This window comes from Lissotriton vulgaris, chromosome 4_1, assembly GCF_964263255.1.
Source record: "Lissotriton vulgaris chromosome 4_1, aLisVul1.2, whole genome shotgun sequence".
Lineage (NCBI taxonomy): Eukaryota > Metazoa > Chordata > Amphibia > Caudata > Salamandridae > Lissotriton > Lissotriton vulgaris.
The window spans coordinates 1,569,553,280-1,569,625,368 of NC_141691.1; positions in this window are offsets into that span (position 1 = coordinate 1,569,553,280).

The following is a 72,089-nucleotide window of genomic DNA, read 5'->3' on the forward strand; positions in this document are numbered from 1 at the left end:
ATTCTATTGATTACTAAAATAAAAACTATTTTTCTTAACTTCAAAAGCCTGATCAACAATCTTCTCTACACTTTTCTTTTTCTTGTAAAAAGCAGCTCTCTGTTTACCTTTCTTTTCATTTTTTAGCAAATTTAAAACTACCCTATTGCGAAACATTCGTCTACGAATGTCCCTAAATTGATTTAACCTTCTATTGCTATCCATACTCTTATCTCCTGCTCCAATAGAGACATTTTTTGAGGGCCTCTCCTTCCTTTTTAGATTTGCTCTCTTCTTCTGGATCTTCACATTATCGTTAACATTACTTTTTGATCTACATAAATTGCGAAGAAAAGACTTAATTGTCTTACCAGGAGATTTTCTGGTGTTTTTTGAAGTACTTGTTGTAGAGGATTCTTTTAATTCCTTTGATGATTTTGTTCTTTTACGTATGATATTTTTTCTACTCCTTTGCCTTGACGGCATTTTTTCTTGCTTTTAAAATGTTGATTTCAATCTGTGGTTCTGAAAAAAATAACACATTAAAGACCACTATTAGCAAACAACAAAATAATGACAAAAGAGAACAATATAAACACTAATTTGCAACATATTAAAGTTTATACCACAGCAACTCAGGGCCTTATTTATGAAGGCCTTGCACCACCAGTGCGTCCCATGTTAAAAGAGACACACCGGTGCCACAAGGCAATCATAAATAAGGGCCAAATGTAAATACCATTGATTTGCCCCCAAAAACGTTTTTGGAATAACATTTAAGAAACACTGCGCAGAACCTATGTACAACCACTCAATATCACTTCTGAAACCTCACTGTTTCCCAAAATACAAATCCTCTATCTTGCAAATGATAATAGCAAGCATTCTCAAAAAGCAAAAAACAAACCAACAGCAAACAAACTCAGGGCCTTATTTATCAAGGCCTTGCGCCACCAGAGCGTCACTTATTTCCCATGTTTAAAGGAGGTCACCCATAGGCTCCAAATGGTACAGAATTCGGCGGCCAAACTCATATTAAAGTGGCCCAGAAGATCATCAGCGACAGAAGCCCTTAAGACTCTACATTGGCTACCTATCATTAAAAGAATTCTATTTAAAATATTGCTCATCACTTTCAGAGCATTTCATAAACGTGGACCACTGTATCTGCGGAAAAAATTCATCAGATATCATCCAACCCGAATTCTCCGCTCGACTAACGCCAATCTTCTGGCAGTCCAATCATTCAGGCTTAAGACCCGAGGAGGTAAGTCCCTCGCGGTATTAGGTGCAAAAGCATGGAACACCCTCCCACCTCAAATAAGAGCTCTGGATAGAGAAACTGAATTCAGGAAACAACTAAAAACCTGGATCTTTACCCTACCTGACACTACTGCCAGATCCCTAGTGTAAGAATTCTATCTGATCAGCCATACAAGTGGGCGCCAAGATGCTCCTTGGAGTGATAGCTGCGCGGTATAAATAACTCCTTACATTACATTACTTTACAAAGTGATGCACCGGCAGCAGAAGGCAATCATAAATAAGGGCCAAATGAAAATACCATTGATTTGCCCCCAAAATCGTTTTTTGAATAACATTTTAGAAACACAGCGAAGATTCTATTTACAAGCACTCAATTTCACTACTGAACCCTCACTATTTCACAAAATACAAATCCTCTATCTTGCAAATGTTGATATCAAGCATAATCAAAAAGCAAGACACAAACCAACAACAAAAAAACTGAGGGCCTTATTTATGAAGGCCTTGCGCCACCAGAGTGTCACTTTTTTCCCATGTTTAAAGTGATGTACCAGCAGCACAAGGCAATCAAAAATAAGAGCCAAATGAAAATACAATTGATTTCTCCCAAAATCGTTTTTTGAATAACATTTTAGAAACACAACATAGGACCTATGTAAATGTAAATGTATTTGAGCTTATATAGCGCACAGCTACCCACAAAGGGTTTCCCGGCACTTGTTTAGGGAACCCGTCCTGGTATTCCCCTGTGAGATAATCCCGGCAGGGTATTCACAAGGTGAAAGCCAGGCATCCCGCTGCGAGGGGCCGTTGTGGAGATTAAGCAAGCTATTGCCTAGAGTCGCAGAGTGTGAACCCGTGAGTCGAGAAGGCACCAGACCAAGAATTATCGAGTCTGTGGAATTTTTGAGCCCAAGACCCGCCGAGGCAGGGAATTGAACCCTGGTCCAGGGCCGATCTCAGCTTCCGGGTCTGCCGCCTCTAACCCCTGAGCCACACTTCTCCATAAATTATGTACAAGCATTCAATTTCACTACTGAAACCTCACTAGTTAACAAAATACAAATCCCCTATCTTGCAAATGTTCATAGCAAGCATTTCCAAAAAACATGCCACAAACCAATAAAAAAGAATCTCAATCTGCTTCCAAATCTGAGGTAATGCAAGTGACATTATTCTAAATGGTTCAAATATATTTATTTAATGAGGCAAACACTATTAATTACTTCTCAAAAATATAAAAGCCATTCTTTTACCCCCAAATCGTTTTTTTAAATCACTTTTTATAAACACAACACAAGTCCTATGTACAAGGAATCAATTTCACTACTGAAACTTCACTATCTGCTTCCAAATATTCTCTATAGAGCAAACAAGTCACTATCTAAAATAAATAAATCATTACTTACCTTTACAAATGCTTTGGGAGATTGAAAACAGTGTCAGACACACACACCAATTTTTCATTAGCAGAGCAAAAGGTGTGCACTCAATACACTGAAACCAAGACTGGCATAGAAAATCTCTAACTTTACACACATATGCCTTATTTCAACCAATCAAAGTCTTCCCTCACTATTTTTAAACCAACACCCTTCCCCCTCTCAGACCTTTCTATCTGTTACCATAGCAGCTCCCTCCTACCTGAACTCTCAGGTTCAAAAGTTTATTCTACAATGTTGCAAATTAAGTCAGAAAGGATGTTTGACCTCTCAATACACCAGCTTATCCAGGACATTATTGCTTTTAGTGACTTTTTCTTAACCATTCAAATTACTTCTTTCACCCAACACAACCATGCACCCTAACTTTCAGTTTTCAACTATCTGAATCCACCAATCATTGCTTGTGATTCAACAGCAGGGAAACTCCACAATTTTTTTTGTAAACTCCTACTGTTCCAACTGCCATTTCATTCCCACACTTCATCTGACTGCACCAGAACCTTCTCTCATCATGTTTTCTGTATGGATTATTGGACATAGCTACATCCACTGGGCTCAAAGGTATGCAGCAAGCAGAAATTATCACAACCTTCATTTATCAAATGTGGAAATCAAGTGGATTGGCCAGAGAGGATTGAGATGTCATCAATTGATACCATTGGTGAAAACCTTTTTGCATCTGCCAAACCCTGACCTCTTAATAGTGCACTGTGGTGGAAATGATTTGGGCACTATGACTGGGGTTGGTCTGGAAATGCTTTTAGAGGACACCTTTGATCAATTGATGACACTTTTTCCACAAACTGCCTTGGTATATTCCAATATATGCCAAAGACAGAAATGGAACTGGTCCAACCAATTTTGTCCACAATTTGAGAAAGCACGGAAACATGTGAATACATCTGTTTCTGCTTACATGAAAGACTTTGGAATGGGTTCAATATACAACAACAACTTGCGTTACAACATGTAAGACATCTACAGAGGAGATGTTGTGCATTTCTCAGATGAGGGGAATAGAATATTCCTCCTGAATTTAAGACTGTGCATTGGAACCGACTTGTAGGTACCTAAATCAGCCACAGAACCCAAAAGCTCTTTTCAGAGCTACCCTACTTCTGATCATTCAAAACGTTTATCTTTTTCTAACTTTTTTCACTATTTTTCACCAAAGTACGCTCCCCGGTACGCTTACCGGTGCGCGTACCGGGCGCTCACCCCGCAACATTTTGTAAATTTGTTTTTCTATTTTTGGCCTATATGAGTGTCCTAAGCCCCCCTCAGAAAACCTAGAGGGGCAGGAAGTGTCTCCCGCGCCCCCTTCTACCCATTCCCAACGTTGTTTGTCCTCCATCTTGTGTCTCCATTCTACCGAAGCACAAAATGGAGGACTCCCGTAACACTGCCGGTGCGCGTACCGGGGCGCGCACCGGTATGCACTCCCTAAAAAAAGGTGGGAAAGTAATTTACAGAAAAACCACTGGAGACACTTTCATCAAATATAGAATAGGCCCTACTACATAGCACTCCCTACCATTTACCCAAATTTGATGGAATTCCATTGAGACATTTATGCTCTAGGCCTGACTAAATATCCTGAGGTAAATTACATGACAAAACACATATGAAGTGTTAGAATTGACAACCAATTAAAATGTTACTTTCATTTTCTACTATTATTTCATGACATTTGATTGGTTATGTACCTGAATATATATAAAGAAACAGAGAGAAACACAGCCATTTTGACTACTACTTCCTGAAGTACATTTCAAGAGCATTTTCACTGACAACTTAAACTTCTTTTTGAAAGATAAGATGTTATTTTAAAAACTGAAGTATGTTGTGCACTTTAAGTTAATTTGGAAAACATTTTCTGATAGTTATATGCTATCCCTCTGTAATAGTTATAGAATGAGATAGACTTCTCTGTTATAGTTATGGATGGAGTTAGGCTTGTCTTACATAATTATGAATTTACTTAGGCTTTATCACATGCACTTTTTTTATATTTCTACTTCCAGTCTGATACTATACACTGCCCAAAGATAAAATCACTGTTAAAAAAAACCAAAGTACTTGTCTGAACTTAAACCCAACAGTGCCCTATCTCTACTGATATATTTTTTTAAAATGCAAATTACAGCACAAAAATGGAAGGAGAGAAAAAAATTTCCATCGAAATTGTTCTGGAGAGCAACAATGAAAAAGTTATCGAACCCAATGATAACTGAGAATTCATGGATGAATCACGGGACTATGAACTACTTCATTGTGTACAATCAGTAGATTTCCTGATTCAAAATGAGGACATTTCAGACAATTAAATATTAGAAATTCTGTTAAATTTGGAAAAGGCATCTGAAAAATAAATTTATATTTAATAATTAAAAAATTGTTTGAGACATTATTCATTTTTATATGTATTTCTTAAACTAGTACCAAATTGATTATAATGTAAAGTCAGACTTAAAATATACTGTGCAACTTTTTTGTGTTACATAGTAAGTTTGCTCATAGTTACTTCCTTTCTCCCACTATATTATCTCCAATGTGTATTTAACATCTCTTTATCATCTCCTGCCTCCATATTGTTTCTGCTTTCCTGACAGACTATGGTATGAATTCCATATACCACAATAACTTCTGTAACAACATGCAAGATATCTACAAAGGAAACAGTGTATATTAAATATTAGACTCTGCATTGGTACCTACATGTTGCTACTTGAATAAAAAAAATTAAAAAAAACAACAAAAAGAACAATTAATAAACATACAATATTTGAAAAGTCTATCATTCTTTTTTTCCCCATAGTACGCTCCCCGGTCCGCTTCCCGGTGCGCGTACGGGCGCTCCCCCTAAAAAAAATCGAAAAGAAAAATACTTTTTTTTGGGCCCGGCGGGGCCCTTTTAAAGCCCCCACATCAAACCTAGGGGATCAGGGAGGTCTTCTCTGCAACCTTACGGTCATTTCCCCCTTTGTTTTGGCCACCTCCCCTGTCTCGATCCTACCGAGACACAAAATGGCGGCCGCTCCGGACTGTTTAAAATGTTTACAGACACCCGAGAGCCAATCAGCTTTCCGTGCACAAGTCGCGTGGCGCGCCCGGTGCACTCCCCGGTGCGCGTACCGGGGCGCGCTTATAGATATATATTTTTTTTTTAACCTAAATTACTCAAAATCCACTGGAGCACATATCTTGAGACATAGCAAAGGCACATCGGGCTACCAGTCCCTACAATTTTGCCAAGTTTGGTGTAAATCCATTCAGCCGTTCAGGCTAAAAGTGAGGTCGACCGCCCTATGGAAATTAACATGGGGAAAACGCGTTTTGGGACCCCCCTTTTATCTCCGCCCCCGCTTGACGCATCCCCCCCAAACTTTCAGGGAAGGACCGGAGCTCAACGAGGCCATTTTGAGGAAATTTTCAGGCGGATTCTTCAACCGGCGCCAAAGTTATTCCAAATCGAATTTTGAGATTTATCATTGAAAAAAATCCTAACTATAACTATCTACTGGCGACCGCCAGTTGGTAATATATATATATATATATATATATATATATATATATATATATATATATATATATATATATATATATATATATATATATATATATATATATAATATATATATATATATATATATATATATATATATATATATATATATATATATATATATATATATATATATATATTACCTACTGGCGGTCGCCAGTAGGTATATATAGTTAGGATTTTTTCTCTATGGGATTTTTGAAAATTCTATGTCTAATAACTTTGGCGTTTGGGGACGGAATTGGCTGAAATTTTCAGGAAAATGGAACATTTTGTTTCTGAGCAGCCCCTGACAATTTGGGGGGGGTTTCATCAAGGGGGGGTCGAGAAAAAAGGGGGGTCCCAAAACACGTTTTTCCCATGTTAATTTCCATAGGGCGGTTGGCCTCACTTTTAGCTCGAACGGCTGAATGGATTTGCACGAAACTTGGCAAAATTGTAGGGACTGTTAGCCCGATGTGCCTTTGCTAGGTCTCAATATATGTGCTCCAGTGGATTTTGAGTAATTTAGGTTCAAAAAAAGATATATATCTGGGCGGAGCCTAACCACACATCTGATCTGATTGGCTGTCAGCACTTCATCCAAGAAGTGTTGGCAGCCATCTTGGGACCAATATACATGATAGCACCTCATTAAAAAGCATTGTAGTTAATAGAGGGTTTTAGGACTTTAGTTACATTATAAATCATTTGTTGATGGTACCATACTCGTTTTAGGAATTGTGGTGGGTTCTAAGGTGATTTTACCATGTGAAAAAACCTTCTGCTGTGATATCATGAATATTGTTTGAAAGAAAACTAATATCTCATGATTTACCCACAGCAGTTTGGAAGGGGATCTATAAGCTAAACTGAAAGCATATTTTCTGTAAATTCACATTATCTTTCTCAGTCATGTGAAAATGAAGTCTGACATTCTCAGTAAAACATGTACATCCAACAAGGACAGAGACTGTCAGTTGATTCCTTTGTGTTCTACTGCAGCCTCCTAGAGTGTTCTAAAGAACAACTAGAGCGCTAACAGTCCTACTTATTACAAAGGTATGGCACACCTGAACCCATCTTGATTGGAATAAAGTGGTAACTCTTAAAACATTTAATTTAAAAAGAAACAACATGAGGGGGTATATTTTGCCATAGAAAGTATGATTAGTGCTGCAGAATGAAAAATTAGGGCACATTTTGAGTGACTTCTCAAATCCTTTTCTATTTCATTAAAACATTCTGACATGCAGTCTCCCAAAATGGCCACCAGAGACAAAAGAGCCCAAATGTAGCCCAAATATCACCCAGATGTAGCCCAAGTATAGCCCAATGACAGAATGTCCCAGAGTGTTCTAAAGAACAACTAGAGCGCTAACAGTCCTACTTATTACAAAGGTATGGCACACATGAAGCCATCTTGATTGGAATAAAGTGGTAACTCTTAAAACATTTAATTTAAAAAGAAACAGCATGAGGGGGTATATTTTGCCATAGAAAGTATGATTAGTGCTGCAGAATGAAAAATTAGGGCACATTTTGAGTGACTTCTCAAATCCTTTTCTATTTCATTAAAACATTCTGACATGCAGTCTCCCAAAATGGCCACCAGAGACAAAAGAGCCCAAATGTAGCCCAAATATCACCCAGATGTAGCCCAAGTATAGCCCAATGACAGAATGTCCCAGAGTGTTCTAAAGAACAACTAGAGCGCTAACAGTCCTACTTATTACAAAGGTATAGCACACCTGGAGCCATCGTGATGGGAATAAAGTGGTAACTCTTAAAACATTTAATTTAAAAAGGAACAAAATGAGGGGGTATATTATGCAATAGAAGGTATTATTAGTGCTGCAGAAAGAAACATTTGGGCACATTTTGAGTGACTTTTCAAATCCTCTTCTATTTCATTAAAAAATTCTGACATGCAGTCTCCCAAAATGGCCACCAGAGACAAAAGAGCCCAAATGTAGCCCAAATATCACCCAGATGTAGCCCAAGTATAGCCCAATGACAGACTGTCCCAGAGTGTTCTAAAGAACAACTAGAGCGCTAACAGTCCTACTTATAACAAAGGTATGGCACACCTGAAGCCATCTTGATTGGAATAAAGTGGTAACTCTTAAAACATTTAATTTAAAAAGGAACAAAATGAGGGGGTATATTTTGCCATATGAATTTTGATTAGTGCTGCAGAAAGAAAAATTTGGGCACATTTTGAGTGACTTCTCAAACCCTCTTCAATTTCATTAAAAAATTCTGACATACAGTCTCCCAAGATGGCCACCAGAGACAAAAGAGCCTAAATGTAGCCCAAATATAACCCAGATGTACCCCAAGTATAGCCCAATGACAGAATGTCCCAGAGTGTTCTAAAGAACAACTAGAGCGCTAACAGTCTTACTTATGACAAAAGTATGGCACACCAGAAGCCATCTTGATTGGAATGAAGTGGTAAGTCTGAAAACACTCAATTTAAAAAGGAACAACATGAGGGGGTAATTTTGCCATAGAAAGTATGATTAGTGCTTCAGAAAGAAAAACTAGGGATCATTTTGAGTGACTTCTCAAATCCTCTTCTATTTCATTAAAAAAATTCTGACATGCAGACTGAAACATGCACTTTGAATACCAGCAGCAGACGTCCCTGGTGAGCAGTAGCTTTACTACAGTGATCTAATGTGCAACTAGAGTGCTAACATTCAGAATTTATGGCAAATGTGTGACACATCTGAATGCCTTCTTGATGGAACCAAAGTAAACAAGCATTGAAAATGCAATAGATCTCGCCCTCGTTTAAGGTAAAGCCATTCTGTTTGTAATGAGGTGGCTTTTTAGCTTTGCTTTTATTAGTGTTTTTTCAACTTTCATGTAAATAACATGCATCTGTATGCATATAAGTATATGTATGCATGCATTTATGTTTGTATTTATATAGATATACAGATGATATATGTTTATATATGTATGTATATATATATATTCACTGAAAAAACCATAGGCTATAGACCATATATAGTTAGGAATTAGCATTTACAAAACCTTGAAAATTCACTGAAAAAACCATAGGTTATAGACCATATATAGTTAGGAATTCGCATTTACAAAACCTTATTTTACTCACACAAAACCATTGAAATTCCATATATAGTTAGTTGCACTAACTATATATCGCGCACCCGCAATCCACTGCTGATGATGTCACATATTACATCATTCATGACATGGTCAGTGACATCACTGATGACATCACTGATGACATCTCAAATGACATCACTGATGACATCACTGATGACAACATCCAGTGACTGTATGTTTCTGTAAAATTAAAATATGTCTTACATATTGAAGAATGAGTGGATGTATAAGTGTCTGGATGAAGGATTTAGTAGGTGCATGACTGACTGTATGAGTGAGTGATTAAATGTGTCTCACTGAGTGCATGGGTTAGTGACTAAACTGTCTTAATTTGTGCATCATTATGTCTGTTGTTCTGTAAACTGTTGCATGTGTTGATAAGTAGCTATATGAGTAACTATATGGGTTATTGATTGGTTGCCCAAGTATTTGTATGGGAGACTGAGTGTGTGTGTTTGTGGCTGGGTGGTGTATGACTCTGTGCATAGATGTGTGAGCAGTTGATTCACTAGATGTATGGTTTCAAAAGTGCATGTGGAAACAGCTGTATGGGCGGTTGACTGTGTGCATGAGTGTATTGGTGAGTGAATGGATATCTCAGTGCTACATGTCAAAGTAAGTACATATGTAAAACATAGTACATGTGAGAGTTGACATATATAAATAACTGTGCATAAGAGCCAGTGAATGTGTGAGTGGCTGTATGGATCATTGTGAACTTGTATCAGGGATTGTATAAGAGAGTAAATATGTGTTAGTATATGTTTGAATAAGTAAAGTTTGTATAACTGTATAGTTGAGGAAATGGAGGTGTGATTGATTCTTTGCATGACTGACTAGGTGTGTGAGTAACTCCATGGATGAGTGACAGTCTGTGAGTGTCTGTTTACACTGATTGTATCTAAGGTTATATTAGAGTCTGAAGAGGTTCATCGTATTATCACATGAATGATATCATCAGTGATGTGATCAGTAATGTCAAATGAGATGTCATCAGTGATGTCATCAGTGATGTCATTTGAGATGTCATCAGTGATGTCATTTGAGATGTCATCAGTGATGTCATCAGTGATGTCACTGACCATGTCATGAATGATGTAATATGTGACATCATCAGCAGTGGATTGCGGGTGCGCGATATATAGTTAGTGCAACTAACTATATATGGAATTTCAATGGTTTTGTGTGAGTAAAATAAGGTTTTGTAAATGCGAATTCCTAACTATATATGGTCTATAACCTATGGTTTTTTCAGTGAATATATATATATATATATATATATATATATATATATATATATATATATATATATATATATATATATATATATTTATCAGTCAAAGTCTGCCAAAACAGTGAGGACGCCAATCAGCTAGGAGTTGAATGCCTTTAATGAGATGCTGTAGCTCGGCGGGGTGACATACTCGCTTCGAAATTCAATGTGCAGCCCAACGCTTTTCGAGTAACCCTGGGTGAAGAACTACGCTCCGTTCGCGGAGTTTGCGGAGTTTCGGCAACTCCGCGTTCCGCGGAGTCCGCGTAGCTGTCGATTACTCCGCGATCCGGTGCGTAGCGTAGTTCTCGCGCGCTGAATAACATTATCGCGTGCGCGGCAATGGCTTACCTTGGTTCTGCGTTTGCTTTCTCCCGGTGGCGTGTGCCACCATGTTTGTAAACCCTCCCGCACCATTCCGTGCGACTGTGCGAACGCGATAACATCATTTGGATGTGCGATAGCGTCATAAGGACGCGCGTGGGTAGGTTCGCGCGATATTTAGCGCGATCACGCACTTTTGTAGTGCGAACGAGAAGATGAGTTCCCGAACATGTCTTGCACACCCCGAACACGTTACTTGTGACCCGGAACAGGAAATAAGGGAACGCAAGCGGGCGGGACAAACCTCTTGGGTAACTTAGCGCGCTAGCCATCCCGAGCATGCAGGCAACGCCCCGAACACGCGCACCGCGCTCCCGAAGACAAAAAACGGCGCGCGAACGGGTCTAGCAAGCAACTACGCATGGCTGCAGAGCTACGCGTAGTTCGCGGAGTGCAAGTGCGTCTTCGCGTAGCTCCGCGGAGTCCGACTCTGCCAACTACGCCCAGGGTTAGTTTCGAGCACTACGGTGCTCTTGTTCACAGGCAAAGTAAAGGCAAATGACCGGCAATTCTGCAGGAACGCTGATAAGCATTTCAAGTAGTCCCGCCCGTATGGGCATGTGCCCGCCAAGCATGCTGGTACTTAGAGTTCCTGCAAGTTACTGTCCAAGTGGGTGCCTTGTCATTGCTCAATTAATATCAATAATCTTCCCCCAGTGGGTTGAAGGGAGCTGACAACCATCCGCAGAGCCTTCCTCACGGTCAAATCACACGGCACTCCCAGCTCCAAACGGGTTCGTGCGTACGAGCCCCGGATCTGCATACCAACAGTTGAGCGTCCTCGCGACCAGCCCGGCCGCTCAAAATCAGTCAAAGTCTGCCAAAACAGTGAGGACGCCACACAGCTAGGAGTTGAATGCCTTTAATGAGATGCTGTAGCTCGGCGAGGTGACATACTCGCTTCGAAATTCAATGTGCAGCCCAACGCGTTTCGAGCACTACGGTGCTCTCGTTCACAGGCAAAGTAAAGGCAAATGAGCGGCAATTCTGCAGGAACGCTGATAAGCATTTCAAGTAATCCCGCCCGTATGGGCGTGTGCACGCCAAGCATGCTGGTACTTAGAGTTCCTGCAAGTTACTGTCCAAGTGGGTGCCTTGTCATTGCTCAATTAATATCCATAATCTTCCCCCAGTGGGTTGAATGGAGCTGACAACCATCCGCAGAGCCTTCCTCACGGTCAAATCACATGGCACTCCCAGCTCCAAACGGGTTCGTGCGTACGAGCCCAGGATCTGCATACCAACAGCGGAGCGTCCTCGCGACCAGGCCGGCCGCTCAAAATCAGTCAAAGTCTGCCAAAACAGTGAGGACGCCACACAGCTAGGAGTTGAATGCCTTTAATGAGATGCTGTAGCTCGGCGGGGTGACATACTCGCTTCGAAATTCAATGTGCAGCCCAACGCGCAGGAGAAGTGAGGCACAAGAGAGCACAAAACAAGAGTGGAAAACGTGAAAAGGGGGCAGGGTTGAGACCACCTGCCCCTCCAGCCCTTCTCAGGGTGTCCCAGAAGGACCTCCAAGTGCAAATTGTTTTTCAAAATGGCGGGATACGCGCACGGTACATGTACCGTAAGCGTACGGTGCGCGTACCCCACAATTTTGTTTATTTTTTTTTATTTTGCCCTTGAGGGTCCTTTTGGGACCCCCTGAGAAGGGCTAGAGGATTGGGGGGTCTCTACCCTGCCCCCTTTTCGTGTTTTCCACTCTTGTTTTGGACTTTCTTGTGCCTCAGTTCTCCTGAAAAACAAGATGGTGGCCAACACTTCCTGGTTTGGACAGTTTGGAATGTTGACAGTCGACTGCCAGCCAATCAGAAACTCGCTCGCGCACATAAGGGTACGCGCACGTACGCATATGGTATGCGTACCGTACGCGTACGGTGCACGTACGGTGAGCGCATATAGATATATAATTTGCTCAAATTCAATTTTCTCAACAACTACTGGAGGGATTTTCACCAAATATAGAAAAGGCACTACTGCATACCTGTCACTACCATTTTGCCAAGTTTTGTGTAATTCTGTTCAGCCGTTCGGGCTGTAGCCCTGTCTAAAGGTCCCATAGAAAATGCCATTTGAAAAATTTCAAATTCAATTTTCTCAAGAACTACTGGAGGGAGTTTCACCAAACATAGCAAAAGCACATCTGCATACCAGGCTCTACCATTTTGCTAAGTTTGGTGTAATTCCATTCAGCCATTCAAGCTGTAGCCGTGACTAAAGGTCCCTATGGAAATTAACATGGGGATAACACATTTCGAGACCCACCTATCGGCCCCTGCTTGACAAATCCCCCCGAAACTTACAGGGAAAGAGCGGAGCAGAGCTGGCCAAAATTCTGGAAAATTACAGACAGATTCCTCAATCAGCGCCAAAGTTATTTCCAATAGAATGTTGAGCGCATATAGATATATCATTTGCTCAATTCAATTTTCTCAACAACTGCTAGAGGGATTTTCACCAAGTATAGAAAAAGCACTACTGCATACCTGTCCCTACCATTTTGCCAAGTTTGGTGTAATTCCGTTCAGCCGTTCGGGCTGTAGCCGTGTCTAAAGGTCCAATAGAAAATGCCATTTGAAAAATTTCAAATTCAATTTTCTCAAGAACTACTGGAGAGATTTACACCAAACATACAAAAGGCACTGCTGCATACCAGTCCCTACCATTTTGTCAAATCTGGTGTAATTCCATTCAGCCGTTCGAGCTGTAGCCTTGTCAGAATGTCCCTATGGAAATTAACATGGGGAAAACACGTTTTAGGACCCCCCTTTTTTTCTCGGCCCCCCCTTGATGAATCCCCCTGAAACTTTCAGGAAAGGAGCGGAGCGCAGCAAGGCAAATTTAAGGAAAATTACAGGCAAATCCCTCAAACGGCGCCAAAGTTATTCCCAATAGAATGTTCAGAATTTCCTATGGTAACTAGGTCCTAACTATATATATCTACTGGCGACCGCCAGTAGGTAATATATATATATATACATGTGATCAAGGCCGTTTTTGGACGGCCGAAACGCGTCATGCCGATGGCGAGGAAAAAATAAAGCCACTTTTGATATAACGACTTGGTGTTGTGGAGATCTGTACCTGAGGGACGTGTGGGGAGCCACATCGCAGGACCTTGTTTATATATATTTGTATATATATATATATATATATATATATATATATATATATATATATATATATATATATATATATATATATATATATATATATATATATATATATATATATATATATATATATATATATATATATTACCTTCTGGCGGTCGCCAGTAGGTAGTTATAGTTAGGACCTAGTTTGCATAGGAAATCCACAACATTCTATTTGGAATGACTTTTGTGCCGGTAGACGAATCTTCGTGAATTTCTCCAAGAAAATGGCCTGCTCCGCTCCTTCCCTGAAAGTTTGGGGTTGATTCGTCAAGTGGGGGCAGAGAAAAAAGGGGTTCCCAAAACGTGTTGTCCCCATGCAATTTTCAATAGGGACCTTTAGCCAGGGCTACAGCCCGAACGGCTGAATGGAATTACACCAAATTTGGCAGAGAGGTAGAGTTCGGTTCGCAGATTGTGCTTTTTGTTAAATTGTGTAAATCCATTCAGTAGTTTCTGCGAAAATTAAAAGTAAAATCTTAGCGATATCTAGAGACGAAGTACAGCACGCGTACCGAAATCCGTACAATTACGAGCACGAGCTGCATGCTGATTGGCTGTCAACTGTCTGTCAACACTCCAATTCAAACAATACCTCGGAGCTCAGAGGGAACCGGGAAGGGGTCAAAAAAAGAAAAAAATCCTAAAACTGTTAAACTGCAATTCTGAGTTTATGGTTTATTGCTTGGTATGCCCATGTGGAAAGAAATACGTGGGCAGTACCATCAAGCCGACCAAGTTGAGGGTTCTCGAGCATATGAGGGCCATCAACCTGAAAGATCAGGCATACCCAGTGGCTCGCCACTATGAAAAAGAACACCAAAGCAACAACAACTTGCTATCCTTTTTCATACTGGATCAGCTGGTGAGGACAGAAAGAGGAGGAGACTGGGTTAGAAAGTTGAGAATGTTGGAGTCTCGCTACATTATTTTGTTGCAGACCAAGAACCCGACAGGCCTGAACAATGAAGAGGAGATGTGGGCACATCTATAGGAATGGGTCCAACAATGCCACTAACTGTACAGAACCCCCCGAGCTGAAAACTCTTCGAAGAATTCCAAGAATTATGACACTGCACGCTGCCCCCACCACCCTATGAGAGGGTATCTCTCCAAAACATATGGAGATAATAAAAAGCCCATTCAGGGCACAATAAGAATTAGGATACCCTGAGGCACATTCCTTAAATTGTTCTCTGACGCATTCTGTATTAAGAATGCGTGAGTATGCCCATCCAGGGCTGGAACAATGAGATCATATCCCAAACTAGGTAAGGGAACATAAGGAAATATACAGCAGATACGAATTGAGAGCAACATGGATAAAATGTTCTAAACTAAGATCAAAATAATGGAGATAAATCAAAATGCGCTGTATAAAATAACGCAATTCTAGTTAATGAGGATATATCCTTAGCAGCACATTAGATTGCAGATGGTGATTTAACCATTTAAAGATGGCTGCCAAATGTAAATGAATTTAGTGTGCCTCTTTTATGTTTACTATTTTAACATGTGATGTTTTTTGAATGTTAACTTTATTTAAACTCTAAAAAATGGCTCCGTTGGCGAGCACTGACGAAGGCGGCAACACCGAAATGCGTTTGCTTGTTAGCTATGTGTGTGCGCAGGAAATAAACTTGAAAGCGGAGATCGAGAAACCGGGCTGGAGTGTCCTTATTTGCGTAGCAGTTCCACGGATGGGAACTGTGTGTTGACAATATATTACGCGCTCCACCGCGCGTTGAGGAGGCACCCGGAGTAAAGTGGAGCGGCAGGAGGTGGTTTGGAGTTATGGATATATATATATATATATATATATATATATATATATATATATATATATATATATATATATATATATATATATATATATATATATATATATATATATATATATATATATATATATATATATATATATATATATATATTACCTACTGGCGGTCGCCAGTAGGTAGTTATAGTTAGGATTTTTTTCAATGTTAAATCTCAAAATTCTATTTGGAATAACTTTGGCGCCGGTTGACGAATCTGCCTGAAAATTTCCTGAAAATGGCCTCGCGGGGTTCCGGTCCTTCCCTGAAAGTTTGGGGGGGATACGTTAAGCGGGGGCCAAGATAAAAGGGGGGTCCCAAAACGCGTTTTCCCCATGTTAATTTCCATAGGGCGGTCGATTTCACTTTTAGCCCGAACGGCTGAATGGATTTCCACGAAACTTGGCAAAATTGTAGGGACTGGTAGCCCGATGTGCCTTTGCTATGTCTCAAGATATGTGCTCCAGTGGATTTTGAGTAATTTAGGTTCAAAAAAATATATATATCTATAGGCGCTCTCCCGTGCGCGCACCGGAGTGCGCTCCAGGCGCGACACGCGACTTGCGCGCAGGAAGCTGATTGGCTCTCAGTTGTCTGTAAACATTCTAAACAGTGCGGAGCGGCCGCCATCTTGTGTCTCGGTAAAATCGAGACACAAGGGGTTTGAAAAAAAAAGGGGCAAATGACCATAAGGGGGAAGAGTAGACCCCCTCTGACCCCCTAGGTTTGATGTAGGGACTAAAATAGGGTCCTGCAGGGCATTAAAAAATTTTTTTCGTTTTGCGCGGGGGAAGCGCATGGTACGCGCACCGGCGAAGCACGGGGAAAATCCAGGACCATATTTATGAAGGCCTTGCGCTGTTAGTTTTGCGCTTCCTGTGCGTCAATTTTTGTGACGCACCAGCGGTGTAAAAAAATGCGCATTGTTATGCAATATTTAAAAAGTGACGCATCTATCTAGATGCGTCACTTTTTAAATATAGTGCAACGAGGTACATTTTATTACACTGCTGGTGTTATGCGTCACTTTTCTGTGCGCACTCCTTATGACATTCCAGATGTGTCATATTTAATGTATGACGAATCATGTTGCAAGGAGTTACAGATACGTCAGTATTTCTGACATATCTGTAAACATAAAAGTGATGCGAGGCAGGTGCAAGATTTTGACGCAACAGCATCCTAAAAGTGACGCAGAGAAATCTTATAGATTTCAGTACGTCGTTATTACCAAGCTTTTTGCGGGGGAATACCCCCTTTGCATACATTATACCTGATGCAGATACAATATGGCGCAGAGTTTTAAAAAGTGACCCATGTACCTAGATGCGTCACTTTTTAAAAATAGCGTCAGGTATAATGCATGCAGAGGGGGTGTTCTCCCGCAAAAAGCTTTGTAATAGCGACGCAGTGAAATCTTTGAGATTTCACTGCGTCAGTTTTAGGATGCTGTTGCGTCAAAATCTTGTGCCTGCTTTACAGCAGGTGTTAGACTGAGGCAAGACCTTTCACATGCTGCTTTCCCCATTTGAAAGGACACATTACTGGAGTTGCGTCACTTTTGTGACGCACTCCAGCAATGCGTTACTTGGAATGTCATAAGGAGTGCGCACAGAAAAGTGACGCATTGCACCAGTAGTGTAAAAAAATGTGCCTCGTTGCGTTATATTTAAAAAGTGAGGTATCTAGGTAGATGGGTCACTTTTTAAAATCAAGCGCCACATTATATCTGCGTGAGGTATAATGCATGCAGAGGGGGTGTTCTCCCACTAAAAGCTTTGTAATAGCGACGCAGTGAAATGTTTGAGATTTCACTGCGTCACTTTTAGGATGCTGTTGCATCCTTTAAATATAGTGCAACGAGGCACATTTTATTACACTGCTGGTGTGATGCGTCACTTTTCTGTCCACAGTCCTTATGACATTCCAGATGTGTCATATTTAATGTATGACGAATCATGTTGCAAGGAGTTACAGATACGTCAGTATTTCTGACATATCTGTAAACATAAAAGTGATGCGAGGCCGGCGCAAGATTTTGACGCAATAGCATCCTAAAAGTGACGCAGAGAAATCTCATAGATTTCAGTACGTTGTTATTACCAAGCTTTTTGCGAGGGATTGCCCCCTCTGCATACATTATACCTGATGCAGATACAATATGGCGTAGAGTTTTAAAAAGTGACCCATGTACCTAGATGCGTCACTTTTTAAAAAATAGTGTCAGGTATAATGCATGCAGAGGGGGTGTTCCTTGCAAAAAGCTTGGTAATAATGACGCAGTGCGTCACTTTTAGGATGCAGTTGCGCCAAAATCTTGCGCCTGCTTCACAGCAAACCTTTCACATGGTGCTTTTTCCATGTGAAAGGACACATTACTGGAGTTGCGTCACTTTTGTGACGCACTCCTGCAATGCGTTACTTTTGTGTTTACAGATATGTCAGAAATACTGACATATCTGTAACTCCTTGCGAATTGATTAGTCATATATTAAATATGACATATCTGGAATGTCATAAGGAGTGCGTCCAGAAAAGTGACGCATCGCTATTTTCACGTAGCGATGAGTCACTTTTCAGAAATGAGGCCTCCAGTTTATTCACTGTGTCATAACTTTCTTTTCTAACACTCACCTTCTTTCATTCCTCCTACTTCACTTCCTTTCACCTCTCATACCTTTCTGTTCTTTCTTACTCATTCTCCTTTCAATTATCAATGCACTATATTTCACTTACTCTTCATTTTTTAAGATTATAGCTCTTTGATGAGAATTGGAGGTAGTTCTGAAAAGAACTTTTGGTTTTCTTCTTTTAACTGAACAGGAACAAAAACAGGGAATAGAAACTGCTCAACAGGAGCAAAAAGAAAAGAAAAAAATTAGGGGTGGGAAGGGCAGTGATGGTTCTCCAATGCCCGAACCATGAGCAGGACACTTTGCTCCCCATAGGTGAGGAGTTGATTGCAGTATCTGCATCTGACGACCCCATGGTTGAATGCAGGTTGAATGTTTGCTACCTGCCCCTGAGATTGTTCTCTTCCAGAAGAAGTTGCTCCTCCTGTTGATGTAGAGGCCCCATCTCTGGGAACCTCTTGTGCCAGAGCCCTGACACTTTCCCGGGCAAAATTCTGGGGGTGCCTCCTCTCCACATGGCGAATCATGGTGAAGTTGCCAAAAGAGTATTTTTTTGGGGGGTTACCCCGTGACAGGACCTGTTTGCAGATCCTGCACTCTACTTTTGGTGCATTCACCTTCTTCTGGCCTGCTGGAAACTTAAAAAATTTCCAGATGAAATGTTCCTTCACCTTTGGGGTAGGAGGCTCTTCATCAATGAAATCATTGGAGTCATCTTCACTGCTGGATGGTCTGGCAGCCATGATGAATCTAGGAATATGGAGCAGCAAAAAAGGCAGGTCTTTCAGTCACAAAAGTGAAAGAAGAAGTGAAGGAAATGGGTGGGGATTTCATTCATTGTAAAAAAAAACTGTTAGCAACCAATGAAAAGTGTTATTTTAGGGTCACATGACCCGACGCGTTTACGCTGCGCGCTCCGGAGCACTTCCGGGTGCGTTTACGCAGCGCGATCGTAGGCGCTTCCGGGGCGCAAACGTGGCGCGATCGTAGGCGCTTTTCCGTGCGTTTAGGCGCCGCGCACGTATGCGCTTCCGAGGGCACTTACGTTGTGCGCCGAAGTGACGTCATCAATCTTTTATAGAAATGCATAATCATTTTCCATATTAAAAAAAACAAATTTTATTTGTATGGTACGAAATGTTTTGCATTATTATTAACTTTTCATTCATATTTTTTTTTCACGAACGACAGTTGCGCTCTGGGTGCGCTTTCAGATGAGCTCTCGGAAAAGCTTACCGGAGAGCTTAGCTGAAAGCTTCCCGGAGCGCGCACCCAGAGCGCAAAAGAAAAAAATTATTAAAAAAAAATGAATACTTAAAAAAAAAACAGCAAATTGTAAAAAAAAAAAAGGTTAGAAACTCGATATACAAAGGAATTAGCATTTAAAAAACCTATGAAATTCACTGAAAAAACCATAGGTTTCACACCAGTTATAGTTAGGAATTAGCATTTAAAAAACCTATGAAATTCACTGAAAAAACCATAGGTTTCACACCAGTTATAGTTAGGAATTAGCATTTAAAAAACCTATTAAATTCACTGAAAAAACCATAGGTTTCACACCAGTTATGGTTAGCTGGAAATTTTACTGATATAAAACCATTGAAATTCCCACGTTATAGTTAGTCGGACTCACTATAACTTGCGCGTGCAATGCACTGCTGATGACATCACATATTACATCACTCATGACATGGTCTGGGTGTTGGTAGGCAGCATGATGTCTATGAAAGTACATTTTACAAGCTTTGGTACAATTTTCTCTTTTTTCAGACAGAAACATTTTAGACAAAAGAATAAGGGATATACTTACGTTTGAAGTACCCTGTGACCTTGTTGAAACCGGAGCGGCGGGTATGACTAACTTGGCTGTCTCCTGGTAATACTCCCCACACATTATCATACTTAGATTCCCCATGCTTTTTGCCACCCCTGGGTCTATATGTTTTTAATTGTGTTTTCCAACCTGTTCTCTCCTGGCAGTGCGTTACAGAACTAGTGTCCAAAAAGTGAAGTGGCAGCATTTGAGTGCAGCCCTGATGAATCTGCTTAACGCAATATAGCAGTGAAACATGTCGGCACTGGCAGTAGGTAATGGTATGCATGACTAGCTACCAGCCTTTTTAATTTAAACAGCACACTATCACCTCCCTATGAATAAAGTTGGTTAAGGGACTGGTGTGCTGTGTTTTTAGGCACTCAGTTATATTTGTGTGTGTTTGTCACCAGGAGATCTTTCTGCACTTCACTATTTGTCACATTTTATGTTGTTTGTTTTGGACACTTCTTTTCTTTCTTCTTATTTCTTTTGAGAAGCAAGTGACTACCGATGATGAGACAGGGACCTGTCTGGAAATTGCATACGAGTTACCCCGTTGGAGGTGTTTCCGTGAGGGGTCATTTGCTTCTCGCACATTTTTTCCTCTACTAAGAGTGTAGTTCAACAATTGGTGTGGACTTGTGCGACCAAGTTCGTTTTTGGTTCACTATTTGTGATGCTCTGTGGTGTTGTCCGGGAGAACAGGTTTTTTAACGTGGGCGGAGTACAGTGCATCACCTCCTTATAATGTGTATAAGAGAGTAGTTGGGAGCAGGACATTTGGACCCCCCCTTTTTCTGAGTCACTGATGTATCTTTACGCCATTGGATTGGGTCTTTAGCTGTCAACACTCTAAACCAGGAAGTGTTGGCAGCCATCTTGTTCGTCGCTAGAACTGAGTCACAAGAAAACAGTAAAACCAAGTTGAGAAATAAGGAAAGGGGGCAGGGTAGAAATATCCTCACCCTCTAGGCTTGTTCAGGGGGTCGTACATGGATCTTTATGCTCAATTTTATTATTTTTTTAAATAAAAAATTCCGGGGTACGTGTATGGTACTCGTACGCGGTGGAAAAGGAAAAAAAACTAGAAGACTGTTTTATTCTTAATTAGACCCTGGGGGGGGCTAAATCCTGGGGGCATTTTTTTTCCATAATGAGGGGCTTGTAAGGCACTCTGAGACCCAGGGAAAGGCTCCCCCTGTGGTTTTATTTTGAAGTATGGACGCAGGGAGCCGTCTGGGATCGTGGGGGCATTGCGGAAAAAAAAAACCTGTTCTTTTTGAGAACTAACTTTACTGGTTAAAAAAGAGCTATATTTCTATGATAGTATGTAAAACGTTCCATTTTATTTTGTGGACCAGTTGTACTCTCTACGCATACGCAGCCTCGTTTCCAAGCCCATGTTTCTTTTTTTATCTTCAAGTTCGCCAAGCAAAGCTGTTCAGGTATTAAATTTGCCGCTTTCTTTCCCCGGGCCGTGTGTGTCATCCACTGCTATACTTTGTAATATATTAATAATCGTATTCTATCTATATTTATTTGAAACAGAGGCGCCAAACGTTGATTAAATACTCCGTCCACTGCCATTTTAGTAGTTTTCTTCCGTTATTTTTATTATACCTGCTAATTTCATTTTACCCTCCACATTTCTTCTCTGTGATTGATGAGATTTCCTGCCACAGACACCAGGGGGCTTGTCCTTGGACTCTGATGTTATCAGACTTGGTCACATGCATACCTAAAATATAATTTGAAGCACGTAAGCCACAGCCATTACAACACGTATCCCTCACCACAAAGCCATTAGGATGTATATGGCTTTATTATGCCTGGTAAATGTATACTAGTTGTAAAAGTATGCGTGGTAAAGCCATATGCGTGCTAATGAATTTGTGGTGATGGTCACGCGTGGTTATGACCGCATAGTAATGGCTGTTTCCCCCAGGACACTGCAGAAACCGGGTGTGGCGGACTCCAGGGCATCAGGCGGTGCTCCACGCAGCCTCCCTCATACAATATAGAAATCTCCGGGGGAGGTCACTTTTGTGGTTTGAGGGGTGTCATTGAGGCCCACAAAGTTAATTTTGTACGGGGGTAGGTTTGCACGTGAAATTGTTGCAAGAGGTTTGTAAATGTGGTATACATTTTTTTGTTTTACTTTGATTTCCTTTCTATGTTGTAGTCCATCCAGAGAAAATATAACTTATTGTACAGACGATACTTTTCAACCCTACTGTCAAACATCTTACTATAGTACTTCAAATTATAAATATTATTTTTGTTGTGGACCACCCCCCCCAAAAAAAAAACAAGTATATAGTTTTTTTATTAACTTTTAATAAAACAACAATAACTGTAAACGTAACTTAAAGATAATGTAATAAACAACTAGAAAAATAACTTTAGTAAAACAGTATTATAAACAAATTGAGATGTGGACTCCAAAAGACGTTGGGTAGGTAATCTGCAAAACAAAAAAGAAAAAAAGAGTTTAAAGTTATGTAGATGTGACTAAATAAGGTAAAGCATTACAAGTGAAGGTAACAGTACGATTTTACGTGTGCAGTGTGCCTAGTACATTTCACTTCTGTTATAGTCCCGCGTTCAAGTGGTGTCTATATGGAAGTGCTTACTGCGTTACTGACACAAAAGTGGCTCAACGGGATTGTAAATACGCCGACAGATTTCTAATGCATTGCAAAGGAGGCATTGTATATCTAGGCCGCTGTGCTTACCTTGTATAAACACTGCGGCCACCGGAGTTCACAACTTGAATTCAACTGTCCTTCTACACGTCAAAGTAGACAACAGTGTCTATAACTTTAAAAGAGAAAGAGAAATGTTGTGACAGAGAGTGAGAGAGAGAAAGAGAGAGAAAAGAACATTAAAACTGTCTTGCAGAGTCTGGAGTTTAGATTTTTTGTTGAAAAGTCAGACGCAGATTTACCAGCTCGTTGCGCCACTTTTCCCATGTTAAAAGTGACACAAAAGTGGCGCAATAAGCTTGTAGATCCGTTTCTGAGACTGTTGTAACCTATCTAAGTGATGGTACACTACGATTTACCGTGTGCAGTGTGTCTAGTACATTTCACTTCTGTTATAGTCCCACGTTCAAGTGGTGTCTATATGGAAGTGCCTATTGCGTTACTGACACAAAAGTGGCACAACAGGATTGTAAATACGCCGACTTATTTCTAATGTATTGAAATGGAGGCATTGCATATCTAGGCCACTGTTCTTACCTTGTATAAACAGTGCGGCCTCCGGAGTTCACAACTTCAAATCAAGTCTGCTTCTACAGGTCAAAGTAGACAGCAGTGTCTATAACTTTAAAAGAGAAAGAGAAATGATGTCACGGAGAGTGAGAGAGAAAAAGAGATAGAAAAGAACATTAAAAGTGTCTCGCAGAGTCTGGAGTTGAGAATTTTTCTTGAAAAGTGAGACGCAGATTTATCAGTTCCTTGCGCCAGTTTTCTCATGTTAAACGTGACACAAAAGTGGCGCAATAAGCTTGTAGATCTGTTTCTCAGACTGTTGTAATCTATCTGTTGTCACTGCTCGGACGTAATTATTAATTTCTACACAGTCAAGCTGCTCCACACTACCCACTCTCTCCTTTCACAAATAATTTGTTGTTGTTTCGGAAACAAAATTCTTTGTCACCTAGTGCCATTGGCGTGATTGAAAGATGGTGCTCTACGTGTCGAAGAAACCTTCACTGTAATCAAGAAAGTTAACCACTTCAATTCAGATAAGGTTGTATACAGCAGAGTGGAGATAGCAGCGTCCAAAACTTTAAAAAAGAAAGAGAAACGATGTTAGAGAGTAAGAAAGTGAAAGAGAAAAAAGGAAATTAAAACGTGAGAGAGACACACACGACAGGGGGGGGTACCTGAAGCCAGAGGCGCAACCACAGTCATAAAAATATTGGTAGGGGGAGCTGCAGGGGCTGTAAGCGGGGTGGGGTGAGCATGGTTGTATGACGATCCATCGCGAACACTGCCATCGCGCGACTTCACATTGCGGCAATTTCATCGCAATGGTATTCACACCAGCCGTTTTTTCACCGCACGTTGTTGCGCCAATGCGGGCCTGTAATTGGATCGCGTGTCACATCGGCGTCCATACATCGCACGACATGACAACGCGTTGTTTGAGGCCACACTTTTAAAAATCATCACAGCCAATGGGTTGGTGGGGGGTGGGTGGTATATATGGTCCTGCTCACCGTGTCTGCAGCATTTGTGCTTGTGTCGTGACCCTGTGCCTGTGTTGTGACTTTGAATTTGGTAAGTGTCCACTGTCGCCCTTGTATTTCGTGGCGTTCTGCCCTCTGTTTTCCTCGTTTTTTGTGCTGTTGTGCCCTCTGTTGCCCTCGTATTTTGTGTCCTTCTGCCATCTGTTCCCCTTTGTTTTTGCGTGTCCTTCTGCCACCTGTTTCCCTTGTTTTTCGTGCTCTTGTGCCCTCTGTTGCCCTTGTAATTCGTTGCCTTCTCCCTCGTTGTAGCGTGCCCTTCTGCCCTCTGTTTTCCTAGTTTTCAGTGCTCTTGTGCACTCTGTTGCAAGTTCTGCAAGAGGAAACTCATCACACAGGACGAATGTGATGGCCTAGTGTACAGGAACCAGAGCACCAAAATTACGCTTCTCAAAATGAAAGGGACATTTAAACAACTTCACACGCACCATACTGTGTACTATGCCATCTTTAAGCTCAACCGAGAATGCACAAGGGCCTGTTGCTATCCACAGTAAACAACATGGAAGATCGCAGCATTAGACTGCAGCCACAGGCACGAAACTATAATGAAACTCCTGATGTATGTGGATGATACTCCGGTCCGGTAGAATGGAACCCGTGCATTTCATGGAGTAGGGTTAAATAGGCAGTAAATAGCTCAGGGCCCCATTTATACAGCCTCTGATAAGCCAATACGTAGCACTTCCTACCAATCACACAAAGATGCTTGGGTATATAGCAATGCCGAAGCTCACCCGTACGACCCCGTAGGTGCCCTACATCAGAGTCAAACAAGATATGTGAGGGGTCAGCTCTGTTTTCCTCGATTTTTGTGCTGTTGTGCCCTCTGTTGCCCTCGTATTTCGTGTCCTTCTGCACTCTGTTTTCCTCGTTTTTTGTGCTGTTGTGCCCTCTGTTGCCCTCGTATTTCGTGTCCTTCTGCGCTCTGTTTTCCCTCGTTTTTTGTGCTGTTGTGCCCTCTGTTGCCCTCGTATTTCGTGTCCTTCTGCACTCTGTTTTCCTCGTTTTTTGTGCTGTTGTGCCCTCTGTTGCCCTCGTATTTCGTGTCCTTCTGCACTCTGTTTTCCCTCGTTTTTTGTGCTGTTGTGCCCTCTGTTGCCCTCATATTTCGTGTCCTTCTTCACTCTGTTTTCATCGTTTTTTGTGCTGTTGTGCCCTCTGTTGCCCTCGTATTTCGTGTCCTTCTGCACTCTGTTTTCCCTCGTTTTTTGTGCTGTTGTGCCCTCTGTTGCCCTCGTATTTCGTGTCCCAAAATTAGGCTTCTTAAAATGAAAGGGACATTTAAACCACTTCCCAATATTTCGGACCTTTAGTTGCCTCTTCAAGTCCCCATCATCTCATCCAGAGTCATCATATTTAACTTCACGCGCACAATACTGTGTACTATGCCATCTTTAAGCTCAACCAAGAACGCACAAGTGCCTGTTGCTATCCACAGTAAACAACATGGTCAAACCCCCCCCCCAAAAAACGCTCACAAAAAAGCTCTCAAGCTAATAAAAATAAATGGGAAACAGACAAGAAAAGCAGATTACAAAACGGGCTAACAAACTAACAAAAATAAAGGGAAAGGGTATGACAAACCCAAAAGAAAAAACGCTCACATATCATGTATATAGACGGAAACAAATACAGAACGGGCTAACATATTGCTTGACGGATAGCTCTACCGACTATGGTGTTGTCAGCCAGGGTTCGAGCCTCCTATCAACAACTTCAATGTGCAGCGCAAAATAACATTTTTATTAATGTATTAGGTTATGATGGATGGGTTCATGAATGGATGGCGGATGGATAAATGCATGGATGGGTGGACGAATGGATGGTGGGTGGATGAATGGGTGACTGTATGGATGGATGCATGGATGGGTGGACTGCTGCAAGAGGGAACTCATCACACAGGATGAATGTGATGGCCTAGTGTAAAGGAACCAGAGCCCCAAAATTAGGCTTCTCAAAATGAAAGGGACATGTAGGTGCCCTACATCAGAGTCAAACAAGATATGTGAGGGGTCAGCTCTGTTTTCCTCGTTTTTTGTGCTGTTGTGCCCTCTGTTGCAATGTTATGTAGCGTGAACTTTGCCCTGAACGTGTCAGAGCGCTTTACATAATAACCAGTTGCAAAACATAAGGACTTAGGATTACATGCGTTACTTAAAAGATACAATTAGAATAAAATTGCAAATGTATAGTTATTTCAATATACATAGTAAAGGGATATGAATGTGAATGGTAGAGTGGAAAGGTCTACTGCATATACTAGTGATTTCAGTGATATTTATATACATAAAAGCCGACTTACATTTAGAGGGGTCTGAGGGGAATGCAGTGGGTGGATGCATGAGGCATGGATGAATGGGTGGATGGGTGTGTTGTTGGGTCGATGGGTTGGTGAAAGTCATTCCCAGTTTAAAACAACGACACAGGTTCAGTAATGGTATTTCGGCCAAAGTATGGCGAAGCTACTGTCACATGCGTATTTTATCCACCTAAGTATTAATGGCACCGCCAACCTAATTTTGTTACTTGCTGTTACAGAGTTTGGAATTTAACGGAGGTGCTAGGCAAGCAAAGATTTTGCGTTTCTCTGCTAAGTGCAGCAGCGTAGCAGAAAAGGTAATACATTTCCGGCGTTACTTTAAGAGTGAGGCAATGTGTTTTTTTTGCCAATTACATATGTTGTTACAAAACTAATATTTGTACACTTTTGATCCCACCCATACGTGTGTTTTGTTTTTGGTGAAATAAATTACTTTTTTTTCTATTTCATTAGCAGTACTGTATGCATTTAGTGACCGGCATTGTGCAAAAAGCTTTTTGTTTTAGATTACTTTTTAAATAGCATGTTTATGTTTTGTTCAAATGTCTTTCTTATCATCTGTACAATGCATTTGTTTTGGGGGTCCTACTGAAATGTTCTTGGGTGGCTTGATGGCTGGATGGGTTGGTGGATGGGTTGGTGGATTGCATAAATTGGCCTAACCCTGACAACACAAAATTGTTTGGCGAAGCAACTGCCAAATGTGTTTTTGATACACCTAAGTAATAATGCCACCGCAAACCTAACTTTGTTACTTGCTGTTGCAGAGTTGTAAAGTTAACGGAGGTGCAAGGCAAGCAAAGATTTGGAGTTTCTCCGCTAAGTGCAGCAGAGTAGCACAAAAGGTAAACAATGTCTGTTGTTACTTAAAGGGTCAATCAATGTGATTTGTTGACAAATTAGATATGCTGTGCAATAATAAAAATGTGTCAATTTTTTTCCCCACGCAAAAAAATTGTTTGATTACTAATCAAATGAAAGGCTTTTTGTTTTTTTTATTAGCAGTACTGTATGAATTTAGTGACCGCCATTATCGAAAATATTTTTATTTTTTTAATTTTAAAAATGGATTTTTATGTTTTCTCCATAAATCAAATGTCTTTCGGATCAACGCTACAGGTACATTATTGTTAATTTGTCCTAACTATGACGACACCAAATAGTTTGAAGAAGCAACTGTCAAATGCGTATTTGATACACCCAAGTAATAATGCCACCGCAAACCTAATTTTGGTACTTGCTGTTGCAGAGTTGTAAAGTTAACGGAGGTGCAAGGCAAGCAAAGATTTGGAGTTTCTCCTCTAAGTGCAGGAGAGTAGCACAAAAGGTAAACAATGTCTGTTGGTACTTGAAGGGTCAATCAATGTGATTTGTTGGCAAATTAGATATGCTGTGCTATAATAAAAATGTGTCCATTTCTTTCTCCACGCAAACAATGTGTTTGGTTATTAATCAATGAAAAGGCTTTTGGTTTTATTGTATTTAGTGACCGGCATTATTAAAATTCCTGTAGAACTCAGTGTTACCGTTTCCAATGAACCATTTCTTATGCATGACAATCAAAATTGTCAAAAGCGCATTATAATATTTAGCATCCCCGCAATCTCAACCGCTTGGAAAACAGTGATGTGTGGATGATGGATGGGACCTTTAAAAGCACGCCCACCCCTTTCACCCAAATTGACACCATTCACGGGTACGTTAACGACATTGTAGTCCCTTTAGTCTACAGTTTACTACCAGACAAACAATCTTCAACGTATACTGAGTGCTTGTCAGTCTTAAAAGCCAAAATCCCAAACAAAAGTCAGAGAAAAGTAATCATGGGCTTTGAATTACCCATGATAAATTCTATAAAGAAATTGTACATCGATACCAAAATACAAGGATGTTTTTTCCACTTTTCTCAGGCTATTTGGCGTAAAATACAAAAAACATCCCTTATTGAGGATTATGTGTCTGATAGTAAACTCCAGTTTGAACTTAAAAAACTTTCTGGACTTTGCTTTGTTCCTCCTAATAGTGTAGACGAATACTACACATCGATTACACAGTCTGAATATTTTTTCGTAAATGAAGAAAAATTGGCACCACTATTAAATTATTTTGAAGACACATGGATTGGGCATCTAAGCAGGTCGGGTTGCCGGAGGAAACCACGTTTTCTTATGAACTATTGGAACTGCTACTCGACCTGCTTAGAGGGAGGAGTAAAAACAAACAATGCCATAGAGGGTTGGCACAACTCTTTAAACAAAAGTATTGGAAAACCGCACCCTAATTTCTACAGTTTTCTTGAGATTTTGCAAAGGAGCAAAGTTACCAGGAAATGCGCATCTCACAGTGTTTAGTCGGTAATCTACATCCTCGTTTTTCTCAGCGTTCAAAGGAAATGTCTGCCCGAATTGTGGAAGTATTACAACTTTTCCCCTTGTCTGTGCTGTGCGACTACATATCTTCCATCGCACACATACTTACTTCCTTTGGGTGAAAAAATTGTCCCTTGCAGTTGTGTACCATAATCCGATCTGTACATTGGACACCCTATCTTCTTTACATTTTTTTGTGGGATATGTACCACCCTTAATTTGTCAATGAGTTGTGTTCTTGTTTGTGTGTGTTATTTCTATATGCTAGTAAATACCTATTAATCTTCGAAGTATTATGTATTAATGCAATGCTAAGCAAATAATAAGTGTTTGTTTTCAATGCAATGTAGAGAAAATAAAAAGCTCCAGACTTGTTTGAGTATTTTGTATTAATGCAATGTGAAGGAAATAAAAATGTTCAAACGTGTTCTTTTGTATGTGTCTTCATTTCCGCATGGGTCAAGGGTAATTTCACAATGCATGTTGTATGTTCATGCGCTCTCACTCACACCCCATATGCCTGCTCCCCTCCCCGTCCCCATTTTGGAGCCTGAGCATCCATCCACCCGCCATGCATTCACCCACCCATCCATGCATCCATCCATACACCCATCCATACACCCATGCATCCATCCATCCACCCATCCATCCATCCATCCATCCATCTGCCATGCATTCACCCACCCATCCATGCATCCATCCATACACCCATCCATACAACCATGCATCCATCTATCCATCCATCCATCTGCCATGCATTCACCCACCCATCCATGCATCCATCCATACAGCCATCTATACACTCATGCATCCATCCATCCATCCATCCGCCATGCATTCACCCACCCATCCATGCATCCATCCATACACCCATCCATAAACTCATGCATCCATCCATCCGCCATGCATTCACCCACCCATCCATGCATCCATCCATACACCCATCCATGCATCCATCCATACACCCATCCATACACCCATGCATCCATCCATCATCCATCCATCCGCCATGCATTCACCCACCCATCAATGCATCCATCCATACACCCATCCATACACCCATGCATCCATCCATCCATCCATCCATCCGCCATGCATTCACCCACCCATCCATGCATCCATCCATACACCCATTCATACACTCATTCATCCATCCATCCATCCATCAATCCATCCGCCATGCATTCACCCACCCATCCATGCATCCTTCCATACACCCATCCATAGACTCATGCATCCATCCATCCGCCATGCATTCACCCACCCATCCATGCATCCATCCATACACCCATTCATACACTCAGGCATCCATCCATCCATCCATCTGCCATGCATTCACCCACCCATCCATGCATCCATCCATACACCCATCCATACACTCATGCATCCATCCATCGATTCATCCATACGCCATGCATTCACCCACCCATCCATGCATCCATCCATACACCCATCCATGCATCCATTCATACACCCATCCATGCATCCATCCATAAACCCATCCATGCATCCACCCATACACCCATCCATGCATCCATCTATACACCCATCCATGCATACACCCATGCATGCATCCATCCATCCGCCATGCATTCACCCACCCATAATGCATCCATCCATACACTCATCCATGCATCCATCTATACACCCATCCATGCATACACCCATGCATCCATCCATCCATCCATCCGCCATGCATTCACCCATCCATCCATGCATCCATCCATACACCCATCCATGCATCCATCCATACACCCATCCATGCCATGCATACAACCATGCATCCATCCATCCATCCATCCATCCGCCATGCATTCATCCACCCATCCATGCATCCATCCATACACCCATACACATATGATTTGGCACCTGCTTCTTACATATTTAGATCTGCGAGGCTGAGCAATTTCTTGTCGACACATCTCATGTCGACACTTCTCATTAATTTTAATTATTATTCACCTTTCTCTTATAAATACTTACATCTGCGCCATTCTAACATATCTTTTAATATCACTGTAAATACATAAAAAGTAAATATAGCGCTGAACTTGTAAGTGTGGCGACTTGATAGGAGGCTCGAACCTTGGTTAACAGTACTAAAGTCGGCAGAGCTAGCAGTCAGACCACACGTCCTGCTTTCATAAGATCATCGTTTCTTAAATATTGGCACATGCTTCTTGGCACCTGTTTCTTCTTAAATCTTGTACACCTGTTTCTTAAATATTGTCACGTCCTTCTGCCCTCTGTTTCCTGCTTTCATGAAATCTTTGTTCTCCTTATATGTTATCCCGTTTTGCTTTCATGAAATCATCGTTTCTTAAATATTGGCACGTGCTACTTGGCACCTGTTTCTTGTTAAATCTTGCACACCTTTCATATAATCATTGTTTTCTGCCATCTGTTTCCTGCTTGTTTCTTCTTAAATCTTGCACACCTTTCATGAAATCATCGTTTTCTGCCCTCTGTTTCCTGCTTGTTTCTTCTTACATCTTGCACACCTTTCATGAATTCATCGTTTTCTGCCCTCTGTTTCCTGATTTCATGAAATCATCGTCATCCTTCTGGCCATTCATTCACCACCCATCGTTTCAGTGTATATATGTTATCCCCTTTCACCCATCCATGTTAGGCCGTTTCCGTGTATATCTGTTATTTGTATGAAAAGCCCACCCACCCATCGTTTCAGTGTATATATGTTATCCCGTTTCACCCATCCATGTTAGGCCGTTTCCGTGTATATCCGTTATTTGTATGAAAAGGCCACTTTCTTCACCTTTAGTTGCCTCTTCAAGTCCCCATCATCTTGTGGCCACTTTCTTTCTTTCATTTTCCGTGCCTTGTAATGGCATAAGCTCCTGAGGTAAACAACATGGTTAACCCCCCCAAAAAAACGCTCACAAAAAAGCTCACAAGCTAATCAAAATAAATGAGAAACAGAAAAAATAAGCCGATTACAAAACGGGCTAACAAAGTAACAAAAATAAAGGGAAAGGGGTTGACAGAAACGCTCACATATCATGTATATAGACGGAAACAATTTACTATGCCAAAAGGCCACTTTCTTTCTTTCATTTTCCGTGCGTTGTAATGGCATATCTTGCACACCTTTTATGAAATCATCGTTTTCTACCCTCTGTTTCCTCCTTGTTTCTTCTTAAATCTTGCACACCTTTCATGAATTCATCGTTTTCTGCCCTCTGTTTCCTGCTTTCATGAAATCATTTTCATCCTTCTGGCCATCCATTCACCACCCATCGTTTCAGTGTATATGTTATCCCGTTTCACCCATCCATGTTAGGCCGTTTCCGTGTATATCTGTTATTTGTATGAAAAGCCCACCCACCCATCGTTTCAGTGTATACATGTTATCCCGTTTCACCCATCCATGTTAGGCCGTTTCCATGTACATCTGTTATTTGTATGAAAAGGCCACTTTCTTCACCTTTAGTTGCCTTTTCAAGTCCCCATCATCTCGTGGCCACTTTCTTTCTTTCATTTTCCGTGTGTTGTAATGGCATAAGCTCCCGAGGTAAACAACATGGTTAAACCCCACAAAAAAAACGCTCACAAAAAAGCTCACGAGCTAATCAAAATAAATGAGAAACAGAAAAAAAATCTGATTACAAAACGGGCTAACAAAGTAACAAAAATAAAGGGAAAGGGGTTGACAGAAACGCTCACATATCATGTATATAGACGGAAACAATTTACTATGCCAAAAGTCCACTTTCTTTCTTTCATTTTCCGTGCGTTGTAATGGCATTTTAACATTGCATGCCTTGTAATTGCATGCGATGTTAATGCCATCGCGTAGTTGTTGCATGCGCACTAAAACACTGCGATGTGAACGACCATGCAATGTAAACACCGCAATGTATTTACATTAATGTAATTGGTGTTTCCCGGTGGGCATCAAAGCCTCATTAACAAGCAAAATGTCTTTAAAAGTTCTGTGACGTACTCGGGTGCGACTGTGTGTGGGCCGAGGAAACTATGTCATCGTAGCTGAAGCCCCGTTAGCCCAATGTGTGTTTTGCGCACCTGCTGCATACTACACATTCTCTCCTTTCACAGATAACTTGTCGTTGTTTCAGAAACAAGCTTCTTTGCTCACCTTGTGCTATTGCCGTCTTCCTTATTACATAATCCATCGTGAAGCTGTACATCTTAAAGATATTAAAAGAAAGATGTTATGATTGGTATTTGCTTTTATATTAATTTGGAGTTAGATTAGAATGCGCTTTTATACACGTTCATTCTCACATTTCTATGAACTGTTGGTATTGGTAATATTCCGGTCATTTCAGCGATTATAAAAATGTTACTGCTATTGGGAAAAAAATGTATGCATGTAAATTAATACACTATATAGTAGTGCGTTCGTCTAAAATACTAAATCACATTTTTGTATCTAGTCAGCTACAACCCTTTGACTCCTTCCTATTCGTACTCAAGTCTCACTGCTCACCTTTTCGTGGAAAAGACACCTTCTTCATGATGTAGTCCCGATCTCTAACAAAGAAGTGTCATATATGATGCCGAGTCTTGATATCTCTATGGCTAACAACATACAATGCTCCCATCATCATCATCTTCGCAGGTTCTTCACACGCTCAGTGCTTCGGGCACCACTAACTCAGTGACCAAAAAGGCCATGCACGTCGTAGTGGGCCCCTTGTTCGGTGCTTTGGGAACAACTCTAAAATGGCGTACAACACGTAATTTTTATACATAGCGTCACGTGTGTAGTGACGGATACGCTGAATGGGTGTGGTGTGGGTGTATACCAGCCATGAGGGAGTGTGTGTGTCAATCTGACAACTAGACCTGTAACTAAGAAATCACTACAATGGAAATGTGGGCCTTGTACTCTTGTTGTGTTTTCCTGGTAGCGTAAGAGTGGCTTTCTTTTTTTCTATGTGACGTTACGATACAGTCACCATGTATGTAGCCTATTTTGTGATGCATTTTATTGTACAATGCGTTTCAAAAACTACTTGTAGAAGGGTACTTTTAAATTAAACTGTGTACTCTGCTTACAAGTTTGTTGAGTGTAGAAGTATTTTTTGCTATATTCTATTTTTTCATAATTGTGCTGACTTTTCTCCTTTAGCGTGCAGTACTATATTATTTTATAAAATGTATAACTGTTGAAATCATCTTTGAAAGAAGAATGGAAGCATGTAAGCTGCTTTCTGTGACGAAAAGCAATGCCGACTCCCGCAGGAAGTGGGGAGCCGGCTGGGACCGTAGAGGCCCTGGGGATCTCCCCACACTCCGCAACATTACATTTGAGCCCCGGGGGACGGGGTACTCGGGGATTATACAAAATTACTGATAAAGGCTATTTTTTTAATGGTAGATTTATCGTACGCGTGCCAAGCACTTATGGACGACGTACGGTGTGAAGATTGGAAGTCGTCCCATAAGAGTACTGATTGAATAAAAAGAAGAATATTTTTCAGATATTTATGAAGTGTATGTGTTTAGATGTTGGGTGGCTCTAAAAAGAGCCCTTGCGTTTATTGGGAGATTGTAGTACCTACAAGTAAGTACCAATGCAGAGTCTAAAGTTCAAGAGGTAAAATGTACACCGTCTCTCCTATAGATGTCATGCATATTGAAACGCAGATTGTTGCGGTAGATGGACCCATTCGATAGTCTTGGAGAAAGGCAGCAACAGATTTATTTACATGTTTTCCAGCTTTCTCAATCTGTTGACAAGGATATATGATGTTAGCACGCATACTTTTAGCACGCATACCATTACCACGCATTTTTACAACGCAGGAACTTTTACAACGAATACCTTTACAACGCATTACACTACAACACAGATACTATTACAAAGCATACCATTACAACGTAAGTATAGGTAAGTATATAATATGTTTAAATAATGTAATTAATATTTTTTTTAATATTTTAATTAATTATTAAATATTTTATTATTAAATATTTTAATTCATTATATTAATTTTTATTTAATAATTTGTAAATATATATGTTAATACCCCTGTACCCCAAAACCCAAACCCAACCCTGAACCCTAAAAATACCCCTGTACCCCAAAACCCAAACTCAGCCCAGAACCCTAAAAATACCCCTGTACCCCAAAACCCAAACCCAGCCCTGAACCCTAAAAATACCCCTGTACCCCAAAACCCAAACCCAACCCTGAACCCTAAAAATACCCCTGTACCCAAAAACCCAAACCCAACCCTGAAACCTAAAAATACCCCTGTACCTCAATACCCAAACCCAACCCTGAAACCTAAAAATACCCCTGTACCCCAAAACCCAAACCCAGCCCAGAACCCTAAAAATACCCCTGTACCCCAAAACCCAAACCCAGCCCTGAACCCTAAAAATACCCCTGTACCCCAAAACCCAAACCCAGCCCAGAACTCTAAAAATACCCCTGTACCCCAAAACCCAAACCCAACCCTGAACCCTAAAAATACCCCTGTACCCCAAAACCCAAACCCAACCCTGAAACCTAAAAATACCCCTGTACCCCAAAACCCAAACCCAACCCAGGACCCTACAAATACCCCTGTACCCCAAAACCCAAACCCAGCCCTGAACCCTAAAAATACCCCTGTACCCCAAAACCCAAACCCAACCCTGAAACCTAAAAATACCCCTGTACCCCAAAACCCAAACCCAGCCCTGAACCCTAAAAATACCCTGTACCCCAAAACCCAAACTCAGCCCTGAACCCTAAAAATACATTTTTACCCCAAAACTCAAACCCAACCCTGAAACCTAAAAATACCCCTGTACCCCAAAAACCAAACCCAGCCCTGAAACCTAAAAATACCCCTGTACCCCAAAACCCAAACCCAGCCCTGAACCCTAAAAATACCCCTGTACCCCAAAACCCAAACCCAACCCTGAACCCTAAAAATACCCCTGTACCCAAAAACCCAAACCCAACCCTGAAACCTAAAAATACCCCTGTACCTCAATACCCAAACCCAACCCTGAAACCTAAAAATACCCCTGTACCCCAAAACCCAAACCCAGCCCAGAACCCTAAAAATACCCCTGTACCCCAAAACCCAAACCCAACCCTGAACCCTAAAAATACCCCTGTACCCAAAAACCCAAACCCAACCCTGAAACCTAAAAATACCCCTGTACCTCAATACCCAAACCCAACCCTGAAACCTAAAAATACCCCTGTACCCCAAAACCCAAACCCAGCCCAGAACCCTAAAAATACCCCTGTACCCCAAAACCCAAACCCAGCCCTGAACCCTAAAAATACCCCTGTACCCCAAAACCCAAACCCAGCCCAGAACTCTAAAAATACCCCTGTACCCCAAAACCCAAACCCAACCCTGAACCCTAAAAATACCCCTGTACCCCAAAACCCAAACCCAACCCTGAAACCTAAAAATACCCCTGTACCCCAAAACCCAAACCCAACCCAGGACCCTACAAATACCCCTGTACCCCAAAACCCAAACCCAGCCCTGAACCCTAAAAATACCCCTGTACCCCAAAACCCAAACCCAACCCTGAAACCTAAAAATACCCCTGTACCCCAAAACCCAAACCCAGCCCTGAACCCAAAAATACCCTGTACCCCAAAACCCAAACTCAGCCCTGAACCCTAAAAATACATTTTTACCCCAAAACTCAAACCCAACCCTGAAACCTAAAAATACCCCTGTACCCCAAAAACCAAACCCAGCCCTGAAACCTAAAAATACCCCTGTACCCCAAAACCCAAACCCAACCCTGAAACCTAAAAATACCCCTGTACCCCAAAACCCAAACCCAGCCCTGAAACCTAAAATTACCCCTGTACCCCAAAACCCAAACTCAGCCCTGAAACCTAAAAATACCCCTGTACCCCAAAACACAAACCCAACCATGAAACCTAAAAATACCCCTGTACCCCAAAACCCAAACCCAACCCTGAAACCTAAAAATACCCCTGTACCCCAAAACCCAAACCCAACCCTGAAACCTAAAAATACCCCTGTACCCCAAAACCCAAACCCAACCCTGAAACCTAAAAATACCCCTGTACCCCAAAACCCAAACCCAATACCCCTAATAAATGTTTTTAAAAAAAGATAAACTTACCTATTCTTACGTTGTAATGGTGTGCGTTGTAATAGTATCTGCGTTTTAGTGTAATGCGTTGTAAAGGTATTCGTTGTAAAGTGTCCTGCGTGGTAATAGTTTCGTTGTAACAGCATTTCGTGCTAAAAGATGCATGGTAACAGTTACATACCGTTGACAATAGTGGTTGGACCAGTTCCATTTCTGCCTTTTGCATATATTCGAATAGACCAAGGCAGTTTTGGGGAAAAGTGTCATCAATTGTGCAAAGGTGTCCTTCATAAGCATTTCCAGACCTACCCCTGTCAAAGTGCCTAGGTCATTGCCACCACAGTGCTCAATTATGAGGTCAGGGTGTTGGAAATGTAAAAAGGATTTCACCAATGGCATCAATTGGTGCCACTTTAATCCTCTCTGCCTAATTCATTTAATGTCTTAATTTGGTAAACGTAGGTCTTTGTGAATTCTTTTCTGTTCTGCGTACCTTTGGCTCCAGAAAATATAGCGGTGCCCACAATCCACACTGTAAGCATCTTGAAGAGAGGTCTGGATGCACTCTAATGACAGTTGGAAAAGTAAGATTTTTCTAAAATGGTGGACAACATGCAGTTTTGAAAAAAGAAAAAAAATGATTAGTTGTTTGACAACATTCTACACAGATCTAGGATGCATGTTTCTGTTTTTTAAAAGCCCGATTTTTATTGGTTAAGAAAAACTGATAGAAAAGAATGTTACATAAAATAAGCTGGTATATTCTCAAGTCAAGCACACTTGCTGTTTGAATTTACAACAATGTATGATGAACTTTTCACCTGTGTGCTCAGTTAGGTGATCCCTGAAGTGTTTCTATGGTAACTGGCTGAATGTGGAATGGGAGAATGTTCGAAAGTTTTGTCAGTTGGAAAGGGTGCAAAAGTTCAAGCAATATAAAAGTGTGTTTTGTTTTGATTTAATATGGGAATAAATGTGATTTTTAATTTAATTGTATATGTGTGTAGATTAAGTGTGTAGATTGACAGGAAAAGTTTGCTAATTGCTATAGGACTTCCTGACCCCCTAGGACTGCTTAGGGGGTTTTACAATGATCCCCAAGGTCAAAATCTTTGATGGCCTTTGTTGATCTTTTGATGGCCCTGAGAGCACCACCTCCGAGGTCTGGCTCCTGTAGTGTTACGGGGGGCCTATCCCCGGGACACTGCTGTTTGCTACGGTAGGGCGAGAGTTCTCTTTCAAGTAGGAAAGCAGATTGCTTTATGTCTGAGACAGCAGCATGTAAGTTTGTCCCCCCATGACCCAGAACGTTATATTTGAGCCCTGGGAATGGGGCCCCCGGGGATTGTAAACAATTAGTGATAGATGCTATTTATTTTTTTATGGTATATTTACTGTATGCGTACAGTGCGAATTCTGAAAGTCGTTCCATAAGCATAGGTAAGCAAGAAAAAATCAATTAAAAATATATATTTTACAGATTTCTATCAAGTTTATGTGTTTATATGTTGGTTGCTTCTAATGAGACCTTTTCTCTTTATTGGTACTTATAAGTAAGTGCTTATGCATAGTCTAAATTTGTTGAGGAGCATTGTTTTATAGAGTGCTGAACTTTTGACCTCTGTTGACAGTTGACTTTTGCATGATCTGTTGGGGGTAGGGTGGAAAGTTCTTTCAGTTGGAAAGGTTTGAAAAGTTGAACCAATAGAAATGTGTGTTTTATTTTGTATTAATGTGTGAAGGATTTTAATTGGTTATTTACATGTATGTATGTGTAAAATGAGAGGGAAAATGTTCCATTTCGTGGTTCTGCCGCAAACACTGAACTAGAGAGATTCTGTATAAGAATATCTACTGTATGAGTGGCATTCTTCTTAATCTACAAATCAATTCGAAAGGTGAGTTAATAAGTTGTATGGGAATGTATGTGGTGCATCTTTCTACATGAAGGAATTATGTTTGTCACTTTTTAAACGTTTTATAGTAGTAAATGTGTTTTGCTATAATGCTATAATGCATGCTGTTATGTTTTTTTGTTTAATATCTATTGTGCGTCTGTGTACATTAAGGAATTATATTTGTCCCTTTTTCCATCATCCCCTCTCTCTCCTCTTACTCCTTCCTCTCTCCCGGTACTACTCTCTTTTTCTTATATTGTCCTCTGTGCTCATAGTGCCCTTCTTTGTCTATATATTTTCCTGTCTCTCTTCTTGTTCCTTCTGTCTCCTCATTTTCTTCCCTCTCTCTTCATATTTCATTTTTTTCTTGATACTCCCTGTTCTGTCCTCTTTCTCGTTTCTCTCCCTATGTATATACTCTGGGCAGATTTACAAGCCCCCTGTGCGTCTTTGTTGTTTTATTGTGTTAGTTTTTTTGATGTAATAGTGGCAGAAATAATGTAGTAAATTGCATATGTATTTGGAAAATGAGTCAGTGTTGTTCACTGAACTGTAGTAATTATATACATGGAATATGTATAGTCACTTAAACGTTTTTCAGTAGTAAATGGTAAAATGCATGGTCTCATTTTTTTTGTCTAATATCACACTGTGCATGTGTGTACATTAAGGATCTATGGGGCTTATTATCAAGCCTGGGCAATAAAATTATCACCACTTTATCGGCAGGAAACTGCCGATACAGTGGCGATAATGGGTTTGATAATATGCTCTATCGAATTCCAATCGAAGCTCATGTTAGATGTCCTTCACATTTAACATGAGCTTCGATTGGAATTCCATAGAGCATAATATTAAGCCCATTATTGCCACTTCATCAGCAGTTTCCTGCCGATAAAGCAGCGATAATTTTATCGCCCAGGCTTGATAATATGGCCCAATGTTTGCCCCTTTTTAAATGTTTTACAGTAGTAAATGTGTTTTGGTAAAATGCATGGTCTTATAATTGTTTGGGTAATATCCCACTGTGCATCTGTGTACATTAAGGAATTATATTCACCCCTTTTTGCATATTTTCGACACTCTATTGTCATACTCCCTCCTCTCTCGTCTTACTCCTTCCTCTCTCATTATACTATCTTCTTTTTCTTATATTCTGCTCTCTTTTTATACTTTTTGTTCATACTTGCTCCTCTTTTTGTATATTTCTCCTACTCTTTATATTCTCTCTTGTCTTTATATTTACCACTGTCGTCATAGTTCTTACTGTCTTCTCATAGTACTTCCTCTCTCCTTATATGCTCAGTCTTCTCTTATATTTGTCTTTTCTCCAAATTTTTGTCTCTGTGTCTCTTTACATTCCTTCCTCTTTTTTCATATATACTCTTCTGTTCTTATATTCTCTGTTTCTTCTTATTCTCGCTGTTCTTTGCAGGTACTCCCTATTGTTTTCTCATACTTTTCTTTTTCTTCTCATACTCTTGTCTCTGTACTCACATTCCGCCTCTCTTTTCTTTTACTTCGCACTCTCTACTAATATTACCGTCTTTTCTCATTGTCACATTCCTCTCCTCATTTTCCCCCTGTTCTTATACTCCCCCTGTTTTCATATTCTACTCTCTCTTCTCTTACTTTTCCATGCCTCCTCATACTACTGCGTTTTTCTTATATTCCCTTTTGTCCTATACTCCTTCTCTCTATGTTCATATTTTCCGCTTTTTCTTCATATTTATTTTCTATTTACATTTACTGTCCTCTCTGTTTATACTTCTTAAATCTGTTCATAGTGTTTGCTCTCTTCTCTGACTCCTCCTTGACTCCCTGCATACACTCTGCAGCACTTTCCTCATATTCTCCTTCTTTTCATACTGACCTCTCTCTTTATATTTGTTTCTCTTGTCATACTTCTGCCTCTTTTGTCATACACTTTTCACTCTTCATAATCCTCCATCTGTTTATACTCCTTCTTTTCTCCTCATACTGTATCCTCTGTTCTTGTACACCCCTTTTTTCCTTATGCTCCACTTTTCCTCACATTCTCCATGCTATCTTCTGGTACTGTTCTCTCTCTCCTTATACACACTGTCCTTTGCTAGTATTCCTTGTTTGTTCTTATAGTTGTGCGTCTTTTCACATATTCCTTCTTTTTTCTTTATAGTCTTTCTCTCTCTTCTTATAATGCCCCCTCTGTCCTCTCACTCTCTTTTTTTCTTCTTATACTCTTTCTTCTCTCCTCATATTTCCATCTTTCTCTTCATACTCTCCATTACCTATTCATACTTTCCAGTTTATATCCACTCCCTTTATCCCCTTATATTGCAGTGTCTGTTTATACTCCCCTTTTTCATTATATTCCCCTGGTTTCATACTCATTCCTCTCTTGTTGTAAGTCCTTTCATTTTCATAGTCCCACTTTTGTCCTCATAATACTCCCTCTCTTCTTATAAGTAATATAATAGAATATTTCATATATTTATTTTTGTAATGTTATATATATATTTTTATAATAGATTCTGTTTATCAAAACTGAAAAAAAATGATCATGCCTACGAAAACTCAAAAGAGGAAACAACAAAAGAAAGGTGTTTATTTGAAGCGAAGTCATCCACAAGATTTACATGAAGAACAATAGGTTAACAAAAAGAAAAAAAGTCCTGGTATGAGAAGGAACACTTTTCTGAGGAAAATATTAAAGACTAAGGCCTAGATGTATCAAGCATTTTGCGAATCGCAAAGGCCGAAATTCGCAGAATTTCGGCCTTTGCGACTCGCAAAAGGCATTTTTGCATTTTTTGAAATGTAACAAAAAATCCCAAAATAAGGAATCGCAGAAATTTGCGATTCCTTATTTTGCTTAAGCTTTTAGGGAATCGCAAATTTTGTGATTCCTTAAATGCGATTTATGTAACTTTTAGAGATTGCGAATTTGGGTTAAGAAATCGCAAATTACACCCAATTTGTAGTTGGTGGTAATTTGCGATTTCTTTTCAAAAATGCCCTATTTGGCATTTGTGTGGGTGGCATGTGACGCACATACATGTCCATAGGGCATGTATGTGCGACACATGCACACACATGTAAATTGCATGGGTGCAGCAGGGTATCTTTCAGACACCCCTGCACCCTTGAAATAATTCTCAAATTGCGATTAGCAAATTGCGAATTCGCAATTTGAGAATTATCTCACAATCATTCCTATGGGCCTCCAGGCCCATAGGAATGCATTGGAAATTATTCCTTAATTGCGAATTCGCAAAATGCGAATTCGCAAATAAGGAAAAATTAGAAATCGCTAAAAAATAGCGATTTTGTACATACATTCCATTTTGCGATTTCTATATAGCGATTCCTTAAAAATCGCTATTTAGAAATCGCAAAATGGAATCTTGATACATCTGCCCCTTAGAGTAATGTGCACAAAGAGAAAAATAGTATTAGTGTATCTGCAACGAAAAAGAAAAAGAAGAATCAAAAGAATTATCATGGAAAATCAACTGCTGAAACAATAGTGTATACTAAAAGGAGGAAAAACGAATTTATGTAAATTAGGAAAAAAATGTTTTATAATAGAGTTGTGTCAAATTTAATTAAGGAAATTAAGGAATGTAAAAAAACTGCATTTTATAAGAAGAAGAAAGGTATAGAAAATGTAGTTGAGAAAGCTTTCGATTTGAAAACAAAACTGTTTATTTTAGTAATCAATAGAATTAGATCACTAGATAAGCCAATCCATTTAATGAAGGTCAAAAGTAAGTGGAGAAGAGTAATTGACAGAAGTAATTTTTGTGAGTTTTTTTGGGTGAATGGAAACATAGTTCAAGTTCTGAGCCTTTTTTTAATGAAGAAAGTTATCTTCAGAGAAATGATTTGTTGCATGCAGTTGACCCTAGTGGTCGTGCTTATGAGGTTAGAAATGGTTGTCCTATTGCAGAAGAGGTGTTAGCTGGTGAAGTTTTAGGGAGATGTCCTAAAGCTCCAGTGTACACTTGGAATTGTATTAGTATTTGTAATGTACGGCAAGAATCTATTGATTTTTTAATGCAATTCTTACGTAACTATAATAAGAAAAGTGTTAAACAAAAGATTAAGATGTTGCAAGGACTAGACCCTTGCAGAGTGAGAGAAAATACTGGTTTGCAAGGTCATTCTCTGGCTTGTCTTTCAAAAAAAGTATGTCGAAGTGTTTTTCACCATTTCAGGATGTTAGCAGTACATCATTCTGAAATGAGGAAATTAGTCAGAAGATTGTATTATGCAAAAAGTCCAGCACTAATGTTAAAAAAGTTGAACAGTGCTCTTTTGCATTGATCTGTATCAAATGTAATGAACGTTTGTGATGAAATTGAGGATAGTTATTTTGGTCCTGAGGAAGACAGTGCAGAAATTGAGATATTAATAGAAGGAAATATAGAAAAGAATGTACACCATTGTAGTACAGAAAATTTTGAGCAAGAAATTACAAAGTTTAAGGTGATTTTAGGTGAAAGGCCAAATTATTCTTGTATCTGTTGTCGGCGAACTCATTATAAAAATCAGACCAGGACTGTTGATTTGTATTTAAAAAGTTAAAAGGAAAATAATAATGAGTGGAAGGATTTTTTAACCTATTTGTTGGTAGAGAATTGTTTTAATTTGGGTTCTGATCAGCGTATTTGTAAATATTGTTGTTAGACCTGGCATCTTTGGTGTGGTTTCCCCTGTCTTTTTGGCCTCTACCTCATGTATTTTTGATGCTGTGCTGCATTTTGTTTTTGCTGGTTTAGATGCTTTGGACACTCTGCCACTGCTGATCAGTGCCAGAGTGTAAGTGCTCCCTGTATAAATTGTTATGATGATTGGATATACATGATTGGCATAGTTGTATCACCAAGAAGTCCCTAGTGAAATGCACTGGGTGTGCCAGGGCTGGTGATGACAAATGCTACTAGTGGGTCTGCAGCACTGATTGTGCCACCCACATGAGTAGCCCCAAAATGGTGTCTCAGGCCCGCCACCGCAGTGGCTGTGTGCAGTCTGTGAGCTGCCATGTCCTCCTGGTTAGTGTCCCCACTGACCAGGCCTAACCCTTCCCTTTATGTGCACATTGGCCACCCCTAAAGAAGGTCCAAGGTACCCCCCTGGGCAGGGTGCAGTGTATGTGAAAGGTAGAGCATGTACTGGTGCAGGTGACATGCTCTGGTAGTGAATTACAGCCATTTTCGTTTTTCACTATTGTAAGGCTATCTTGCTCCATAGATTAAAAAGGGGGATGCTGGCTACAGTGGCTACCAGCATATCTTCCCAAAGGAACAAGATAGGACTTAAGATATCCCTGAACTCAGAATTTATTAACACATCTTTTAGGAAAGGTTGTTTTTGAACCCTGTGTTTGAGAACAGCACTTTTAGAAAGTTGCTGATCTCTTGTCTGACCTTCTTGTGTGCCTTGGCCTGTTGGTGTATTGACTGTCTGGTTTGAGAGTGACAGGGGCTGGGGATTCCCCAGGAGGCTGGCTGAGTCAGCCCTAGGCTGAATGACTGCATTTGCAACTTGAGTGGTGGGAGGAGATAGCACATGGGCCTGAATAGGGCTGTGCCTGCCTTCCACAATGCTGGCTCCAGCTCCTGCTGGGCGGCTGACAACCCTGCCCCTCACTCTGAAAGGAAAGGAGAAGCCAGGAAAACAAAGTGCTCAAGAAACACCCAGAACTGGTTCAGACCGTGCTCAGGGCCCACTTGCACAAAGAGAACAAAGACTTTTAGGGGTATAAGTACAGGACCCCTGACAAAAGAAAATTAGATCATCCTGGAATCAAGAAGGAACCTCTGTCAAGAAGAAAGCTGAAACTGAAGAAGGAAGATTGTCCAACTGTTGCTACGCTGGATTGCCCTGCTGTTTCTTTGCTGCCAAGGAGAGGGGAAGGACTTTGCTTTGTGCTGTGTCCCCTTGCTTGAAGGAATCTCCAAGGGCCTGAGTAGAGCTGGCTCCCTATTGTGAAGTCCCAGGAACAAAAGGACTCCCAGCTTCCCCTGAGCTCTACCTAGAGAATGCTGTCCTTACTGGAGTGCGTAGCCCATGTGTGGTGCCTCTGGAAGTTTTACTTGTGCTGGGAAGCTGGAAACCAAGATTTAAAGACTTTGCTACAGAAAAGTTATGGCATCGCTCGCTGCGGAGCGCATCCCCGACATTGTGAGGAAATTCCCGCCGCTACGGAGGCCGATATCGTCGCTGCTTCCAGAGCCGTCGCATCCTTCGTTTGCGGGACGCACCAGACCGGTGCGGGAAGACTACCATCGTTGCTAGTGTCGTCGCAGAGCCTGTCGTCGCTGGGTGAGATTGCCGCATCGCTTGCTTGCGGACCGCATCACGTCACTGCGAGCATCGTCGTAGAACCATCGCATCGAGGAGCTGCGAGAGAGAGATCGCCGCTGGATCGCGCATTGTCGCACCGGAGATTGTCGCAGCCCCTACAAGATTGTTGCATCGTGCCTTTGCGAGAACAAACCTACGCACCGGAATCCATACAAGTGGCCTTCCTCCCCATACAGACCGGATTTGTCGCAACACGCCCGCTGCTGCAGAGGGGCTGTCGCAAACACCCCGCCAGGGTCATAGGAGAAAGGCATTGCTTGTTTTCCACCGCACCGGCTTCTGCTTTTGGAACTTTGTTGCACTTAAAGGTACTGTTGGCTAAACGTGACGCAACTGTGAACTTTTCACGCATCTGTGGATTATTTTACCGCAACCTTAAGAACTCTTTTTGAAACCATATTCTTGAACTGTGTATGTTGGATTTTTGTCATTTTGGTGTTCTGTAGAGTAGATTAAACACCTTTATTATTCTAAACTGTTGTGCAGTCAGTTTGTGGTGTTTTCACTGTTACTGTGAGTGTTCGTACAAATACTTTACATATTTCCTTCTGATTAGCCTTGACTGCTCGTGCCAAGCTACCTAGAGGGTGAGCAGGGGTTATCTCAGAGGGTTTCCTCCTTACCCTGACTAGAAGCAAGGGTCCCTATTTGAACAGTGGTACCTACCTCGGCCAACTAGATACCCCCAGTTCTAACAAATGTTACAACAAATTAGATGAGAACAAAATGCCTGCTAGAGCTGTGCATAATAATCTTGAGTTGGTAAATATTCCTTCTGCAATGATGGATGTCAATACCTATGAGTCTATTCTTATTCAATGTGTGCATCCATTTCAGGCTATTGTTCGTATGGAGCCTAAGACAGGAAAATTGCCTCCTTCACATTTACAGAGAGGATTAAAGGGAAGAGTTGTATATTTGCCTCTAGATTTAAAGAAAAATATTGAAACAATTGGTGTAGAAAATGTGGAGGATGAACCTTTAGGTATTCCTGTTAATGGCGTTCCTACTAAGAGTAAGAAAATCTGGCAAGAATTAGTGGATGTTACGAAACTGAAAAAGGCAACGTTTTATCTGGTAAAAAATAATCAATATTATAAAAAGGTGTATGTGAGAGAAGAAGAAATAACGGTAGAAGAAGATAGTGACTTGCCATCTGGATAAATTGAAAAAGCGTATGTGTCCAGAACTGAAGAAATGTACGAACATTACAGTGTTCATCCACTGCATTCTAAAGAAGTGATGGGGAATACTATAGAGTTATTCCAAATGAAAGAAGCAAAAGGAAGTCCCATTAGTGTATGGGAAAAAAGCTTGGAAGCTCGTTGTTTCCCTCAGTTGTTTCCCACAGGAAAAGGAGGACAATATGATGACCGACCTGTGCAGATTCCTGCATCTGAATACCGGACATCAAGATTATATGCAGAAGATCCAATATTTCGACAATGTATTCCGTATTTGTTTCATCTTTTGTTTGAGAGTGATTTGTCTGGACTTTCTTATGCAGTGAACCATATATTGAAAACAGGAGTACATCTGCAAAATGCTTCGGAAAAGGAATTTATGGATAAAGTACTGCAGAAGGATAATGTTTTGGAATCTCAGCTAATTAATCTCATGGCATGTCAGCGTGGTACTAATGAGTACTGGTACCGTCATCATGGAGAACTGAACTGTATGCTAAGGAACTTAGGAGCTCCTGCATGGTTTCTTACTTTAAGCTGTGCTGAATATGCTTGGGATGATTTACTAAAATTTCTTTGAGAGGCAAATCCAAATATACTAAATATTGAATACAAGACACCTGGAGAATTGTGCTCTTTGGATCCAGTTAATGTATGCAGATGTTTCAATCATAGATTCGAAGCTATGATGTCTTTTGTCACCAATAAATAAATCCTCCTCTTGGAGAGGTTCTGGATTTCTTTTGGAGAAAGGAGTATCAAGCGAGAGGTGCTCCTCACATACATATGCTAATATGGATCGAAGATGCTCCCAAATTTGGAACTGAGTCAGATGATACTGTGCTGTCTTTTATTGAAGAATATGCTACATGTGATATACCCAAAAGTACACAAGATAAGGACTTAAGACAACAAGTCTTACGATTCCAAAGCCATCGTTGTGGGAAATACTGTCGTCGAAACTACAAATCTAGGGACAAGTTCTACACCAAATGTCATTTTGGATTTCCACCTCCTGTAATATCAAAAGGAAGAGTGAACAGTTTTATGTCATCTTTGCGACATACTATCACAAGTAAGTCTCCAAAAAATACCTACAACTTAAAAAGAAATGAAGTGTCAAAATACATAAATGACTACAACCCAGTCATTTTGTCCATGTGGAATGCTAACATGGACAGAATTGAAGGAAATGTGGGAAGAGATTTCCCACGAGAAGAGTCTAAGTAAGAAATTATATAGTTACAGTTTGAAGATGTTATCTCATCGAGAAATTGGAGCGTATGAATTTTTAGATCGCTTATCATATGCTAGTCTATACTCCAAATGTAGAAGAATCATTTGGGTGAGTTTGGGTCTTGCTGTAACACGAAATCAAGTACTTAAATCTGTACAAGAAATTGAATATTTAGCTGAAAAAGAGCCAGAAAGTACAGATATTGTGAAAACAAATATGTTGGATACATATTATCTAAATAGAAGTCATCATCTGGAAAACATGTGTCTCTATGAAGTGCTTCAAAGCTATATTTTTAAACGGAATATTATAGAAAACATCAATAATGGTATATATGTCGTGGTTGGTTCTGAAGGATGTTTGGTGAAACAAAGAAAGGACATTTGATTAAACACCGTAAACTGAGTTGCGAAACTCCTGACAAAAGGAAATTTCACTATTTAGCTCTTTTGCAACTTTTCAAGCCGTGGCGTTCAGAGTTTGAATTACTTGGAGATTTTCAGAGCTAAGAAGATTCGTTAAATGCAAGTAAAGATAGTATAGAATGTCCTGTTTTTGCAAATTATGTGAAAATGTTGAACAACGAAATTGAGCAAGAAGCTTCAATTGCAGCTGAGATTGCTAGAGACAGTTCTCAAGAGAGTCAAATTTCTGCTCCGTTGAGTCAGGACCCACTAGGAGAACCAATTGTTCAAAATGAAGCAGCAACTGCTATGGAAGAGGTGGAAAAAGCAATGTATCAAGCTCAAGAAGATGTAACAAACTTAGGAAACTTGGAAGAACAAGTAAATCTTGAGCAGAAAAAAATATATATGAGCAAGTGAGAGAACAGATTGACCATGGATTACTTCATGAGAAGAAAGAGTGCTCTTTCTCATCATTTGAACCTATCCGAATGTACGTGAGTGGACAAGCTGGAACAGGCAAAAGTTTTTTAATTAAAGTAATCACAACTTTTCTACAGAAATCAAGTCGCATTTGTCTACCACAAGCTATTTGGAGAAGCTTGTTTTGAAGTTTCAAGAGTCTTGAGGAAAAGGAAACTTCTCATTATTGATGAGGTAAGCATGGTATCAAACTCAATGCTTGCCTTTGTGCATTTAAGAATGCAGAAAATTCTTAAAACAGAGTATGACGTATTATTCTTAGGAAAACACGTCATCGTTTTTGGAGATCCTCTACAACTTACTCCTGTAAAAGGACAACCAGTGTTCAAAACACTGGCGCGTGAAGATACCAGAAAGTCTTTGGGGAGCATTGGAAATATAAACGTTTGTTCATATTTTGAGTATAAGAAACTTATTACAAATATGCGACAGGCAAATGATCCTGATTATGGAACTATTCTTCAAGATATAAGAATTGGAAAAGTGACTGAACATGGCAAACAAGCTTTACAGAGACGATTACTTTCCAATTTGTTTCCAAATGAAAATATTGTCCCAGAGAAAATATACATGAGAATTGCAGAAAACAAATCTGTAATCTGCTTCATGCCAACACTGTGTGATTGTTCTATATTCAATGAAGAAATGTTAAAGTTGGAAAATGAAGAAATTATAAAATTTGAAGCTATTGATAAAATAGAACATGAAGGAATCACTATTATTTTGACTGAAAAGTTGAAGAGGAAATTGGATTCTTTAGAGAAATCGATAAGTAAAACTGCTCGTTTAGAAAAGAATTTATATGCATGTGCAAACTGTAGGGTAATAGTATGACGTAATTTGAATGTGGAAAAAGGTTTAGTGAATGGAGCAATGGGGAAAATAGTTAATTTTGTAAATTATGTAAATAGAGATGGTACAGAATTTTTGAAAATCAAATTTGATTAAATTGAAGAAGTACAACAATTTAGTCGTTCATCTCGGTTTTTGCTTGTAAAAGATTTGTATGTTCGCAGAAAACAGTTTCCTATTTGTTTGGCTTATGCGGTGACCATTCATAAATCTCAAGGTTTAAGTGTAGATAGTGCTTTAGTGAATATTGGAAGTACTGTGTTCAAAGAGAGTATGGCATATTTTGCTTTGTCTCAAGTGAGAACTTTATCTGGATTGTACTTGATTGATTTTGATGAGACAAAGATTAGTGCAGATGCAAGTTGTGTGAAAGAGTATAATAGGTTAAGAAGAGAATATGCACCCAATCTAGGTCAATATCCAATATTTGAAAAGCGTGTGGTAGTTAGTAAAAGAAGATTTGAGAATATCTGTAGTGAAGCTGTAGAGAAAGACAAAAAAACAAGATGAAGTTGTGATTGGAGGCAAAAAGAAAAAGGACAGTGTTGAAGAGAATGTTGGTTATCAGTTTGAAAATAGTTCTGGTGTCAACTGCTATGCTCATGTAGTTGTTAATGTTGTTTATTTTCTTGAAAGTTTGCTACAACAAATTGTTGAAAATCAGAAAGAAAGATTCTGTTAGTTGTATTCTGTTGTTTATTCTGAACAAGGTGCCCCCTAGGGTGTTGCCGCGCTGCATAGTACTGCCGCAGGATAGTAGCGCATTGCGCTAGCGAAGTACATATTTTAAAATAATAATTCCTAATTTTGGTATTTGGGTTTAATATAGTTTATTTTACCTTGATTTTAATTGCGCTGTGATCGCGCACGCCGCCCCTCACTTGCAGTTTAAAAAATCGCATTGGCGAACAACTCACCGCTTCTAGAGCGGGCCCCGGATCACCTAGGACGCCATATCAGTTGAGTAAGCGCCGTTTTCCGGCGCCATCTTCTTCAGTAGCGCTCTAGCGCTCACGCGCTTGGGAGGAGAGCCTACATAAGCCGAAGACTCAGGTGGGTTCAGCCTGGAACAAGGTGCCCCCTAGGGTGTTGCCACGCTGCATAGTACTGCCGCAGGATAGTAGCACGTTGCGCTAGCGAAGTACATATTTTAAAATAATAATTCCTAATTTTGGTATTTGTTTTTAATATAGTTTATTTTACCTTGATTTTAATCGCGCTGTGATCGCGCACGCCGCCCCTCACTTGCACTTTAAAAAATCGCATTGGTGAACAACTCACCGCTTCTAGAGCGGGCCCCGGATCACCTAGGACGCCATATTAGTTGAGGAAGCGCCGTTTTCCGGCGCCATCTTCTTCAGTAGCGCTCTAGCGCGCACGCGCTTGGGAGGAGAGCCTACATAAACGGGTCACGAGGACGCGCAGCGGTAACGCGCAGCGGGAGCGCCTGATGAGCACCGGAGGAGCGCCAGAGGAAAGCCCGTTTGCGCCCGTTTGCGTACGATCGGGCATCGGGCTCAGGTAAGAGTCTATACTTGTGATGACCTTCTAGCTTGCAAGGGAACAATCATTTCCCGGTGCTTACATACGCTAGACCTGACGAAAGGCCATCAAGCATGTAATCGCTGTCCTTTTCAAGTAACGGAACAGGCTTTTGACGAAGCTAAACAGACTACAACCCTTAAGATGACCTTACTTAACTGTCGATCCCTGCCTGGACATAAGGAGGAAATTTCACTCTTAATCATCATTGGAGATCTCGACGCCTTGTTTCTTGTGGAGACTTGGCTGGGGGCACATTCTGGCCCAGATCTGGTCGAGGCACTACCCCCAGGATATATAGCACAGCATAAAGACCGTCCAGGGAGGGTAGGAGGAGGGATTGCAATTATCCATAGGGAAAGTATAAGCTGCCGACTACAGGATACTAGGATTCAGGGATGTGAAAGTACATATTTCACCCTCCATCCCTCATGTGAGAGCTCAATAGCAGGGATGTTGATCTATCGACCACCAGGCCCCCTTGGCACATTTCACGAAAGCTTGCTGGAGGCGGTGATAGGAGGGGTATGTGCGGTCATGAACTTCCTGCTATTAGGAGATTTCAACCTCCATTTTAACAAGCCAGGAGATAGGGCAGCTAAAGACTTAGAAAATGACCTAGAGAGCTATAACCTTAACCTTAAGGTTCGGCGCCCTATGCACAAGTTAGGAAATACTCTTGACCCCATTTTTACTAACATTGCGACTATAACAGTCCTGGAGCCTTACCCTGTCCCCTGGTCGGATCACTCGGTGATTCCTTTTCACTGGAGAACTTCCAGGACGAGTACTACTACTTCCTCAGACAGAGGACTAATAAGACCTTGGACAAAACTTGACTTGGACGAATGGAAGGGTGTGTTAGAAAGCAGTAAGCCACCGGATAATCCTAATGTGGAAGGGGCTGTCAATAATTTTAATCAGTGGATCACCCAATCCCTAGATACGCTTATACCGAAAAAACCCTCAACAATTAGGAAGGGAGAGCTTAAACATCCATGGTTTACCTCAGACTTAAGGATACTAAAACAAGAATGTAAAAGGGCAGAACGACACGGGCGGAAGGATTTTAGCGTGGAAAAGAAGGCCAGTTACAAAGCCACACTGAAGAAATACAAAACCACTCTTATTACCACTAAAAATGCATTCTTTGCGAACAAAATCGAATCCGCCGCCAATGCCCCCAGGGAAATGTTCAAGATTGTAAAGCTCTTGACAAAAATCCCAGATCCCCCCGTAAAAGCAGACGAGCAGGACACAAGATGTGATGACATGGCGAACTACTTCCAGACTAAAATACATAAAATCCTTGAGATGATCCCGGGATCGGACCCGGCCTCACATCATAGTGTACCTCCCCCGGAGGAAAGAAGTGAATGTCCAACACTCTCCGAGTTTGCCCCCCTCACGGAAGAGCTTCTCCCCTCTCTGTTGAGGAGTATAAAAAGTGGATCACCACGAGACCCAGTTCCCATGAAAATACTTAACCAGGCACTTCCAACCATCAGCGAACCCGTAATTAAGATAGTTAACACCTCCCTGGAATCGGCTACGGTCCCAAAGGCATGAAAAGTGGCCATGGTCAGACCCCTGATTAAAAAGCCGAACCTTGACCCAGGAGATCCGGCTAACTATCGACCGGTATCCTTGTTACCTGGGATGGGGAAACTGACCGAAAAATTGGTAAACATCCAATTGGCGGCATTCCTGGAGAAGTACAATCTTCTCCATCCATCCCAGACGGGGTTTAGGAAGGGACAAGGCACCGAGACAGCACTGTTGAGGGTGGTAGAAGAGGCCAGAAGGATTTTGGATGCAGGTGGCAGCGCGGCCATTATCCTTCTGGACCTCAGCACCGCCTTTGACACGGTAAGTCATCATTTGCTGCTGTCTCGACTCCGGAACATCGGGGTAACCGGGAAAGCCATGGAGTGGTTGAGATCTTTTCTCGAGGAAAGATATTTTCAGGTGTTTGAGGGTAACAACTGCTCTCGCCTGTTAGTGTTACAGTGTGGGGTACTACAGGGGTCTTCCCTTAGCCCCACACTGTTTAATGTCTACATGGCCCCGTTGGCGGAACTAGTTGCTCCGTTTGGCATCCAGTTAATAAGCTACGCGGATGACACCGAGCTGGTGTTTTCCTTGCAACAAACAAATGCTCCCCCGAACAATCTGGCTAATTGTTTGGAGGTGGTAGTAAACTGGATGAATTTGTCTCAGCTCAGACTTAACGGAGGAAAAACCGAGCTGATGCTCTTAGGAAAGCAGGATCTCCCCGATTGTTTAGCTTGGTCCACTTGTATGGGTGCCATACTACCACCCAAACCAGAAATAAAAAGTTTAGGCTTCTTGCTCGATAACGCTTTGTCCTTCAAAACACAAGCCAGAAAGACCTCTGCAGTTTGTCATGGGATACTCAAATCCCTGCGTAAAATCCTCCCCCAACTCCCGGAAAAAGCAAAGAAGACCGTAGTCCAATCCTTGGTTTTATCACGAATTGACTACGGGAATGCTTTATACATTGGGGCACCGGCATCCACTTTTAAAACCTTACAAGTGGCTCAGAACTAAGCCGCCAGGATTTTGACTGGAACTAGTCGATATATGTCGGCGAAGCCAGCTCTAAGATCACTCCATTGGCTCCCTGTGAAGAAACGGGTGCGATATAAATCCCTATGCATCACATACAAGATCATGCATGGAGAAGGCCCTTCCATTTTGGAAAATATGATAAGTCCCTACAAGCCCCAACTTAATCTCTGCTCGAGTGACCACAACCTGGCAATCATTCCCAGGATAAAGCGAGCCCGCTCGGGCGGCCGGCTCTTTTCTCTGCAAGCAGCAAGAGAATGGGATGTCCTCCCATGTAACTTGAGGCAGGAACAAACCTTCCTTCAGTTTAGGAAGAAACTCAAAACCTTCCTATTCCCTAGAAATTAGCTTGCAGTAGGAATGTAGATCGGACTAGCCCAGGGTCACCGTTGCCAAGAGCGCTAGGATGCCTACGGGTAGCCATACGCTATATAAGTGATTTTACAATTACAAGTTTATGAGAAATGTAGTAGTGATAAAAGATAATACAAAGTGTTTCTGATATTCGAAATATTTTGGACATATGTTCTGGTTCTACTCAATTTACGCAGAATATTCAGCAAGATTGTCAGGAATTTGTAATGTATATGCTTGTTGTATTGGAAGATGAAGGTATAGATATTGAAAATATTTTTGGCCTTTCTTATAAATGGGAACATAACGGTGAACATTTTTTGTTTACTTACATGTAGCAGTAATATTGACAGTGAAAGATTCATATATTTGACTTTACCTGACTGTGAATCAGCTGGTCAAGTTTCAATATCAGGAAGAACTTTTGAAGCTGTTGCAATTAATTTTCATGATGGACCTTCTACAACATCTGGACATTACACTGTTTATTTAAAGTGTCTGAAAGGTTGGATACATTGTAATGATAGTCAATTGGTTTTTAAACAACGTTTGCCTAAAGAATTACCAAATTCTTACCTAATATTTTTAAAGCCAAAATTTTAAAAACAAAATCTGTCCTTTCGGGATTACTGCTGTTAAGGTAGGTTAGTCTGGTGTTGTAGAGTATTTTGTAAGTGAGGGTGAGGAGCTTGAAGGTGATCCTCTTGTTGATATTGAGGCAGTTTAGGTGTATCAGGTGGTGGGTGATGTGGCTGCAGCAGGGGACATTGATGATCACTCAGATGGAGGTCTTTTGGATTTGTTGTAGTTGTTGTAGGTGTATGGCTGGAATTCCTGTGTAGAGTGTTTTGCCACAGTGTAGTTTGCTGCTAATGAGGGCCTGTGTCACTGTTCTTCTTCTTTTGGTTAGGATCCACTTATAAATGTTGCGTAGCATGTGGAGGGTGTTATAACAGTACGAGGAGACGGTGTAGTCTTGCTTACACATGGAGAAGGAGGAGTTGAGGATGAATCCTAGGTTGTGGACATGGTCGGTAGGTGGTGGTACTGTTCACAGTGTAGTCAGCTAGCAGGAGTCATCCAAGGCTGAGGGGGTGGGTCTGACAATGAGTACCTTCATCTTGTGGGAGTTCATGTTTAGAGAGCTGCTCTTTATGTAGTTGGTGACGTCCTTCATTGTGTCGTGGAGGTTGCTTTTGGTGGTATGTGGCTTCTTGGTGAGGAAGAGGATGAGATGGGTGTTATTGGCGTAGGAGATTTTGTTGAGGTTGTGCTGGTGGGCTACTTGTGTGAGGGTGGCCATGTAGATGTTGAATAGCGTCGGACTGAGGGATGAGCACTGGGGGACGGAGCAAATGATGTTGGTGGTTTTTGATCAGAAGGCTGGGAGGCAGATGCTCAGGATTACTATTGAACAATTTCCAAACTAAGAATTTGATAATATTTGGCCGTGCGGAAAAGTATGTGAAACCATTAAGGACTTTTTGTTGTATATTTTGTCAGCATGTATTTGTAAGCAACATTATTTACAGTGTATGAAAATTAATCATAATGTTTTGTTATTTTATGATTGTTTTAGATGTGTTATATTTACGTAAGAAATTGCTCTTAGAAAAAAACATTTAAGATATGTTTTATTTCTATTTTTTTGATTGCTATCGAGAATGTTGAATATTTTTTTTAAGATAATCTTATTGATTGTCTTTTTTTGCCCGCTGTTATGTGATGAGTACTATTGAACTCACTGTTTCTAGTGAAATTCAATATATTCTGAGAACAGCAAAAAAAGGTAAAAGTAATACATTACAAATTATTTCGTGTTGTAAAAGATATATTGTAACTGTATTTTTTTGTGTCTTCCACAGATGGTAATTTCATAATATATAATTTCTTTATTATTTATTATGCTTAAGGTAAGAACAAGTAACTGTTAAAACTGGTCGATGGAATGTGCTTCTACCGAGCTGAATTAACAAAACATGGATGGAGTACATACGTGTGTAAAGATGGTTTGTACCTTTTAAAGACATTTCAAAAAATGATATACTGAGTGTACCAGTGTTCGATACCTGTTGCTGTGAGTATTTTCGACTTATATAAGGAATGACTGCATTCTAATTATGTTAAAAGGCGAGTACTGGATAGGTCTTTAACACCCATATGCATCAAGCAGAATTGCATTCGCAAATGGTGCGAATCGCAAAAATTGGCCGTTTGCAAATGCAATTTCTGTTTTTTAGATGCATCATGAAGAAATGCATTTTTCGCATTTTGCAAAATCGCAATTGTGTTTGCGATTCCTTAAAAAATCTCAAATTTAAGGAATAGCAAAAAAATCGCAAAAAAGTGTATACATCAAAATTCGCAAATTGCGATTTTGTAAGGAATCGCATTTAAGAATTCCTAAATTTAGAAGTACTGAGAGCAGGTGGTATTTTTTATTTTATTTGGGAAACATGTGAAACCAATTTGTAGGGTACTTAAGGGGTTCCACAGTTGACCTAGACCTCTTTGAGGATGGCAGCAGTCATTGTCCTGGCACGTCGCTGGAGGTTGAGAGCAGCAGGAAGGAGAAGGAGGATGCTCAGTGAAAGGATATTTCGATTGCACATCACTTCGTTTGGTCAGACACAGGCTGAAATATATGACAAGTATAGGCTGAATGCTGACTCCATAATAGATCTCATCGCTGAATTAGACCCTATTTTGCGTAGAGAAACTCGTAGGACCATAGCCATACCCACCCATGTGCAGGTCTTATGTTGTCTACACCTTCTAACCTCAGGTTCCTTCCAGGGAGTTATAGCAATTGCTGGGGGGGTGTCACAGAGTGTACTTTCTAGTTTTTTTTAATGATTTCCTTAATGCAATGCTGCTAAGGATACAGCATCACATTCATTTCCCTAAAACTCCTCAAGAGTTGTTGGAAACAAAGTTGGACTTCTATAACATGGCTACTTTTCCTCATGTTATAGGTTGCATAGATGGAACCCATGTTCCCATCTGTCCCCCATCTGTAAATGAGTATATTTTTCGCAACAGAAAAAATTATCACTCTTTAAACATCCAAGTAATTTGTAATTCCAAAACACTAATCACAGACTTAGTTGCAAGTTACCCTGGGAGTGCCCGTGACTCCTACATTTTCAAACCTAGTGCCATCCATGGGCGACTGTTGTCTGGTGAATTTGGAGATGGATATTTGCTTGGTAAATAATGTTCTGTTTCCCAAACTACATTTCACTCACATGCTGTTGCATGATATGTTAACTTCAATTGTACCTTTTTACACCCTTATAGGAGACAGTGCATATGCTGTGAGATCATATATACTTACACCATACCTTAATCCATCAACCCGTAAAGAGCAAAACTACAACCATGCCCATATATCCACCGGAAATGTTGTAGAGAGGACCTTTGGGGTCATGAAGTCTAAGTTCTGGATACTGCACAAAACTGGTGGAGCACTGCAATATCGCCCTGATGTGTGCTGCAAAATAGTAGCGGCATGTGCCATCCTGCACAACATTGCCACACGGAGAGGCTTGGAACTGGATGTAGATGACATGCTACCAAACAATGACAACCAGCCACAACAACCACATGCAAGAATTCATGGACCAGATGCAGCTGGAGGAAGGCGAAGGCGAGCAGAAATCACAGAGCATTATTTTTAAAAGAGGTAAGAAGCCAGTTCATATTCAGTAAATCTGACTGACATTTATTTGAAATCAAAAAAGGAGTAATGCTAAACAAAAGTCACATTAATGCAAAAAAAGTGGAAATTAAATCAACATGTAGCTTTTCACTTTCTGCAGTGTCTGGCCAGTATTGTCATGATGTCAATCCTTTAAGAGGCTGTCCATTCATTTCCTACCTCTCACACCTAAAGCTTTGCTTTTTGTATTCCTCAGAGCTGAAGATGTGTTGCTTTGCAGTGCGACATGTCTTGAGCTGCGGCGTCCAACAACTGTATCTGATTTTGATTCACAAGTGGGTTTTGCGCCTTCATTTTTATTGTCCCCATGTATTGATGGAAGCACACTCATGTCTTCCTGCATGACATCCTTGGTAGTTGTGTTGGCAACCATTCCTTCAGACAGCTTATTACCACATTTACTTAATTCCTTTTGCATGCACAGTGTAGTAGCTTGACATTAATCTCAAGTGCCTATTGCAATTGGCAATGTTCTGTGCTTGTATTGCTTCACACATAATTTCCATGGCTGTTGCCATGCACTCCAGTTTATTACTTGACGCCATATGTGCACTTCTCACAAGACTGTTACTCATGGTACTGATGTTGTTACTAATATGGTTCAGTTTGCCCTTCATGACCCTGATATCTTTGCCTTGCAGCATTTGGGCTTTGAGGAGCTTCTTTTCAACTACACTGGCCTGGCACTCATCTTGTGAGGATGACCTCTGGTTTGCAGGACGTGCCCTTCTTCTGTAAAATTGTTGCAGTCTACTACATTGACTTATATTTCTCTTTGGAATGACATTCATTTGAACTGCTTGTTGCAAATGTGCATGTGCATTGGGCTCTTCATCAGTGTCTAACTCTTGCAGTTGCTGAACCCTTTTACTAGTTTTTTTCTTTCCAACTGTTGGTGAGGATATCTTTTCATTTTGGACTTGTGTGTTCTCTATGTCAGTATTAACTGTGTTGTCCAAATCAATAGTTTCACCCCTTTTTTCAAACTTTACAAAAGAAACATGTATGTAGAGTTTACTTTTTACATGTCTGTGAATTTTAATTAATTGTGCAAGTATGCATTTGTGATTCTAAATAAACATCTACTTTGCTAAAAAATAAATTTACTCACATATGTGATAACTTATTTTGCATTTGAAATCATTTTCATCATGAAGTCATTTTTTTAAATTTTGGTAAAAACTACATCTCCCATGATGCATTGCTTCAATGCTAACTTATTAATATTACTTCAACCTTTTTGTGTGCGCTTGAGGTTAAATGCTGGGGACTACTTATATCATTTGAGGTTTAATCAAAAGGCAAGTATCTGAAACACATTTGCACAGCAAAATAAGACAATTACACACTTACCTTGCGAAGTACCAGCATGTTCAAAGGTGTCTATGTCAATCATTCCAATGACTGCTTCAGTGACCAGGGTCCCCTCAACCATGTCCTCCAGTGGGGTATTTAGTTTATCCTTTGGGGGTCCTCCACCAGTTCTCTTTGCACTTTTTATCCTGCACGCAATTTTCTCCTTCGCATGGCTGCGTAAATCATACCAGCGTTTTTGTCGATTCGAAATGTCTCTGTGGGCAACCCCCACAGCATTAACTTTGGATTGAATAGCCAGCCACAGGCTTCTCTTCACTCCTTCAGAATCTTTGCCAAAAAGCTGATCGTGCCTCAGAGTGACCTTTCTATTAAAATTTCAAGTTCCTGGTCACTAAACTTCAATTTTCGTTTTCTGACATGAAGGTCTTCCACAGCACTTTCAGTAGCCATTTCTCCTTCAAGAGCACACCAAACACACTCCTCCTGTTGCTGCAAGCAGAGCTCCAACTGCCAAAAGCCACTCCTGCAGTTTGAACTGGGCATCAGGTGTGTGTAATCAGTGTACTGGCTTCCTGGGTGTGTCCTCATTGATATGCATCAAATTGCGAATTCGCAAATTGAGATATCGCAAATTGCGAATTCGCAATTCAAAGTTCGCATTTTTCTTGCGATTCGGTAAAAATTGCGATTTTTACCGAATCGCAAAAAAATAGCGAAAAAATTGACGCATACCATTTTGCAATTCGTAATTTGCGATTCAGTAAATTTCGCAAATTAGGAATCGCAAAAACTAAGTTTGATGCATGTGGGTGTAAGAGTTTATTTGTGTAAAAAGACATGAAGTATTCAAAAACTAGTGTGATAATGGTACCTAAATATACACAGATACACAGTGTTATTCTGGACAACCAATAGTATATCTTGCATTTTACTAAAACACATTTACTATTTTGGAATGGGTAAGGTGAATAGACATATTCCAAATTTTTTAGTACTGCATTTTACTATAACAGCCTGAGTCTTTTCCTATAGTCATAAGGAGTGACTGGTTTTAAAATTTAAGAAAACTTAAGAACAGAATATCCTGATAAGTAATTATATTTATATAACTTTATCAGGGAGTAAAACTCTACTAATGGAATGTTATTAGACAATGGTGTTTATATAATATTTTTTTAGGCCTAAATAGTTGAGTAACACTAGTTTTGTATTATATATTAAGACCACTGATAAAAATGAACTGTTTATATTTTTATACAAGGAGCTACAACATAAGAGAAAAATTATGGAAAGAGAACAGACCCATACTGAGGAGATTTTAGAAATTACCTTGACTGTAATTGAAGAACTAATCATATCTGTCACAGGCAATGAGAGTGAAGAAGGGGAAATTAGTGCTGCAGACATGAGCTATGATTTCGAAGACGAAAGCTTTGATGCAGATTTTTTGGAAGCATTAAATTATGTTGAAATTTTAGTACTAATTAAATCCGAAACTTGTAATGAGGGAATTGATGTGTATGAAATACCTGATGAACTTGTTTTAGAAGCTCTGTTAAATTATGAGGTGTTAGAAGAATACATTTATTGTTTAAAAATAATAAAGGTTTGAGCACTATCTACTAATGTAATCATTGTACTAAAAGTGAAGCACTTATAGATTCAGTTATACATTCTTTACATTTTAGTATTGATTTAAAATATGCAAATTGGGTCTGAGGGCATGGGTTACTTAAAATCCCTTTGGACTATACATGCAGTCTTCCTTGCACCTGCAAACTTGTGTTTTATACCTTCAATTTCCCAGTCTGTATCCTTACACTTCCAATAAACACTCTGACACTGCTTTTTCAGTATTGTAGTGAGTCATTCAGCAGTATGTGCTTATCTATGTACTGTGGTAAAACTGAAGCTGTTATACATTTAGTTAGGCACTTTGTTTGCAGAACTGTAATCATCTAGTCAGTACTTAAGTATTAATGGAGCAAAGTAGGCCTTACACCATTGACTGCTTTAAACCCCTATAGACAATGCATGCTGTCTTTTATGTAAGCATGGGCGAATTTTGCGGATCTCGCGTTCGCGAATTTTGCGGATTTGCGAACTCGCAATCCGCAAAATCCGCGAATTCCCGCGAATTTGCGGATTTTTTTTTTTTGTGTTCGCCCGTGTTTCTGCCAGTTCGCGAGGGTTTTTACAATTTCGCAATTTGCGAACTTACCTGTCGGGTCGCAAGTTTTGCGAACTTGTTGTTTCTACATGTCCAGCCTGTTTGGGACACTCTTCTTCATCACTGCCACTCTCTGTCACCAGTGCCACTCTCTGACTACTCATGCCACCCTCTGGCCCACCCATGCCACCCTCTGTTTCATCACAGCACCCTCTGGTTGTCCAGTCAGTGTACATTATTGTGGCAACGCAAGCACACCTTCCCTGCCTCAAGTGACCTGAATTAATTTGGGGCTGATTAATGTGTCACAGAATATTTTTTTAGCTGGCACCTGCTTCCTTAGTGCTTCCTGATTAGTGAACTTTTGCACTTGCTAAGTGCTTTCATTGTTGCAAAATTAGTTACAACACCTGCCCTGCCCCAACTGACAATAATGAATTAGGGGCTGATTAATGGATTTGAACTGCCAGCCTGGCTCCTGCTTGTCTCCCTTAGCTGTAATTCAGGACCTTTGTGGCATATGTGTAACTATTCTGAGGTTCAGAGCAGGGTCACATAATAGTTGCAACTGGCAACTGAACTCTGGAGGGGCCCCTCAGCAAGCACTACAGGAAATGGCTACTAATGATGAGCCTGAACTTTTGAACCTGGTAAGTAGTTTCAGTTTTGATTAGATCGTATTTCTGCAATTTTGCACTTATTCGCGGGGCGCGAAGTTGTACTGGGAAGCCGCGAACTCACACAAACAGTGCGAGCAGTGCGAGCAAAATCCGCTGCTCGCGGATTTGCGGATTTTGCGGGAGATTCGCGAATCTCGCGGATTGCGAATTTCCCGAAAATCCGCAAAATCCACGAGCGAAACGGATTTTCCGCCCATGCTTACTTTTATGCACCTGCAAACTTGTCTTTTATACCTTCAATTCCCCAGTCTGTATCCTTAGACTTCCACCAAACACTCTGACACTGCTGTTTCAGTATTGTAGTGAGCCAGTCGGCACTATGTTCTTTTCCATTGTACCGTGGTAAAACTGAAGCTGTAATAAATTTAGTGAGGCACTTTCTTTGCAGAACTGTAATCATCCACTCACTATCTAGATACTCATGGATTAAAACAGGCTTTAGGCCATGGACTGCTTCAAACCCCTATGGACTGTGCATGCAGTGTTCTATGCGCCAGCAAGCGTGTCTTTTATACCTGTAATTCCTCAGTGTGCATCCTTACACTTCCAGCAAACACTATCATACTACTGTTTCAGTATTGTAGTGAACCATACAGCAGTATGTGCTTATCTATACACTGTTGTAAAAGTAAAGCTACTGTGCATTCAGCCACACTCTCTGCTTGCGGAATTGTAATCATTCAGTCAGTACCTAAGTACTCTTGGTGCAAAGTGGGCCTGAGGGCATGGACTGCTTGAATCTCCTATTGACTATGTATGCACGGTTCTATGCACCTGCAAATTTACTTTTTATATGTTCAATTCCCCAGTCTTTATCCTTACACTTGCACGAAACACTCAGTCATTCCTGTTATAGTTTTGTAGTGACTCTTTAATCAGTGTGTAGTATTCCATTCACTACATTCAAACAGTAATCAGCAGATGTACAATAAGTGGTACATCCCCAGAGATATGCCTGTTATTGTGCACTGTGACATTGTAGAACCGGCTTTTTGGAGACCTCTCCCCCACTAGGAGAGTCAAAGCCAGTGGTGCAGGGGACACCTAGAATTTACGGGTTCTTCTTGCTTAAATCATACATTACCAAAGAGACCAGGACAAACAGCCGTGGAGGGAAGTACGTTATTTATAAGGTCAAGCTAAGGACAGGGTCCCAGAATGGTACAAAGACAATTCTACGGAGACTGCTGCTTTACTCCACAGCATACACATATTTATAGCGCTAGCCACGCCCATTTGCACAGTACAAGTTCCTTATTTTGATAAGTTACCCATCTGACAAGTTCTTTGTCAGTCTCGTGCGGTGCAATCGTGGCCAGGGGACATCTGTCTCTGATTGCACAATGTACGCAGCCCCGTGCTTCCTTGCCCAATTGGTGGGGTCACAGGGCACAGCCACGTGCTTCCTCTATCAGTTGGTGTGGTCACAGGGCAGCTGGTCGTGACAGGCTGAGTTACGAACAATGGACATGATGTGGCTGAGTCTCTGGCACAACTGGGGGGTGAGGCACACAGGCAGCTTCTCCGAATCGGCTCGACCACAAGGAGCAGGGAGGGTTGGGCAAGTTTCAACAGGGACGTGGAAAGCAATTCTTCATCAGGTTGCCGAGAGCATGGCAACACAAAATGGAGTCATGTGGGTCATTTTAAAATACAGTTCAACAACATCACCACCATGGATGCACTGTATTTACAATGTGGTGTATTATGGGGCAAAAACGGTACATATATGTGATGTATTTGTGTTGTGAAGGTGGCGCTTTGCTTGACTTGCATTGGAAACACAATGCAGCTCCAGCAATGCTCTTGGGGCCCTATGCTTACAATGCTGTGTCAATCCTTACACCTGTTTCAAGCAGATGCAGGGTTTTGATGCGGCATAAACGTAAAACTGACTGAATTAAATGTTATAGATTTTACTTAGTCACTTTTAGGAGGCGGTCCTGCACCAGAACACGTCCACCCCCTCCCCCCCCCTCTACGCAGGAAAGCCTCCTTCTGGCACAAGGCTTTACAATGTGATGCACCTTCCATATGCATGTCATTGTGAATACCACACACCATGGCACATCTTTTGCACCACCGCTGCATCACAAAAGTGATGCAACAGATGTGTAAAAGAGGCACAAGGGAGTTGTAAATCCGTTCCTAATACATACAAATTCACCCAGGCAGTTTTACCAGCCATGCAAATTGAAGCATAGATTTGTAACATATTTATATGGATATGTTACATTCAAGGGCTTCGAAAGTACTACACTATACTATAAATACCTTATAGATTTATGCTGTAGCACTTCCTTATAGTTCTGCACTTTCACATTCACCATACAGTAGTAATGTATTCATTCATTCATTTATGAACTATACATTCATTCTGACAAACTTTTGCACACTAACATAGAAATATAGCTCTTTCTTTGACCAGTGAAGGTAGTTCTAAAAAGAACTGTTTTGTTTGTGTTTTTAGTTTTCTATTTATTTTGTATATTTTTAACAAGTTTTTTTTTTTAAACTAAAAAAATAGAACAGGAACCCAAAAAGTGTCCAACAGTAACAAAATGGAATGTGAAAAAAAACTAATGACGATGACAGCGATGCTCACGCTTCCTGCGTTTTATCAGGTCGATGGACTGTTCCCCGTAACAATAAATGCAGAGGATTTTAACTTCACCAAAATCATGTTCGATCTGTGGCTGTGGACTGCTTCCCACAGGTGGTGGTGGTGCACTTGATGTAGTTGCTACAGCAGCGGGTGGGTCCTCATGCAACCTCCGTGTTGCAGCTCTGGCAAAATTGTTGGGGTGCAAGGTGCCACACCATACTTGCAGTGCCAAATGAATATTTTTTTGCAGGATTGTGTAGTTTGGCAAATTTTACAGGTTACAAGAGATGCATTGACCATTTTTTCCCTATCAGGGAAAGTAAAAAACTTCCAAACGACAGCCTCTTTTTTCTTCCGCTGAGGTGCTTCTGCAACAAATTCTCCATAAGAGGAGTGGTTGGAAGACGAGTCCATTTGTGTTGTCATTGTTCTAATTTGACAGGCTTCAGAGAAGAGATACTTCTTCTTAGAAAGTCAAAGTAGAATGATTTAAATAGGAGGGGTCTTTCAAGAGTTGGAATAGGAAGTGTTATGAACCAATCTAATCTCTTCTTTTTAAGTCACATGGCTTTGTGTACGCCTACGGTGTGTTTACAGTGCTCTTACGATGCGAGTGTGAACGAAGTACTTCCGCGATTTGCGTAGTTGCTTTTAAAAGTAATATACGCTTATTATAAGTAAAAATAAACTAGTTTCATGATTATCCCAGATAATGTCTTCCCTTAATATGTACATTAAATACATAAATATATGTTTTTGAACAATTAGAAACTTTCGCTGTGTGCGAGTACGGAACGCCGTAATTGATGTCAGCGTTGAGTATCCGTATCATGTGCGCGAGTTTGAGCAGAGGGCGATTTACCAAAGAAAGTTTGGTACGATCGCGTATCAAAAAAATGAAAAAGGAATTATATAGAATTTAATTTTAATATATTGTAAAAAAAGTGTCATTAATAAAAAAAAATTGGAAAGTAGTTTTGTTAATATTTTACATAAAGAATATGAAATATAACTTAGAAAATTAAATAAATATAAATATTTATAATAAAAATGTAAGAAATTAGTATAAAAAGAAATAAATAATATAATTAATTCATTAAAAAATTGTCATTTACAAAACCTTTGAAAATCACTGAAAAAACCATAGGTTTCAGCCACGTTATAGTTAGGAATTAGCATTTAAAAAACCTTGCAAATTCACTGAAAAAACCATAGGTTTCACACACGTTATAGTGAGGAATTAGCATTTAAAAAACATTAGAAATTCACTGAAAAAACCATAGGTTTCACACATGGTATAGTTAGCTGGACATTTCACTCATACAAAACCATTGAAATTCCCCCGTTAGTTCAGCTAACTAACTCGCGCGCCCGCAATGCACTGCTGATGACGTCACACATTACATCACTCATGACATGGTCAGTGACTTCACTCATGACATCACTGATGATATCTCAAATGACATCACTCATGACATTATCAATGTGATAATTTCATGCATCTTCTTACACCCTAACTTAACTTTACATACACCCACTCTAAATTACAGACTGCCATTCTCAAAACCATAGACACTGTAACACCAATAACTACACACCGACTCCCTGATTCTTAGGTCTACCCTACACACACGTCCACTCACTCACCCGTACAGTCACTCATACTTATGGTCACTCAGTACAGGACTATCATGTGTACTCATACACCTATATAGACACTCACACACCATCACTCATCCATAGAGGTACTCACACACATAGTCAGTCATGCAAATAATTATTCACACTCCCATTTACTCACCTATACAGTTATACACACACCAGTTCACTTAGTCATACAAATACTAGGACATTCTTACGTTCTTATACAATGACTGATTCAAGAAAACACTCATCCATACAGCCACTATCAGAATCACACACTCTCACTTATAGCCATTTATATTCTCTAACACACATATATACTGCCTTTCATATATTCACTTATACATGTACAAAAGTGATATTCATACACTCACTAACACAACCATACACACACTCATCCACCCATGCAGTCCCTTACAGATGCACACTTCAAACTATGCACCCAGTGAATCACCAACTCATACATCTATGCACAGTCACGCACACCTCACCCACACAAACACACAGGCACCCATACAGCTACTCAGACAACCAATCAATAACTCATATAGACACTTATGTAGTTATTCACAAACCCATGCAGTCGCTTACACACCAACAGACAGAAGGATACAGAGATTCACACAGTTTAGTCACTTAACCATGGTTTCAGTAAGATACATTTATTCACTCATTTATAGAGTCAATCACGCACCTATTAAATCATCCATTCAGACACTTATATACCAACTCATTCTTCAATACGCCTTTCCCTATATATTTTAAATAAATATATTGAAACTTTACAGAAACACACTGTCACTGGATGATGTAATCAGTGATGTCATGAGTGATGTCACTGACCATGTCATGAGTTATGTAATATGTGACGTCATCAGCAGTGCATTGCGGGCGCACAAGTTATAGTTAGCCGAACTAACTATAACGGGGGAATTTGAATGGTTTTGTATGAGTGAAATGTCCAGCTAACTATAACATGTGTGAAACCTATGTTTTTTTCAGTGAATTTCTAAGGTTTTTTAGATGCTCATTCCTAACTATAACGTGTGTGAAGCCTATGGTTTTTTCTGTGAATATATATATATATATATATATATATTCACTGAAAAAACATGGGTTTCAGGCATGTTATAGTTAGAAATTCCCCTGTTATAGTTAGTTCAGCTAACTATAACTCGCGCCCCTGCAATACACTGCTGATGACGTCACATATTACATGATTCATGACATGGTCAGTGACATCAGTGATGACCTTACTGATGACATTTCAAATGACATAGCTGATGTCATCATCCAGTGAATTTGGTTTCTATAAAGTTTAAATATGTATTATCTATATGCCTAGGTGTATTGAAGAATGGGTGGGTGTATAAGTGTCTGGATGGAGGATTTGGTAGGTGTGTGACTGACTGTTTAAGTGAGTGATTACATGTTTCTTACTCAATGCACGGGTTAGTGACTGATACAGACATTCACACAGTTTAGTTAGTCAGTTAGGTGTGTAAGCAGTTGCATGGGTTGGTGAGTAGATAAATGATGATCTATATAGGTTATTGATTGGTTGTCTGATTATCTGTATGGGTGCCTGGGTGTGTGTGTGGGTGCGTGGGAGATGTATGAGTCTGTGCATAGAAGTTTGAGTGGTTGATTCACTGTGTGTACGGGTTCAAGAGTGCATGTGGAAACAGCTGTATGGGTGGGTCAGTGTGTGTATGGGTGCGTTACTGAGTGAATGGATGTTTCAGTGGTACATGTCCAAGTAACTAAATATGTAAAAGGCAGTGTATGTGAGAGTTGGAGTATATAAATGACTATATGTGAGAGTAAGTGATTGTGAGAGTGGCTGTATAGATGAGTGTTTACTTGTATCAGTGATTGTATAAGAGAGTAATTATGTGTTTGTTTCTGTTTGAATAAGTGATCTGTTTTGTGTATAACTCTATAGGTCAGTAAATGGAAGTGTGATTGATTCTTTGCATGACTGACTAGGTGTGTCAGTAACTCCATGAATGATTGGCGCTTTGTGAGTGTCTGTATAGGTGTATGAGTGCATATGATAGAGTTGTATTCATGTTTGACTGCATGTATGAGGGACTGTATGGGTGAATGAGTGGATGTGTGTCTAGACCTAGAAATCAGTGAGTGTGTATGTAGTAACTGGTATTGGTGTGTCGATGGTTTTGAAAATGATACTCTATATTTTAGAGTGGATGTATCAAAGGCTATATTAGAGTGTGAGGAGGTGCATCAGATTTTCACGTGGATGATGTATCAGTGATGTCATCAGTGATGTCACTGAACATGTCATGACTGATGTAATATGTGACATCATCAGCAGTGCATTGCGAGGACGCGAGCTATAGTTAGCTGAACTAACTATAACAGGGGAATTTCTATGGTTTTGTACGAGGGAAATGTCCAACTAACTATAACATGTCTGAAACCTATGTTTTTTTCAGTGAATTTCTAAGGTTTTTTAAATGCTAATTTCTATCTATAACATGCCTGAAACTTATGGTTTTTTCAGTGACTTTCAAAGGGTTTATAAATGCTAATTTCTAATTATAACATGCCTGAAACCTGTGGTTTTTTCAGTGAATTTCAATGTCTTTTTTATGCTAACTTCTAATTATAATGTGCATTTAACCTATAGTTTTATCCGACCCCAAGAAAGACACAACACCCACTGCCACAACCCTCAGGACCTCCTCCCCGTACCACCACTCTCCCAAATACCACCAAGGCAGTGCAGAACAGGACAGCGAACCCTCCAAAAACGGCATGGTCCCTCAGCCATATAATAGGTCAATGTTGGGAAATGTGGCAATCGTTTTTTCAGTAAATTTGAATGTTTTTTTTTAAATGCTAATTTCTAACTTTAATGTTCCTGCGACCTATTTTTTGGTGAATTTCGAAGGTTATTTAAATGCTGATTTCTAAATATAATGTTCATAAAACCTATGTTTTTCTCAGTAATTTTGAAAAAAGTGATATTTTGTAACTTCCTAAAAATAGTTTTTGTAATTTTTTGTACTTGTTATTTAAACTATATAATGTCTTCTTGTGTTTTATATATTAAACAACTAAATACAGTATGAAAGGGAGCCCAGCCCAGAGCCAAATCTGAAGACAACACATGTCATAGACCTACTGATCAAGCAGCTCCGACACCCAAGAACCCCACAACACCCACCACCACCCCCAGGAACCCCCCTACCACAGAGGCAGTGCAGAACAAGACAGCAAACTTTCTAAAAACAGCATGGCCCCTCAGCCACACAATAACTGATTATTGGGATAGGTGTGAACATACTATATGTGAAGGAAGCAATTCAGCCATGAATAACAATGCACACAATGCAAAGTGTAGCGGTGATGTGCTGGGCACATCTCAGTATGCAGAACACACACCTCTCCATGTGCACAAATACTACTGGTGCTTGTAGTAATGTGGACAGTGGACCCAACCATGTTACTTCAAACACTAGGGAAGATCTTAGTGATGTAGCTGTGTTGTTTCCCCCTGTAAGCATAAGCGTAACAGGAGTGGGCTGGTCCGACATACGCCACTTCAGCGTAGGAGTGTGAATAAATAGGCCGGAGCTCTGGGCGTGGTTCACTTGTGGGAAGTCAAAAGCATCTGCCAGGGCGGCGCCCCTCACCCTGCCAGGAGACCACCACCGTGACCACCAGCCTCCTCAGCCGATCGCTGGCTTCTGCCAAACAGGCCCTGAGCGGCACAGCACCACAGAATTTTGTCTGTACAAACTACTGCCTTCGATATACACTGCGAACAGCAAGGCTCACAATACAGATCGGGTCGCGATTGCAGATGACGCAGTCAAGGGTGGGCGTAAAATCCGTTTTGCAGGCGAATTTGCGGATTTTCCGCGATTTTGCGATCCGCGAATCTCGCATAATCGCAATAAAATCCGCGAATCAGCGGGGACGAATTTTCCGCCAAGTAAGTGTTACAGCAGCAGGTGCAAAAGTTGAACCTAATTTCTTTGTAACCTTTTACAAAAGGGTTACAAACAAATTAACTTCAACTTGGACACCTGCTGCTAATTGCTTCCTGGCGCCTCGTTATCTACTTGCAACTATTCTCTGACCCTGCTCTGACCCTTGAAGCAGGGTCAGAGAATAGTTACAAGTAGGCAACGAGGCACCTGTCCAAGGAATTAAACCTCATCAGGAAGCACCTACAGATATAAAAAACAGGAAGAAGGGAGAGGATAGCAAATACACCCATTTTGAGTTGTCAGGAGGGGTTAAACTAAAAGAGACCTTTACAGCACAATTTTCATATTCATTTTGCTAAAAATAAAAAGCTCTATGTTCTGTAGGGGCAACTCAGGAATCTGGCCCTTCAGAGATCCGGCCTCTCTTTCTTTCTCTCGTTCTCTCTCTCCCTCTCTCTTTCCCTCTCTTTCTCTATCTATCTATCTATCTATCTATCTATCTATCTATCTATCTATCTATCTATCTATCTATCTATCTATCTATCTATCTATCTATCTATCTATCTATCTCTCTCTCCCTCTCCCATAAACGACTGCATGGGTAATTTCGCTATGCAAGCGGCTCGCGAAGACGCAAAAAGCCCCGCGAACACGCAAAAAAACCCTGCGAACACGCAAAAAACCCCACGAACGCGCAAAAAACCAAAAATCCGCAAATTCGCACAAATTCGCGAATTTTGCGGATTGCGAATTCGCAAATCCGTAAATTTGCGGATCTCGAATTCACATAATTCGCCCATGCTTAGACGCAGTCCAGTAGACAACAGATATTGCTCAAGTCAACAACACATGGCTTTGGGCCCTTCCTAACTGCGGCCTCTGGCCTTCACTGCAGTGAGTAGGGCTCACAATTCAGATCAAGTCACGATTCAAGATGATGCAGTCCAGTAGGCAACAGACATTGTTCAACTCAACATCACATGCCTGTGGGCCCTTCCTGACCGCTGCCTCCGGCCTACACTGCGGTGAGTAGGGCTCACAATTTAGATCGAGACGCGATTGCAGATGACGCAGTCCAGTAGACAATAGACATAGCTCAGGTCCACGCCGCATGCCTGTGGGCCCTTCCTCACCGCTGCCTCCTGCCTCCACTTCGGTGAGTTGGGCTCACAATTCAGGGCAACTTGCGATTGCAAATGACTCAGTCCAGTAGGCAACAGACATTGTTACCAGTAAGGCCTGGCCGTACAAGGCATCATCAGCACAGTAGATCCCACATGTGGAACTGTGTCCTGAGTCCTAAATGGCAGTGATCCCAAATCCGTGGCAGCGACCACAGCACCAGACTCCCCTCGATCAGTGAGGCGTATTTCCATATGGAAGGCCAGCGACATGTGATTCCACTAACCCTGTTCAACACAAGCCAATCCCAAATGTGGAACTGTGTCCTGAGTCCTGAATGGCAGTGACCCCAATTCCGTTGCAGCGACCAGCGCACCAGACTCCCTGCGATAAATGAGGCGTATTTCCATATAGAAGACCTGCGACACGTGGTGCCACTAACCCTGTTCAACACAAGCCGGTGACATGTGGTGCCACTAACCCTGTTCAACA